Source organism: Cyprinus carpio, chromosome B24 (assembly GCF_018340385.1).
Source record: "Cyprinus carpio isolate SPL01 chromosome B24, ASM1834038v1, whole genome shotgun sequence".
Classification (NCBI taxonomy): Eukaryota; Metazoa; Chordata; class Actinopteri; order Cypriniformes; family Cyprinidae; genus Cyprinus; species Cyprinus carpio.
The window spans coordinates 8,919,439-8,980,386 of NC_056620.1; the positions used below are offsets into that span (position 1 = coordinate 8,919,439).

Below are 60,948 nucleotides of genomic sequence, written 5' to 3' on the forward strand. Positions count from 1 at the left end.
TTCTCTCCCAGGATCAGGAAACAGTCCTCCATAAAATGTTCTAGACATGTAACTTGGTGTAATAATTTTAAAAGGTTTATTTTATATGTATTTATTTTATGTTCTTATGCACATTATAATGTATATGGTTGTGAATATATATTTTTTTACATTGATGGGGTAGTTATTATTTTTGTGTTTTAACATTTTCATGGTTCAGCCAATCGTGTTCACTTGTCCACATTGGGTGTCCAATCAGTTCTCTAGATTAAGGTGAATGGGGCAGAAAGATGTAGTACAAAGGTTAACTAAGAAGGAGGAGGAAAGCACAATGGAGAAAAGAGCGATCCTCTAGTATCATATTGTTTCACAAAAATATAGTGTAAATAATGCTGCAATGTGTTGCAATAGTTTCTGTAGTTAGGGGTTGTCAAAGCGAGAACGGGAACTTATACTACAGAGATGGGTAAGAATTATTTCTCCACAAAATATTCCTGGTTGTTTTTATTTTAGCTGCCATTTACTAATACAGAGAATGGACTATTTACAGAGACTGAACAGTGTCTATCTTGCTCGGATGGATTGTGTGTTCGGTTGGTGAATTGTCAGCACGAGGATTTGTGACAATTTCATAGGAGAATGATTTCAGATAGACTTCTGAGTTAACGGGAGTGCTCGGAATTCCTTTGGCCTTGAGGAAATCACCGTGATCGCGAGTTTAACGGACATCTAATGCTGGGAGGTGAAAAACGCTCTTCTTGCTGGATTTAAAGGTATTTTTTTCCTCTGTTCGCTCTGTGTGGAGTGAAGCGGCCTTTGATTTTTTTGACCACAACGTACCCCAGCATCAAACAGGCCTCCAACGTAAAAACTGAGACTTTCATATTGAGTTAATTTTAGAGTGAGCTCATATTACCGGCTTATTATTTCGGTTGAGTCCGTTGATTGTTAAGCAAGAGTTGTGGTGCTCAAATGTTAAAGGTATATAACTGAAAGGAGTGAAATTAGGACTGTGAAGTTAAACAAATTTATTTATTTATTTTATAAATAAATTAATATTAAGCACAAGTTAAACACATTTATTTATAATTAGTTTAAACATTAGTGGGGATGAGTGAAGAGAAAATTTGTATGCCGAATTGATTGTCATAGAAGGTGTTACGGAAAGCCACAAAGAGCGTCTTCATCCAGATGACGTCATCAGTCGGAAAAAGCCGAACTCAACCAGCCACGCAAAGTGATTGAACTCGTCCAGACAGTGAAGAAGGCTTTAGTGGATGTTACTGACCTTGAAGACATGGGGGTCATAAAAAACCCTCTTGTGGTCAAATCCATAGAAAGTAAACTTCCTGAGTTCATGTAAAGGGACTGGCTTGCGTTGGTGACTGCTCCTGAAAGTGAGGTTACATCAGAAAACCACTTTGACAAGCTTCTTGAATTCCTGAAGAAGGAAGAAGGAATCTTTGAGAGACTTGAGCAACTTAGAGTCACAGAAAAAGTGGAAAGGCAAGAAAGAAAGCCAGAAAGAAGTCATGCATTCACTAGATCAACAAAGACAGCTCCATTTGAGAGCGTGTGCATTGTGTGTGGATCTGAGAAGCACAAAGGTAAAATCTTCTTTTGCAATAAGTTCAAGGAACTGCTGTTTGGAGAAAAGAAGGTAATCCTGAGAAAACTCGAATTGTGTAGGAGATGTTTGGGGTATCATGAAGATTAACTGTGGAACAAGAAAAATTCCTCTCTGAACTTTCTCCTGAAATGGTGGAAAAGTGTATAAAAGAGTTTACCAACAGAGCTACGAGGGGAAGAGCCAAAGAAGGGAAACTAGGACTGTTGGAGGAAAATGGGCTTCAGGAGCTTCCAGTCATTATGATGCTCAAAGAGGTGACAACCAATGCAGGACAAACAATTGGAACTCTAATTGATCTGGCATTCGATACAAATTACATAACTCATAAAGCTGCCGACAGGCTCGGATTGAGTGGAGAAGAAATCAACCTGGTTGTTCATGGAGTGGGTAAAATGGCTATCCATGTAAGAACCAAAAGGTATCTCCTTAGAATTAGAGTGAGAACACCAGCAGGATCCAAGAAAGCCCACCAGCTTGTCTGTTATGGGTTAGAAGAGATCGCAAGAATGCATAAGAGTGTAAGTCCACAGCAACTGAAGAAGGTATTTCCAGATGTAGACCTGGCAGAGCTAAGGAGGCCTAAAGAGATAGAACTTCTTCTCAGTCATCGGGAAGGAAAACTTGCACCACAAAGAGTAAAAATTGTAGGAGATCTTGTTCTTTGGGACAGCCCACTTGGGAAAATGGTGGGTGGAGCGCATCCAGACTTGTTTGAGGAAGTAAGTGTGACAGCTTATGAGTCGAAGACGCACTTTGCACGGTCAATGAGAACTGCTTTGGTCAAGTATAAAGAAGTTCTGAGAGAAAGCAAACCACTATTTACCTCCAAAACCCCAAAAGAAAAGGAGATGGCCTGCATTGATGCAAAAAGCACATTTGCAAGTGGCAAAGAATTTCTTCAGTGGTGGAGCTGGGATAGCATCGGAGCTGCATGTGAGCCAAAGTGTGGCGGCTGCCGCTGCGGGAACTGCCAGCCGGGAGAAAAAGAGATGACTTTGGCAGAGGAGAAAGAGCTAGAGCTCATAAGAAGTGGTCTTACTTATGTGCAAGTGGATTCCCATAGTGATCGACCCCACTGGGACGCAAGGTACCCATGGATCCAAGATCCTGTTTCTCTTCCTTACAACCGGAACGGAGTGGAATCGACATTCCTAAGAACATAGAAGCAGCTTGGGAAGGGACCTGAGTGGAAGAAAGTTTACACTGCACAGGTTCATGAAATGGTTAAGAGAAATGCCGCCGTAAAACTAACAAAAGAAGTGCTTGACAGGTGGACAGGTCCAGTCTGGTACGTAAGTCATCTAGTTGCACCAAACCCACATTCAGTCACCACCCCTGTGCGTCTTGTGTGGAACAGCAGCCAGAAATTCAAGGGGCTGAGTATGAACGACCTCCTGCTGAAAGGACCTGATGTGTTGAATTCTATCAGAGCCGTCCTACTCAGGTTCAGGACGGGAGTATTGGGAGACATCAGAAAGATGTATAATTCGGTATGGCTGGAAGAACGAGAAATCTCCACAGATTTCTTTGGCAGGATACACCTGAGGAAGAAATAGAAGAGTACGCCATAACCAGAGTTAACATTGGAGATCGCCCGGCAGGTTGTATCGCGCAGCTGGCAATGAGGGAGACCGCTGGTTTAGCAGCTTTTGCTCACATGAAAGAGGAGCGGAGAGTGCTAGAAAAAGACAGCTATGTGGACAATATCCTCACATCTCAAAATGATCAGAAGAGGCTGGTCGAGATAGTGAAGGGCATTGAGGAAATCCTTGAAGCTGGTGGATTCTCATTGAAGGAATGGGTTTGGTCTGGTCAAAGTGGGAGGTCTGGATCCGAAAAAACAAACAAAGAGTTTTCAAGCCTGATTCCTGAGAAAACAGTGGTGCTTACTAATCAGCTGGGGGAAGGGGACGATAAAGCCCTTGGAATTGTATACCTGGCAGAGGAGGATAGGATGTATATAATGACTTCTGTTAATTTTTCCAAAAGGAAAAAGAAGGTGAGGATTGAGCAGGATCTTCTTGAACAGGAAGTTAGGTTGAGGACCCCAAACCCATTGACGAGAAGACACCTATTGAGTCAGGTGGCAGGACTCTATGATCCACTGGGTCTCGTCAAACCAGCTAAACAGAAGGGCGCAATCCTCGTTAGGAAAGCATTCCAGGAAGCTGGAAGTGGATGTCTAACAAGACATTCATGGGATACTGGACTCTCTGAAGGAATTCGGGGAGAAGCTATTGATTTATTTGAGGAGTATGTACAACTCCGGAAAGTGAAGTTCCACAGAAGTCTTACGCCTGCGAACTGGAAAGGAAAACCATGGGGAGTCACTTTTTCGGACGGCAGTGACAAAACCTATGGTGCAGTATTATATCTTAGATGGAATACAAGCCAAGGAGTGGATGTTCGCTTAGTTGAGTCTAAAGCCAAGCTGACACCACTAGAACTGAAGGGGGATCCAGTAAAAGCTGAAGTCTGTGGCGCAGTCTTTGCAACACGTCTTAGGAAATACTTTGAAAAACATGGACGGATCAAAGTAGAGAAATGGTTCCATCTTGTGGATAGCCAGATGGTACTGGGAGCCATTCAGCGCGACAGCTATTGGGTTTCAAACTTTCTTTGCAAATAGGATCGGAGAGATTCAGAAGACAGGAGCGATTGGCGACTGGTGGTGGATTCCAGGGAATCTGAACATCGCAGATATTATCACACGAGGGGCAAGCCCTAAGGATCTTGATGAAGATTCCATGTGGCAGAATGGACCAGAGTTCCTTAAAAGGTCAGTGGACAAATGGCCCAAGAGATCAGCAGCTGAAATTGCTGAGGATGCTAGAGAAAGAGTTAACAAGCTCCAGAGGAAAGTCTTCTCAGCGGCAGTGACAAGAGCTCAGATGGAGAAAATAACTGAAGAGAAGCAAATATCAGTACAAGAGTCATTTCGAATTAAAATGCTGAGCAGACTAATCACTGAAAGACTAGTGGATGTTGAAAAGTTCAGTAGTCTGTCAAGGTTGGCAAGAGTCATTGGCTGGGTGTGGCGCAGTGTGAGGAAATGGCTGGAGATAAGAAATAAAAATTCAGCATTTGAGAAACAAGATATAGTTGGAATCAGTGGATTTGTACTGACAGTGAAGGAAAGAGAGGACGCTTTGAAGGCACTCTTTTGGTGGCACAAAAGAGCACAAGGTTTCCTGAGACCACATTCTGTAGATTGGTTGTGTGTAAAGAAGAAAACACCGGACTTCTTGTGTGCAGAGGAAGATATGAAACCTTTGAGAAAGAGAGACTCACCATTCCATTATTGCCCATGGAAGCACGAGTATCATTGCTACTGGCTCATGAAGCACATGATGCAAATCATGAGGAGATTGCTTGGACACTTCTTAGGATGAGAAGGGTAGCGTGGGTAGTAAAAGGTCGGAGATTGGCCAAAAGAGTGGTGGAGAGTTGTGTCATCTGCAGGAAAGCAAGAGCAAAGAAGTGCAAGCAGATTATGGGTGATCTCCCACCTGAAAGGATTGGACCAGCTGCACCCTTTGAATTTGTAACAGTGGATCTATTCGGTCCCTATGAAGTGAAAGATGAAGTGAGGTAAAGGGTACGATTGAAGGTCTGGGGAATTGTGTATTGTTGCATGGCTTCAAGGGCTGTTCACACAGATGTTGTAAGCGATCAATCCACTGAGGGTTTCTTGTTGTCTTACAAGAGGTTCACTGCTTTGAGAGGACATCCCAAGAAAGTGTGGTCAGATCTAGGCTTAAACTTTGTGGGAGCACAGTCAGCCCTGAAAGATCTATATGAGTTTCTGGAGCGAGAAGAGAAACCGGGACTTGAAGAGGAAGCTGGGAAACATGGGACCGAGTGGTCTTGGAAGTTTCATCCAGCTAACTCACCCCATAGGAATGGAGTGGCTGAAGCTGCTGTTCGTGTGGTGAAAAGAGCTCTTCTTATTCTAGGGGGTGATGGTATCTTCACGTGGGGAGAATTCCAGACTTTTCTGTATATGGCAGCAAACCTGGCAAATGAAATGCCCATAGATGCACGAACTCAAAGTCGTGAGTATCGTTTGGAGTATGTTACACCAAACTCCCTGTTGTTGGGGAGAGCAAGTTCAAGAGGAGATTCAGGTGACTTCGATTTTGCAGGATACCCACAGTGTTGGGCAAGCTACTTGGAAAATGTAGTAAGCTAAGCTAACAGTTATTCTTCATTAAATGAAGCTTCACTACACTAAAGCTACAGCCCTGTGAGATGTAGCAAGCTAAGCTACAACAACACGGCAAAAGTAGTTTACTACATCTAAGCTATTTTTTTTTTTTTTTTAAATCATTTTTATATTGAACCAACATCATACCAAGTCAATGCTCTCTCAGTGATCAATACAACTGTCAGTCAAGCAGATAGACAGGCATAATAGTTCAGTTTAGTTGTTTATTCAACAGCTGTTCCAAATCAATTTGGCAACAAAAATCAGTCTTAACCATCTTCAAGAATCAAGAAATAAAAGACTTGCACTCAAAAAACTATTTATTTACTAACTGCTTGTTTTCTTAAAAAAAAAAAAAAAAAACTAACACTTGCTTCTCTAATCTTTTTGTATTCTATCTTTGTTTTCTTTTTATTTATTATACAATTAACAAAAGCAAAAAAGGCCTCTAAATAAAAAAAAAAAAAAAACCTTGCTACATGTACTGCGTTAAGCTAACTGAGACTTTTTATAGCACTTATATATCTTTGCTCTTTTGTTGATTTTGATTTCTTCCATTGTGCTCATTTGTAAGTTGCTTTGGATAAAAGTGTCTGTTAAATGACTAAATGTAAATGGTAACCCTTCACAATAAGGTTCATTAGTTAACATTAGTTAACTAGTGTAGGTAACACGAACTAAGAATGAACAATACTTTCAACATTTACTAATGCATTATTAAAATCAAGCTGTGTTTGTTGTCATTAATTAATGCACTGTGAACTAACATGAACTACAAATGAACGCCTGTATTTTCATTAACAAAGATGAATAAATACTGTAATGTATTGTTCATCGTACGTTCATGTTAGTTACATTAGCTAACATTAATGAAATCTTACTGTACTGTATAGTGTTACCATACAGATGTATAGGGCTACAAATAACTTAGGCTACGTTTATTTGCATCGTTGCATGTGTCATTCATTATGTTATTAACGTTTCACCAAATTCAAGTTTAAATACTAAGTTTTTGAACGTTTTGAATGTTTTCCCCCGTCATTAACCCCACATTCGAAGGCAGTACGGGCATCTACGGGCATCATGAACTTGCAGGTTGTACATTTTTCTGTCGCTATGTGGGCGCTCAGTTTTTTTTCTGTTATTTGGCCAAAGTATCATATTATAAAAGATTCAGCGCTTCTCGCAAGCTATCTGACTGTGACTTCACAACAAATGCTAAGACACTCTTCTCCGCTCCTCAAATACAGAAAACATTAGCCTTTATAAATATAGTGTTTCTTGAGTAAAGAGAACGCTGTACTTATTGAACGCTGTACTTATTCAATCAACAGTTATTTTATTTACCTTCATACTGCAAACAAACTAAGATCTTCCAAACTGCGCGCCGCACTTCATTCATGAGAGAGGCGGGAAGAATAATGAGGTTTGACTGACAGTTTGAGGAGCCAATGACGTTACGAGGTTTAGTGGTGGTGGCGTCACTTTTACTGGTCCAGGATCAGTGATCCTTAGCAGTTATATTTCCGATTTGAGCTTGAGTTTCAGAAATTCTTTGGATAATGTAACGTCAGCTTTTGTTCACGCTACTTGATCAAAAAAAGAGCTTAGCTACTGAAAAGCTATTTGATTAAGAAAGCAGCGACGCTACCACCACGCTACTAAGAAATGTAGTTAAACTACTAGCGTCACTACTTGTAGCGACGCTACTGCCCATCACTGGATACCCATACAAGAGATTAAGAGTTATCCAAGAAGAAATTAATAAGTTCTGGGAAAAGTGGAGTCAGTTAGCAGGACCAAACCTGTTCATAAGAAGTAAGTGGCACACAAGGGAAAGGAATGTTGCCGAAGGAGACATAGTCTGGGTTGCAGACCAGAATGCTCTGAGGAGTCAATATAAGTTAGGAAGAGTCATCAGGGTGAATACTGATCATAAAGGTATTGTGAGGGATGTTGATGTCAGAGTTTCCTCAAGTCACCCAGTCTTTTGTTCAGGTATTGAGAACTCAGACACAGGAAAGGTCACCAAACGTGGAAGAATAAAAATTCCATCAACCGTTATTCATAGGGATGTTCGGCGGTTAGTTGTGTTGATTCCAGTAGAGGAGCAGTCCAAGAATTTAGAAGAAAGGAGTTGATTGTGACCTCTTGGATTTAAGAATCAAGAGTGTCAAGTGGGAGGTGTGAAGTTAAACAAATTTATTTATTTATTTTATAAATAAATTAATATTAAGCACAAGTTAAACACATTTATTTATTATTAGTTTAAACATTAGTGGGGATGAGTGAAGAGAAAATTTGTATGCCGAATTGATTGTCATAGAAGGTGTTACGGAAACCACGAAGAGCGTCTTCATCCAGATGACGTCGTCAGTCGGAAAAAGCCGAACTCAACTCATGATGAATCTCTATCAGGTGCGCTTGTAATTAGAACACATTAAACATCAAATACGGGCAGAAACAAAGGAGTGAGAGCGCTTGTCCTGCAGTTTATCCAGCTTTTCTCCTTTTGAGGAAAAACTTTGTGACTGGAAAAGTTATGAGGTGTGAGTAAATGAGTACAACAGAAATTGGATGCGCATCAGTGATTAATCAACCCGAGACGCTGCTGGTAGGATGACTGTTTTAAGCTAAATTAACTTATATTTAGATAAATGCATTTTGTGTGTTATTTGGGACATTTTTACTTTGAGTATGATAAGGCTGCATTAGAGTGCATATGATTCATATATGGATTTAAAAGTCTGTTAAAGGTGTATATTGTGTTAATGCATAGGGTGTTAAATGGTTGATTGTGATTAGGAATTGTATTATTTTTCTTTTTTCTTCTTTAAAGGTTATCAACCTAATTGGAGCTTGAGCGTTTCTACTTAAGGAATGACTGTTTCAAGACTAATCTAACTGTAAACAAAATTCATCTGTTCCAATATATCGTGATATGAATGAAAGCAACAGATTGCAAGTCAAGATTGTCACACCTTTTATTGGAAGTAAAAGCCAGTTTTGAGATGATTCCTGTGTCCGTGGTTGATTAAGCCCCTTTTCAAGTTAGAGGCAGAACTGATGTGTGAAATCCAAGAAGTAACTTGACAAGGACTATTCACAAAAACAAAAGTTAATGTGAAATGTGGTAATTAATTTTTTTTTTTTTTTGGGGGGGGTATAAACAAGGAATAAACAATTCCTATTGTTTATTTACATAATTGTTATTTTGAAAAACCCTGAAGCTTGATTCTTTTACATTTAAGTAAATTGTTGATTTCATTATACTTGAGTTTTTTCTGTGTATTAATTTGAGTTCAAGAAGTTTTATATATATTCATTTAGCCTTCTTATTGGTAAAAACATTTAGTAAAAAGAGAAACACTAAAATCCAATTTCATTATTTAGGTGGATACAATTTAAGCTTAGGGGACCCAAGGAAAGATTTAACAAACACAGTTACACAAAAATAAATTAAAGTGTGTAAATAATCACACTTAACTCACAACTCAGTTGAAAATACCAAGTTTATTAATACGAACTCAGGGCGCTCTCTTACCTATGTAGAAAGGAAAGGGTAAAAAGTGCTACACACACACATCTGAATATTTGGGTTGAGCTGTTCTGGAACATTGTTGTAAATACAACTTAAAACACCTGTTTTATGGATTTACATGAGAGCATGTGAGCAATTACATTGTCGATACCCTTTTTATGACAGATCACCAAGTAGTAACTTTGGCAGATTAATGACCAGCGCATAAGATGATGATTAACATTAGACATACGTTGAAGAAATACAAGAGGGTTAAGGTCAGTATAAACCGTAACAGGTTGCGAACTGGAGCCAACATAGACCTCAAAGTGTAGAATAGCAAGAATTAAGGCGAAGGCTTCCTTTTCTATGGTACTGTAGTTAATCTGATGTTTGTGGAACTTTTTTGAAAAGAAACTTATTGGGTGATTCAAGCCAGCAGCTTGATCTGTTTGAAGCAGGATGGCACCCGCACGGTACCACTAGCGTCAACTTCTAACAAGAATGGCTTTTCAAAACAGGGGGCAGAGATCACAGGGGCACTACAAAGCAAAGTTTAAGACTTCAAAGGCGGACTGACATTCCAAAGACCACTTAAATGAGACTGCTTTACATAATAGTCCAGTGAGAGGACTGGCAACATCTGAAAAATTCTTACAAAAACATCGGTAATACCCAGTCATTTCAAGAAATCAATGGTGCTCTTTCCTAGTTTTCGGAACTGGGAAATCAAGGATGGCTTGTATCTTGGAATTAAGAGGATGAACCTCCTTTCCCATGTACGTGACAGTGGCATAACAAAATTCACACTTTGATAAATTCAAGGTTAGGTTAGCATTTCTCAAGCATTTGAAGACATCATCCAAGGTTTTGAGATGGTCTTCCCAAGTATAAGGATAGCACACCACATCATCCAAATAAGCCTCACAATTGGACACATCAGACAACACTATGGACATCAGTCGCTGAAAGGTAGCTCCAGCATTTCGAAGGCCAAAAGCCAAAACATGGTCCTGCAGAAATACATCAGGGGTGGCAAAAGCAGAGATCTCAGATGCTCGCTCTGTGAGTGGCACCTGCCAATATCCTTTTAGCAGATCTAGTTTAGTCACAAATTTTGTGTTACCTATCCGATCAACACAATCTTCCATGCGAGGAAGCGGAAAAGAGTCAGCTTTAGGCAAGGCAAGACAAGGCATGGCACATTTATTTATATAGCACATTTTATAGACAATGTTAATTCAAAGTGCTTTACATAAAAATAATAATAATAATAATAATAAAAATCACAATAAACCAAGGAATTTAAAAACTTTGAAAATGATTCAAAAATAGATTTAAGAGATTTAAAATGAGTTTGAAACAGTTAAGAATAGAAAATGATTATACATAAAATATAGTGCAGTCAGTTTGGACATTGCACAGTGTTCATTCAATAAATAAAGGTGAGTTTTGAGTCTGCATTTAAATGTGACTATTGTTTTAGCACATCTGATCTCTTCTGGAAGCTGATTCCAACTGCGGGCGACACAATAACTAAAAGTGGAGTCCCCTTGTTTTGTGTGAACCCTTGGTATTTCTAACTGACTCAATCCTATTGATCTGAGGTTTATATTCGGTGAACATATCTGCTATGTATTTAGGTCCTAGGCCATTGAGTGATTTATAAACAAGTAAAAGTATTTTAAAATCAATCCTAAATATAACTGGAAGCAAGTGTAAGGACTTGAGGAGTCTGGTGTGATATGCTCAGATTTTCTGGTTCTAGTCAGAATTCTTGCAGCAGCATTCTGGATGAGCTGCAGCTGTCTAATCGTCTTTTTGGGAAGGCTGGTGAGAAGACCATTAGAATAGTCCACCCTGCTGGTGATAAAGGCATCAACAAGTTTCTTCAAGTCTTGACTGGAAACAAAACATCTAATTCTTGCAATGTTTTTTTAGATGATAGTATGCTGATTTGGTTACTGCTTTGACATGACAACTGAAACTAAGGTCTCTCTCCAGAATCACACCAAGATGCCTGACTTGACTTTTAGTTGTTAGACCCCTAGAGTCAAGGTATGCATTCATTTTTGTTTCCAAATGCAATGACTTCTGTTTTTTCCTAGTTTAACTGAAGAAAGTTCTGGCACATCCAACTGTTAATTTCATCAATGCATTGGCAGAGGGAGTCAATGGGGCTGTAGTCATTTGGCGATAAGGCTGGGTAAATCTGGGTATCATCGGCATAGCTGTGATAGGCAATTTGGTTCTATCTCATTATTTGACTTAGTGGGAGCACTGAATTCATACCGAATTCCTCCACCTTAAAGTGAAAACCAATAGCCCAGACTGAGTGTTTGGGTCAGTCCTTATATCTGGGTCAGGTGAGTAGGAGAACCAATCACAGCCTATGGCAAGCAGTTCTAACATTTAAAACTTTATTTTGACTATCCATAAATATAATTTTGGATAGTCACAATTATAATTCCAGATATCTATATTGCAATTATGACTTGTCGTAATTGGAATTAAGATATCTACAATGTGATTATGACTAGTCATAATATGCATTGATGATATCTACAATGTCATTTTGACTACTCATAATACACATTCCAGATATCTACACTGCTATTACAACTAGTCATAATCTTCAATTGACTTCCATTTAAAAATATTTTCGGATATCTTCAGTTGAGTTTTGACTAGTCGTAATTCCAATTCAAGATATCTTTAAATATGATTTGCCTAGTCAAAATTCTAATTAGAGATATCTCAAATTACAATTTGACTAGTGATAATTCAATTATATCTTCAAATGAGTTTTGACTAGTCGTAATCCCAATTCAAGATATCTTTAAATATGATTTGACTAGTCAAAATACAATTTAAGATATCTTTAATTCAAAATTTTTAAAGATATCCAAAATACATTTGTAGATATCTGCAATTCATTTATGACTAGTCAAATTACAGTTGTAGATATCTTAAACTGGAATTTTGACTAGGCAAATCATATTTAAAGATATCTTGAATTAGAATTATGACTAGTCAAAACCCATTTAAATATATCTGCAATTTAATTATGGATATCCCAGTCAGATTTTTGACTAGGAAGAACTATATTTGGAGATATCTGCATTTAGCTTTTTGACTAGGCGTAATTGCAATGTAGATACATGGAATTAACAATTTGACTAGTCAAAATACGTTTATAGATATCTACAATGTGCATGCAAATACACCTTTGTTGAGCCCCACCTTAAACATTTTATTTAACCAATCCTGTCTTAGAAACTGTTGTCATCCGCAATTTTGTCTAAGAGTTGTATAATAAAGGTCCTGCGTCTTTGGGTGATTTTAAACTGTTTTATACAGAAGTAATTCAAAAGTATGGAAATAAAAATGTAGCTGGAGCATGTGTAAAAGTGATAGGCTATACAGAGAGGACTTATATAGGCTTTTGTCCTGTTTTTTATCGTAATGTTGAGACTTGTGTGCTGTGGATTAAATTTTGTTAGCCTTTATTTACAAACGAACACATGCATAAGCCTCATGTCAGCTGTTGCAACATTTGATATAATGTTATAAGAATCGGAATGTCTATTTACACCAGGGGTGTCAGACTCAATTCCTGGAGGGCCGGAGCCCTGCCGAGTTTAGATTCAACCCTAATTAAACACACCTGATACAACTAATCAAGTCCTTCAGGCTTATTAGAAAACTATGTGGTATGTGTGTTGGAGCAGGGTTGGAACAAAACTCTGCAGGGCTCTGGCCCTCCAGGAATTGAGTTTGACACCCCTGATTTACACGAAGTGCAAATAGCCTTCCTTGTTGTCAGAGACTACTTACACTATCGCCCACCAACATGTAATTGGGATAGTTAACACTGATAAACGACAATAAATCAGTGTCACCTGTAGTGGAGTAATGGTTAAAGCGCGTGCTTTTTGACGCAATCAACCCGATTTCACATCTGCCTTTTACCAAACATTTATTCTCCTTTTTCAAATCATATATCGTATCGGAAAGGCATTTATTTTCAATAAAAATAAAGGAAACAATTAAAAAGTTGAAAATAAATATTGGGTAGGGTTAGGGTAGGTGTAGGGAGGGCTTTATTGTCCCAGTACAGTGGCATCCATTTAAAAAATTTGAATTAAAATGATCATTTACACTCACTACGTTATTATTGCATACTGTTTTATAATGTACTACAATACTGAAGTGCAGATAATTGCCACTATTTGAAATAAGTAGTATAAATAGCAGAAAATCTTGCTATTTTAACATAGTGTAAATATAATCTATAGCTATTTGCACTTAGTGTAAATAGCACATCGTTAAAAAATATACTGCTATATTCACTTAGTGTAAAGAGAATCCATTGCTGTTTGCACTTAGTGTAAATAGCATCTATTGCTAAGAATATATGCTATTTGCACTTAAACTAGTTGCTATTTACACTTGCAAATAGCCGCTGCCTAAAAGAATACATTGGCGTTTATCACTGAACACAGCAGAATATCATCGTGGATCTCTTGCTAAAATACAATACAATACTCCCACCTTGTGGGCTATTTATGGAAGCTCGTTTCCGCCACTAAATTAAGAAATAATTAATTAATAAAGAAATGAATAAACAGCAACTTTTTATCTCACAATTATAAAATGTATATCTTATTGTTTATATATCGCAATACTGATAAAAAAGTCAGAATGAATGGCAAGATAAAATCTGCAAATTTTCTTTAAAAAAAAAAATCCATTGTTTTTCATTGTCTAAATATATAATAAATAAATTCAGAGGAGCAGTTTGTGATTTTCTGCCTTTATTGAACATTACACTGCATTTGGTCCATTTTGCAACATGAAGCTTTTCTCTCGTGACAACAAAAGCAGACTATGTTGTTAGCAGTTATCAGAGTAGGCGGGGAGGAGCTCTGGGAGGAGCTGAGTAAATTTATTCTCACGTCACACAACAGCAATTAGACTAGGAGCATTTGCAATTCAGATCTTTTAAACTATAATTGTGACTAGCTGAAATTTAAATAGAGATATCTAGGGGAAGTCGTGGCCTAATGGTTAGAGAGCTTGACTCCTAACCCTAAGGTTGTGGGTTTGAGTCTCGGGCCAGCAATACCACGACTAAGGTATTCCTCGAGCAAGGCACCGAACCCCCAACTGCTCCCCGGGCACCCGCAGAATAAATGGCTACCCACTGCTCCGGGTGTGTGTTCACAGTGTTTGTGTGTGTGTGTGTTCACTGCTGTGTGTGTGCACTTTGGATGGGTTAAATGCAGAGCACAAATTCTGAGTATGGGTCACCATACTTGGCTGTATATCATGTCATTTGCGGTTGCATGACGCGTCTATTGAAGATATCTATAATTACAGATATCTTAAATGAAGTTTTGACTAGTCAAATCATCTTTAAAGATATCTCTAATCCGATTTCTTACTAGTGCCATTATAATTGCAGATATCTCTAATTGTTATTGTGACTAGTAGGATTACAATTATGACTCATCAAAATACAATTGTTCCTATCTTAAATTACATTTATGGATAGTCAAACCAAAGTTTTAAATGCTAAAACGGCTTGCGATAATAGCCTCCAGCAAATTACCTCAAGGAAACAAAAATATACACATAGGCTACACAGAGAGAACACAAGAGGGCAGAATGGAAACAATGAACAAATATCTCTGGCTCATAAGACAACACTAATTTTAATGTTTTAAAACAATATTATAAGTAAACTGTTTGTGTTTCTTGAAAATTATTGCTTCAGTTATTTTTTTGCCAGATAGAACCTTATAATTCCAAGCAAATTTATTTATTTATTTTTTATTAGAGGGTTCCATCTGCATTTGACCCATTCCAGAAATCCCCATTTACAAATTTGAAAGGATTTTGATATTGTACATTTAGGGTCCCTGTCATTTTCATGTTTTAAATAAACTTTTTTTTTTTTGCTATATGGAATGCAAAAACTTTGAAGCTCAATATCTCAAAACTGCTCAGAACGCAGATAGAACCTTTATAATTCCAAGGTGATGATGTGTAATAAAACTTTTTTGAGCAGTGTTGCTTGGGCACTTTTCCATTAAGAATGGGTAATTTTTTTGTATTTTTGTGTTTTAGATTGGTCGTGGGCCCTGTGTCTCACCTGGTTGCCCCCTGACGGCATCATTTCCCAAAGTTGCCCAGCAACATTGCTCAAAAAGTTGCCCAGTGTATCGTCAACCTAATGGCAGGTTTATCGTCTGTGGGTTGCCCCGGCCTGTCTCTCATAATAACATCCAGTAGAGGGCAGCATATTAAAAATAATATACATAACTTTCCACTGTAACTTATTAAACCATTTCCGTTGACATCTTATTCAAATAGCATTTTTCTAAGACAAAGACGAACTAATGTTCCATAGGAAATAATAAATCAATGCTCTTCATTCTTATAAATCAATGCTCTTAATTTTTTGATACCACTCCAGCTGACTGACGCGAACAGCTGGAGAAGGGCTTGGTGTTGTGACGACCCACGTGTGTAACGCACGAATATAAATAACACGCGCAACGCACACTCTTCAGCCCCTTTAGACACCAAAATGCTCATGTTTAGCGGTTTCCTGCATCAGCACTTCGTGGCAGTGAGATTTAATTCGCGGGTGAATGGCATGATGATATAATGCGAAATGTTTGGATGACCTCATCGGAAGCGCTGGGAATGACAATGTCTCCAGTTTTTCCAGTTTCACTTCAGGCAGCTGAAAGCCGCAAACCATAAAGCGACTCTTCACGGACGAATGCCTTAAATATTATAGTCATCATTTGTCATGATGGACTGTCCATCACGCAATGCGTACTGGCCTCTTATTCGCTTTCTGCTGCCGCTAGCCATTACAAATATAGCCATCGACTTCGGAGAACAGGTGAGATATGATGCCTTTGAACCTCTACACTGCGATTTTGTGATGCAACCGCTTTTTACGGCGCGAACACCTGTGAAATGTTTGTAAATATACACTTTGGGCTTGTTTAGATGTATGAATGTCAGGTTGAGTCCAGTAATGTTGGGTATTGATAGTGGTGAGCTAATCTAAAGGTTTTAGGATCACATCCCATAGCGTTGATCTGTAACGTGCCCTTGTTCCCTTGAGTACGACGGCGTTTTAGTGCCACGTTAAAAAATATATAAAAAAAATCTAAGATTATGAGATCAGAGTCGTAATATTTCGAGAAGAAAGTCGAAATTACGAGAATAAAGTCGAAATACTTCGAGAATAAAGTCGAAATGTTACGAGAATAAACTTGAGCAAGTAAATGGTAGATTTTAAAAGTTGACCTGTGTTGGTTAATTGTTTTGTTGTGGTTTGGTGTTTTTGTACGTTAATTTATACATTTGTATTATTTTGTGAATTGTTTTGTCCTTCATAATTTAACTAAAAAGATTACAATATGTGGTTTAACGGCAAGTTACTTTGTGACAATCTATTGCCAATTCCCAGAGTGCAATGGACTTCATGTCTATTGGTCTTTTTCCTGACACTTAATAGTGGAAATGTTAAATAGTTGAATGTTTTTGCAGATTCAGATTATATGTGTATGCATTGACCTAAAATGCCCCATTATGGGTAATGAAAGGTTCATATTTTGGTTTTGGGAGTCCCTAACAACAGGTTGACATGCATGTAAGGTCAAAAAACACATTCATTGTCAATATGCATTTATTTTGACCTTACTTGCTCAGCGACTCCCAAACGATTCGCTCAACAATTCAATTTTCCAAACCCCTCTTTTGTGTGACGATAATCTGTGGTGATTGGTCCAATCGGTCTCATTTCCATTTTATCATGCCTGATAAAGCAAGTGTAGTGCTGTGAGTGTAGTGCTGCTTTGTGTTTGAAAAACGACTTGTTTCAATGATTCAGAGTCGACTCTTTCTTTTGAGAGACAATAACTTTATACACAGTGCACTTTCAGATGTAAAACTCTGCAGGATGTTTTCATTCACTTAGAGGTGTGTTACACACTGTATGAAAGGTAATTTTCAAAAATCCATAATAAGGGGACTTTAAGAAACCTACCCTGAGAAATATGCACTTGTTTAAAAGTGTGACAGCTAGCCCCGGCCTCCCCTAAGTATAAATGGTTTTGAAGTGTCAGCCAAATTCTGAGAACTTTGTCTAGATGCCTTTTGTCAGGCATCGCTGCAAATAAAACTATGTTCTATCTCTGGTGTCTACTGCATGGATAAGCAATTGCTTTTAATTAGGGATGTAACGATTAACCGTGAGCCGGTTGAAAATCGATTCAAATCGGTTAAGATGATAAACAAATCGCGATTCATTTAAGGTGTAGGAGTTTATAAATGTATGTCTGGGGGGAACTTACTGTCTTTAGAAATGTTTAGATGGTATTTTTTTATTTTCATCTTGCCTCTGTATAATGCATATTAAAGTTAATAAGTGCAGCGCTGCTTCGTTTACAGCAGAAACCAAGGAAACGCTTTAAGTGCCACCTGCTGTTAGAGAGTGAATCTGCGTCTCATTCAGCTCTTCTGCTGTTTCATGCAGATATGTTTATGTATAGTATCACAAAACTGAAGTCAAACCAATCTGTTTTTGCTTCGAAATTTCTAAATTATACAATCTAATTTAAATTAAAAACTGCTGATGCTGCATGTATGCAGCATCTTTGATTGGATCATGATTAAAATGCAGTGGTTGCCTCTAATTTTAAATAGAAAGAGCACAGACAAAGCCTTATTTTGTTTGTATGAAGAGATTTATTTTATGTGTTACTTATTTATTTGATTTGGGGCTTGTTTTAAAATTTCAATTTAGTTTTGTTATTTACATTTACATTCTGTTAAAATTTTGTCATTTAGCGGACACTTTTATCCAAAGCTACTTACAAATAAGCACAACAGAAGCAATCAAAACCAACAAAAGTGCTATATTAGTATATTATTATGGTTATGTTTCAATTTCACAAAGAAATGTACAGCATTCTGTCCAAACAATAATGAAAGGACACATTTAATTCATAATTTGCCTTAAATATAATTTTGTTTAAAAATAAAAAAAATTGTGAATTGAATCGAATCATGAAATCAAAATCGTGAATCAAATCAAGACGTGAGTTGAGTTAATCGTTACATCCCTACTTTTAATTATTGGTTGAATTTCCCAAAATGCAATGGGTTTGAAGTCAGTTCTCGAGGATGTCATCTCTGTATGTATGAGTATTCCCCTTGCATAACATGCTGCCAAGACTGCCACTCTTTCTTAAAGTAAAACAAAGTCTAAATTACAGGTTACGAACTGGTTATTGAGTCAGAGGAAACTTCCAAACACATCTGCTTAGAATAAAAACCAGTTACAGTAGATTTCCTAAGTGAAATATGGGGTCAAGACCTACCTTTATCTTTAAGATTAGTGTTTTTTACATGCATTAATTCCAAAGAAAATAAAAAAGTAGCAACAAAAACTAAAAAGAAATTGTACATGCATAATGATGTACATACAATACATACATTATGTGTAATCTTTATACTTTTCATACAACAGTTAGCCAGGTGATAACATCTTTTTTGAACCTGCTGTCAGTTCCATAAATGGCACAAACTGTCCTTGCACAGTGTCACTACTGTTAAACCAACAGGGAAATATGTGAAAAGGCATGTTAGGAGCTCTGTTATGTCTTTGTTGTTTGAATATGTATGCTACAACTAGATGCTTTTACACTCATCATAAAATAATTCACAGTGGGCCATATTTAACTGAAAGTTGCACTGTGAAGATAATCTCTGAAATTTGTAAGGATAGCCCGGGCTTTCTGTTATTAGAGGGTATTTTTATGCTATCAGGTCATACCTCAGATATGCACTGAATGGTTAATAATCAAAGGATGGTTCATCAAGTTCATTTGGGTACAAAACTCAACCAAAGTTGGGTTTAAAAATTCAGTATCTTCATGAAATGTTTTATATTTGCTCTTTTAGTCTGTGGTACACATTGAAGTTTAACATGTGTCTAGGTTTATGTCATTTAGTGTTAGGAAAGTGACAGTCTTATTAAGGACTGGTGTGTGTGCGTTTGAGCGAGGAGTTAGACGGGGTAAGGATTAGTCTTATGTAACGTGTGAGTGTATTTTAGCAGCACTCATTGTCTCTTTGTTTCTCTTGTTCTTGCTCTGCTATAGCAAAGACTATAGACTAACCAAGATGTGTCACTCGTATAGATTTGAATGGGGAAAAATGCAACACTTAATATGGCCACTCTATCGAACAAAGCCCCGCCTTCTCAGCAAAAGAGCCAATCGCTAATTGGTAAAGTCAGTGCGTCACTGCAGCTGCCGTTAGAAGTCCTGGATTCTATGGAAACAGTCAGCGTTCTGAGACGTGCTCTTAGGACTACACATGCAAGTTGGGTTTTCTATAGTGAAATTTAGGATTTTTTGATGTTATTTGGGGAGGATAATGAACATTTATGATACAGTTGTTGTCAGATATCATTGGTAATTTCAAATATGAAATGTAATCGTAAACTTGGCGAACATTTTTGGAGAATTTGATGTTTCCCCATTCAAAGAGATAGAAGCTTTATAGGCAGGACTTTATAGGCAGCCACACAGATACAACTGGAAAGAAAATAGAGTTTTCAATACAGTCTGTACAAGTTTAGTTTTTATGCACTGCTCCAAAAAAATTAGGGAACACTTAAATCACACATTGGATCTTGATAAACAATGTTTGTCTTTACTTATATACATTGTCTAATTTGTTGAAAACAAAATTGTGATAAAGTAAAAAATTACAGGCTGAGCCAATTTGCATCATTTTCATCATAGCAAATCTTAATGTAAGTCAGTAGTGTTTATGGTCCCCATGTGTCTGTATGCACTCCTTAGAATGTTTGGGCATGCTCCTGATGACATGGAATTTTTCCTGCAGGATCTCCTGCCAGACATGGATCAGGGCTTCACTAAGCTCCTGGACAGTCTGTGGTGCTAATTAGCGGATTTGGTTGCTCTAATACATAATATCCCAGAGGTTCTCAATTGAGTTCAGGTCTGGGGAACTTAAGGGTCAGTCAATGCCTTTGTCATCCAGAAGCTGCCTACACACTCTGGCCTTATGAGGCCATGTAAGATCTGACAGTGCCTCTGAGGATTTCATCCTGACAGTTTTGGTCAAAAACATGCACACAAGTACCCTGCTGGAGGTCATTTTAAAGGGCTCTGGCTATGCTCCTTCTGTTACTTCTTCATCGCCACGGCCAAATAAAATTATTGTTTTCAAAAAAAGGTTGGTAGCTAGTTATTTGAAAAGTCTTTATCAAATCTAACTTCAGCGACATCTGCACCCTTTTAATTCTCTTTCTTTTGTTTTAATTCTCTTCTGTTACTGTGGCTTCAGTGGAGTGCTCATTTTCAAAACTAAAGCTAATAAAATTAGTTTGACCATCGAAACTAGCCAGTCTATCCATTGAGAATACACAAAGACTTAAATTAAACACCAAGGACATTGTCATGAATTTGCTGAAAGAAAGGCCCAGAGAATGCAACCAAAATGAGTGAGCTGATTATTTTTTTATTATTACTTTTTTTTTTTTTCTTCTTCCTCTTCTTACTGCATTTTGGGCCACTGTGCCAAGATTGTGTTTGCATGCAGTAGTTTAGTAAATACAGCCATGTTTTAGTACCACGTTAAAAAATAAATAATAGTAATAATAAATCTAAAATTATGAGATTGAAGTCCTAGGGCCCTATCATACAAAAGGGTGGATGATTAGCTGTGAGGTGCGCAAGTGTGTTTGTTGGTTTCTGTCATGCGCCGTTCGCATTTTGACGTAAGTGTTTGCTTGTTTTAATTAGCAAATGCATTTGCGCCCATTTGTGCGCCCATGGGCGTGCTGGTCTAAAAAAGAGGTGTGTTCAGGCGCATTACTATTTTAAGGAGTTGAAAATAGACTGCGTCATAGACCCACTCAAACCTGGTCTAAAGTCTGGTGTTTTTTTCTTTGTTATTTAAAGAGCGTGTTAGTATAGGCGGGTCCACAACGCGCGTACACGCTGCTTATTAAACACAGGGATACACAGCAGCACACAATTATGTCAAATATAAAAAATTAAAGGATTGCAATGCATAAGAATTTTTTTTTAGGATAATTAGTTATAGATGTTTATTAATGTCATAATGGATAGTCATCGCATGTATCAGAATTAGGCTATCTATTTGCTCGCACACAAGCAGCTCCATTTCATCTCGGAGACGTCTTTGCGCTTGCCAAATTCCACTGTGTAAATAGCAAATCCGTCATGGCACGAGTGCAACTGGCTCTTAAAGGGAATGGAAGATGAGACTCTGATTGGTTTATTACGTTACGCCCAAAAAACACCCATTACTCATTAAGAGAAGAGGGACAACCCGTTTAGACCATGCGGCCTGGCGCACCGACCGTTTTTCCGTCGTTAAAATAGCAAAAGTGGATTTGGACACGCCCTGAGTGCACCTGCGCCGTGCACTTTACACTTCGCGTTTTGATCATTAAAATAGGGCTCCTAATATTTTACGAGAATAAATATTTTAAAGGGGTCATCAGATGCCCATTTTCCACAAGTTGATATAGTTGATTCTTTAGGGTCTTAATGAAAAGTCTATAACATACTTTGGTTAAAATTTCTCAGTGGTAGTGCAAAACAACACCCGTTTTACTTTGTCAAAAACATCCCTGTTCACAGCGACCTGTTTTGGTGCATGTCCCTTTAAATCAGGGTTCCTCAATAAGCGGCCTACATGCCACATCCGGCCCGTGAGAGAAAAATGTTTGGCCCATGCTAAGTAAGGGATAATGTACATCCAGCAAGTTGTTTTCACAGAATGACCCCCAACAGAGTGATCAGGATCAGGTCTTGTATCACCCTGAAGGGGGTTATTCTGTGATAACAACCGGCTGAATGTACATTATCCCACTTATTACATGGCTACTTGCCACATAAGTAAATAATTAGACACAAAATATTGATTTGAACAGTTGCGAGCAAGTGGCAAGTTCCAACTAGACGGACATTTAAGGGAAACGGTGCAGTCAAACCACTTATTATACAATATTTCACCACATAAATAATTAAGGCAATAAAAGATTTAAGATGAAAATGTTTTAAAATCTTACCAGTTTGTTTGTTATCTTATAATCCATTACAGCGTACAAAACAATCGTAGCAAAATGGCAGCAGCTATGTTTGTATGAAACGAGAGAGCGAGAAGGCAATATTTACTTTGGACGCAAATGGTGTGGCGCAACGCAACAAAATAGTATAGAACCCATTATAAGCAGATGCTGTCTATTCTGGATTCCGGCGCAGCGCGATAAATCCCCAAAAGAAAACTGCTGACTCGTTCTATTTATACCTTACAGACACAGTTAAAATGATTTGCAATGCTTTGTCGCGTCCACTGTAGATACGATGTGACCGCAAAAACATGGCGTGTGAGAAAAAAAGAAGAGTGGAAACGGAAAATAGATGATTGAAATGTGAATGGACCAAACAGTTTTGAGTGAGTGAGTGAATGACTGATACCATCTTTGTTATGGAATACATGTGTTGGTTCGCAGTGAGTTTACAGTTTTAACGCACCACGAGTTTGCTTTAATTTATTTTCAAGATCTGAGGTAAATATCTATTGTTACTTTCACTATGGCTAAAGATCACGCAAAATAATATTCAAACTCCCATTAGACACATTTAACATTGAATAAAGCACATAATCATTACCTTAGATTATCACTGTCATATTTTGTATGTTGTTCCTGCCGTGAGATATCATAAAATAAAAACCGTTTCAAAAATAGAATCCCCTGTCGCTTATTGTCACGTGTCGCTGTCGACACATGGCAAAGATACTTTTTATGGCTTCGCATCTGGTTGGGACACAAGGTGTTACAGTTTTTAAAATCTAAGTATAAAAATATTAATGCTGACAGATCTAATAATTGAATCTGCAATTAGGGAAAGTCTTAATAACAGAACAGGCGAAGTTCTTCTGTAAATGCAAAAATTTTCATAATTGTTTCAATAAAACAAGCTACTGGGGAAAAAATCTGAATATTTATCTTGTGACCATCTTGTGACTATTTTAACAAAAGCAACAATAGTAGTGTGTACACACACTGCCAACACATTTATGTTCAAACAGAATGTAAAAGGGAATTTTGCATCCAATGACCCCCTTAATATTTTACGAGAAGAAAGCAATGTTGTATATTGCATGAATAAAGTGTGAAAATTCTATTCCTGCAAGAAAGTATATGCCTTTCATTATACACATGTAATCAACATGAAAAACAGCAATAAAAATGTTCAAAAAGTTGAAGTAGGCTTCAACTCAGGTAACTGATTTATGAAAATAGCAATGTTGGTAAAAAAGGTAAATTTTCTGTTATGAGTGTTACGACAGTTCACAATCTATTATACTGACATTTTTCGAAACATTGATTGATCGATTACATGAGACATTCATTTTATTAAATTGTTCAGATTTTTTTCGACATACCTGATATTCATTCATGTTTATTTTAAGCTGTAACTAGCAGAAAAGAGAAAAAGATGATTAATTCAACACTTGGCGAATACAGTGATCTCTTGCATATTAAAGAGCGTAAAAAACGCATAATTTGTTTGTATTTTGTGATAAAATTAAATTTAAAGGCTGAGACTTTGTGTTATATTAAAAGTAACAAGCAAAAAGCTTATTGCGACTATTGGGTGACTGATATGCTACTATAATAATAAATGGCATTGAACATTAAGTATTATTTCCAATTATTTATACAGTACTGTCATTAAAACAGCCTTTGAATAGTCACGTAACGTCATTTACCTCAGAAAAGACAACAATAAGCTAACGTGGGTTGGCAATTATCTGTGGCCACCACCTACAAAACCATTTCCTTTTTGTTGTCTTTCTGTGTTGGCTCTCTAGTGCACCTGTCGTCACTTTCACTTGCACAAAAGAAGATAAAACTGATTCACAATTACTTCTGCTTCCTATCCCTGTTTAGTTGTCTGGTGTTATACTGTGATCTTTAGGCGTTTCCTTACATTTTTTGAGCCATGCATATTTACACACACACACAAACACAGCAATGAAACATGCCCTTTCTTTTCTCATGTCTGCTTCAGGCTCTAAACAGGGGCATCGCTTCCGTGAAAGAGGACAGGGTTGAGATGTTGGCCAGCTATGGTCTGGCATACTCGCTTATGAAGTTCTTTACTGGACCTATGAGCGACTTCAAAAATGTGGGACTCGTGTTTGTCAACAGTAAAAAGGAGAGAACCAAGGCAGTCCTCTGTATAGTTGTGGCTGGGGTCATTGCCATCATCCTCCACACCCTAATAGGTGTGTCAGTCATTTGAATACAATTTCCAGTTTACCAGAGTTCTTCACTGGAAATCCTTTATTAAAACCTGTCACATTTCCCCAGCTTACACAGATCTGGGCTACTACATCATAAATAAACTCCACCATGTGGATGATTCAGTAGGAAGCAAGACAAGAAAGGCATTCCTGTACCTTGCAGTATTTCCATTATTAGATGCAATGGTGAGTATGAACCTCATAATATAACTTTTAACAGGAGATTCAAGATCATCTTTTGGATTAGAATATTGGAAAAGTTTTTACTGCATACTTTGCTTATGTACAATTTTTCCTGTTAGTATGTGAAATAGTATGGGCTATGTAAAAACAAGAGTGTCAAACAAGAGGTGTAAAAATTGCAGTTAATAGGCTATTACTTTTGTTATTACAAAATGCAAATGGAGGATCACATTGAGTGCATTGCATTGTGGTATTCAGACTTTTGATCACTATGTTCTTTATACTGCAGTTGTTGGTAATTATAGTTTCCATGTGGTATTCCATGAATGCAGACAATTCACCTACTGTGCACAGTATGCATACTGCAGAAATAATTGTACTAATTTAATTTTGCTCCAAAGGCGTGGATTCATGCTGGCATCCTCCTCAAGCACAAGCACAGCCTGCTAGTGGGATCTGCCTCTATCTCTGATGTTGTTGCACAGGTAGCCCTCTATAAACTGTTGTATGCTAAGTTCCTGTCATCTCCCCTTGTGCCAGAATTGGGAAAAAGTATTGCATTTTAAATGTTAGATTTTTGTCTGATATTCAAATAATAGACATTTGTTAAGTCTTTTATCAGCAAAGAGGCAGAGAAAAAGCAAGAAGCAGGAGATAAAGTGATGTTACAACTAAGCAGAGTTAATGAAATATTCTTAGTTGTGTCTTTCTTGATGTTTAGTTGGCCTTCTAGTTAAATTTATTATAACAAGTAAAGGAAAATTACTACTTCCCTTGTCATTGTCTTTGACCTTGAATGGGCAAAATGCCTTATTTCTAACAAATTGCATTATTTGCCTTATTTATAGCCCACAAAGATATGATTAAAATAAACAATAGTATTAAAACAATGTAAAATGGCAAATGGTACACACACTAGTTTTCAAACATTTGAGTTCAGTATGATAAAAAAAAAAAAAAAAAAAAAAAAATCTAATGCTCAACAATGACTGTTGCGTGCATGTTTCAGAGTAGGTTTAGATTTGACAAAACCAAACAAATCCAGCCTGGTTTAGATCAGGTTCAGCAGGCTCACAGTGCTTGATATAAACATACTTTGTCAACTCAGGATTTGAGTTTGTGAGTTGGCACATTCACTTCTCTGCTGAAGATTAAGAGATGTTGTTATTAAAAATATAATAAACTGAAATGCATTTGCAATGCAGAAATAAACACCGCTTCAGCAGCAAAGAAAATATCTGACTATTCAAATGAATCAACTGAATTTAATCATTTGTATAGTTTCTCAAAGTGGTCAAAAGAAATCACATAAGTTTAGGCCTAGTCATTTTAAAAGCTTTTATATATTAAAGCTATTTATATGTTTATAGTTAATTATCAGTTAATATACATAATTATTATTCATGAAATATAAATATAATAATTAACAGCAAAAGATGAGCGATTTTGTCTCTGAAGTTCTTTCACTGTAAACTGATTTAATGTGAAGCAAAAGATACAGGGAGTGGCTTTATTACATCAGATATATGTCACTTTGGTCACAGTTGATTGGTCCAGTTTGGGTTTGCCCAGAATAAAACCTGCTCCGCAGCAGTGTAAGTTACCAAAGCGATGAAACCTGCTCAAAACCAACCCACCTTCTTGAGCCTGAAAACTCAGTTTGCTCAGACTAAACACCAATTTATCTGGGTAAAAGATTAAACTGGCTTTGTTCAACAGGCCTCAATTTTGAATCAATTTGATATTGTAAAAACTCCAATACTGCATAAAATATTGCTATTAAAAATAACTCTTTTCTATTTGAATATATTTTAAAATGTACGGTAATTTATTCTTGTCATGGCGGATTTGGAGTTTTACTATGCTGATTTGGTTCTAAAGAACATTGATTTTGAAAAAAGATTTTTATTATTGATTTTTTTTCTTTTGGAAACTTTGATAAATTTTTTCAGGATTCTTCGATGAATAGAATATTCTATGAAAAGCATTTATTTAAAATATAATTATTTTGTAAGATTATGAATTTACTGTCTTTGCTGTCACTTATGATTTTTTGATTCACAATTTAATGTAATCTTGCTGAATACAAGTATTCATTTCTAAACAAAAACACACTGACAACTTTTAAATGATAGTATAAATAAAGTAAAAATGCAAATATAACATTAATAAAAAAAAAATGTTATTGTCGGAAAATAGTCATACATCATCGCAATAAGCACAACACGACTGTAAAACACATGACATTGAAATATTTTAATACTTTTTTTATATTTAAAATATTATGAAATTAACATGATTTAATTAAACTAATATTAAATAGTTTAACATCTATACAATTTTTGGCACATGATATATATGCAAATCCCTGTTTTATTTTAGATGTGCTACCAAAGGGCTATTTTGAGCACTTATTTTGCATTGCAGATTTGCATAGCATGTAGCAGCAACAGTCTGTCTCTTTTCTTTTAACTATTAAATGCATAAATATTTTTGCAGGTTTGTCACGTGTTTAAACATGTACTTTAAACTTGCCCAATATTTAATTGATTCTTGACTCTTCTGTTTGCCTGCAGATAATATTTGTGGCGATTCTTCTCCAGAGTAACCTGGAATGTTTAGAGCCTCTTCTCATTCCCATTGTCTCTCTGTACATGGGAGCTCTGGTGCGGTTCACTATCGTAGGACTGGGCTACTACTGTAAAGTCCACGACAATATTCCAGAGTCAAGCAGTATTGAACAGGGGGTATGATTATCAAGAAGAGTTTCACAGAATATTCAAAAAGTTGCATCAAATACTCAAAGTACTTTTGTTCAATTCCAGGGCGACACCACTGTAAGGAAGATGCTAAGTTTTTGGTGGCCACTTGCTCTCATTTTGGCCACTCAGCGCATCAGCAGGCCCATTGTCAATCTGTTTGTCTCTCGGGACCTCAAAACCAGCGCTGAATCAACCGAAGTGAGTACTGTTGGGTGCTAATATGTACTAGAGTCAACAGTAACACACAGCAACCTGTTCTAACTGAATTGAGTATGTTTGTTAGGCGGTAGCAGTACTCACAGCAACATATCCGGTTGGTCACATGCCCTATGGCTGGTTAACAGAACTACGTGCCGTCTATCCAGCATTCGATAAGGTAGGTGGTGGTTTTGACTATGAATGTCACAATGTATTTTTTTCAGGCAAAACTAATATTTTTTTTCTTGTGATAGGATAGTTTAGAGTTGACAGGAAGCGAATTAGGAGAGAGAGAGAGGGGGGACGGGATCAAGAAAGGTCCTTTTGCAGGGATTCGAACTCGGGACACTCGTAGCACAACAACTTGATATATCAGTGCACTGCCCACAAGGCTATCGACGCTGACAAACTAATAGAAAAATGTAGTTCCTATCCAACTTCTTACTGTATATTATTATCTTTTGTTATCTGATAAGATAATTATGTAAGACCTCAGTAACTTTTATTTGTTTGGTTTGTCCTAAGGCTTTGGAATGTTCTTTAGTCAACACCTGATGACTAGTTTTCACAATAAAATGCCTCGTCCTGTAGACCTGTAATTATGTACCATTCAAAGACCTACAACAGTCAGATTAACATGTGCCTGATTCAACATGTTAAGGTTTTGCCTCTTTTTGATTAGAGAAATAACTAGTATCAGCATTCTGTGTGGTTTAAGAGCCATTATTTTATGGTTGGCTTGGTGAGACTGAGTGAAAGATTTAGATTGGGGAAAGCTTGTTTTGTAACTCCTAAATTATGTTTGTGCCATAACTAGCACTCAGTGTTCATATAGACAAGAAAGATAACAACATGCTTTTGAATGTTGATGCACATAGTTGTATAATAAACATCTTTCTTGTTTTAGATGGATGGTGCCAGATGAGCATGTTTTATTTATGGATGGAATATATAAAATTGTCTTTTCAAAAAGTGTTTTTCCACATAAGCATAATGGCATAGCTTTTTATTTTAACCTGTATCATTTGGAGGATAAATAAATAATAGTATTTGTACTTCTTTTGTTTTAACAGAATAACCCTACTAATAAGTTAGCCAGTGGTCTGACAGTCACCAAATCACATATCCAGAGGTTCACCCTTTGCTGTTTTCTCCTCTCCTTAACGGTAAGATCTGTTAATCTACTGTATATGCAGCCTTGGTGAGCATAAAAAAAAAAACATCAAAGAGTTTTAAAAAATGTAAAGTGTCAGAAATTCTGCATATATAATTCCTGAAGTGTGCAGTATCATGGCATAGTTGTCACTGCTTAAAATCTAATGACACCTACAGTAAAAAAAAGAAAAAGATTAACCTGATTTACTGCATGTACCCAGAGGATATTTTCATAATGTTTTTAGTTTCATTTGGTATGTCAAGGCTGAGTCTGTTTATATCAGCTGCTCAAATTCCAACATAAAACATAGATCTCTGCCTGCAGGTGAAAACGATGTGCATTTTTCACATGCCATACAATCAGTAAACACTGATTTCCGTTCCCACGTTGGTCATAAACCCATTTTTTCTGTTTACTTATCCTGCTCTGACCTCAAGGCCTGCAGATGAAAAAAACAACAACAACAAGTTAAAATGTCACAATTTTTTTAAAATGCAAGTCCAGCGGTTTGTGTCTCAAAACACCACAAGGTTTGTTGGAGAGCAGATGTTAGACATATGGTGAAGGTTTTACTTTATCACTGACAAAAAAAGTATCCATGCTGTAAACAGACAAAAAATTCTCAGAAAAACAAACTATAGAGCTTGGTTTAATGGGTCGCAGTTTTTGCTGTTTGTTTTTGATTTCCGTGACATGACTTGTAGGTGTGTGTTGTGTAATTATGGATTAGAGGATCAAATAAAATTGAAATTACATGTGGATAGATCTTGCACACCCACTTTTCTGAATAAAGATGTAACACCTCTGTGCCACCAGTGGAGATATCTCAAAAAAGCCTGAAGATATATGGCATCTTTCCTGATTCTGGTTTCATAGTGAAGAAAACAACAGATCAAATAATCTGGCAGAGAATCCATGTAACAATCAAAATTAATTTCACAAAGTTTTTATTATTTTGTTTTTGTTTTGTTTTGTTTTGTTTTGTTTTGTTTTGTTTTGTTTTGTTTTGTTTAGTTTTGTTTTGTTTTGTTTTGTTTTGTTTTGAAGTGAAAAAAAAAATGTTGCTGCTTCAATTGCACAGGTCTACAGGAATACCCATAAAAGAAAATAGCTTTAAAAATAAATAAATAAAAATTCATTAGGATTTCAGTGTAGAAGTGTTTGTGACTGTGTTATAAAATTCAAGCCCATGGCCTTTAACTTGGTCAGATGTGGAGGATCTTTCACTGTCAACAGGCATGCCAGGCCTTTGTCAGACTCTATTGTACCAGAATAGAGGATTGCCCGTAGGCAGGGCGTCAAGCAGGCTTCGTATGAGACCATTGCATAATCTAGTCTTGCTGGAATGAGAAGAGTCTCATAACAAAGACACAGTCAAAACTGACTGGCACATCTAAGATAAAAGGCCCTATTTTAACTATCTAAGCGCATGGTCTAAAGTGTAAAGGTGCACTCTGGGCGTGTCCGAATCCACTTTTGCTAGTTTAAGGATGGGAAAACGGTCGGCACACCCAGGCGCATGGTCTAAACGGGTTGTCTCTATTCTCTTAATGAGTAATGGGTGTTTTTGGGTGTAACATGCAATAAACCAATCTGAGTCTCATCTCCCATCTCATCTCTCATCCCCCGTCTCATCTCCCAAACCAGTTGCACTTGCGCCATGGCAGAATGTAATTTTTCATTTTTAAAAATGTTTGTGTGCTGCTGCACATTCCTGTGTGTGTAATAAGCAAAGTGTATGTGCATTGTGCACCCGCCATAAAGGTGCATATTACTAACGTGCTCTTTAAATAACAAAGAAAAAATTTTGCGCCAGACTTTAGACCAGGTTTGAGATGGTCTATGGCGAATTCTATTTTCAGTTCCTCAAAATAGCAACGTGCCAACAATGTGCCTGAACAGACCTCTTTTTTTAGACCAGTGTGCACAAATGGGCACAAATGCATTTGCTATTTAAACAACGCGGCGCAGGATGGGAAAATGAGAACTGCGTCAGGCTGAAACTAGCAAAAACACTTGCGCCGCATTGCACCGGGTGTAGGATAGGGCCCTAAAGCCCCGTTCACACTAGCACGCCTTTTTTGGCTGGCGATGAGGTTGCTAGTGGGCGTTCTCAATACTGGTTGCCTTGACAGCAAATCAGGTTTCTTGCCGCTAAGTACAAACATTGTGGAGGTAAAAGATTAAATATAATCAGAATCTAAATGAAATCCGTACATACAAACAAAAATGAATGAGAAACAGAACCTACTTTCTTTCATTGCTTATGTTTATTTACGGCTGAGAGGAGAACAATCACATGAGCTCTACTGTCTTCTTTTCCAATTGGCCATTGCTCCCGAAAGTTGCTCTTTATTTGCATAAAGTTGAAAGATTCTGAACTTTGTCGCGTCGCTGGACACACCCCATCCAGTCGCCAATGGCCGCTGTCGCTCGTGTTGCTGGAAATCGCCAGCTTTCCATTGAAATGAACAGGATTATGTTGCTGTGCTGTTGCGTGTCGCTTGTAGTGTAAACGGGGCTTAAGAGTAATGAAGAAATTAAACAAAATGTGCACTTAGACATAACGCATATAGTGATTATTTCAGTAGTGCAAATAAAATGTGTGCAAAAATAAACTGACTCTAACAGTCAATCTCTTGCTCTCCTTATGTTTCTATATGCATATTAACACAATTCAGCAGCAAATGAAGACAGAAGCCAGGATGTGGTTTTCCAAAAAACATTTTACTTCAAAAAATTTAATAAAAAATAATTAGTCACATAAATCACTATTTACACAACTCACTTATATTACACTGCTCATTTACAACATTACTTAAATTATTACACAGCTCATTTGTATTGCACTGCTCATTTAAATCACATTACTCACTTATATCACATTATATTACATTGCTCCCTTACATTACACTGCTTGCTTACATTACTCACTTCATCTGCGCTGAGGTAACATTCGCCATGATGTCGATCAAGTTCAACTGACAACTGAATTTGAGTTGGCTTAGCTGGCCACATCTTTCTGTTTTTTTTTTTTTTTTTTTTTTTTTTTCGTTTTTTGCAATCCTTGCACAAGTTAAGGCTACGCATGATGATGAAAGCACGTAAGTGTGAGCCCTCCCGGAACTCATTAAGTTTGCATTGCAGTGCCTGTAGTTAAAAAAAATTATCTTTGTGTGGAAGTCTATGAGAGCACTCGGGGTGATTCTCATTCTGACAGAAATCGCCCAAAAAGGGGCGGTAATACACAAAACGCGACTCGACACTGATTGGATTATTTAGAGTCTAGAATAGTGAAAGCTAGCATAACACTGTGGTTGAATGTGAAAGAAAAAAATCCCTCCCTTTCGCACTTTGGTGGTGCACTGCCCAATCGTCCTAATGGAGAAACCGCTACTGGTATACATGTATATTTAGTGTAAAGATTTGACCTAAAACTGATAAATTAAGTAGTTTGTGCACATACCTGTGTCTGTGCTTTCCAGATGTGTTTCATTGTATTCTGGACGCCTCATGTTTCTGAACGCATTCTGGTAGATGTCATTGGGGTGGATATGGCCTTCGCACATCTCTGCATCATTCCACTGCGAGTCTTTTCCTTCTTCCCTGTGCCTGGTACCATAAAGTCTTTTCTTTAACCTTTTATTTGACTTCGTACTGCATATGACTTTATATGATTTACAGTGCATTATATCTATGTGACCTTGTGTCTGTCTTTTTCTATCAGTTACGGTTCGAGCTCATCTGACGGGCTGGTTAATGACGTTAAAGAGAACTTGTGTGCTGGCACCTAGTTCAGTTCTGCGCATCGTTGTGCTCATCACCAGCCTTCTGGTGCTGCCTTACATGGGGTTAGTATACAGAAGGAATATACAAATATGCTAAATGCATCTCATTGAAATATCTTCTGAATGTGCTTCTCTGCTCAGTATGTGATTTGTGAAGTAATTAGCTCTCATGCTGCCTCTGAATTTTTTTGTGAGTCTAAAAATAAACCATTTCAAATCCCTGTCTGCAGTTTGTGAATTAATTAGGATTCCGCTCCTCAGCTAATGCAGACTGCTGCAGCAACTTTTACAGTAAGCTCAGAAAATTGTTATTAAAAGGGGTTTTTGGGTTTGTCTTTGTGCAGAGTGCATGGTGCCACACTGGGAGTGGGGTCTTTATTAGCAGGATTCATGGGGGAGTCCACCATGGTCGCAGTGGCTGCCTGTTATGTATACCGAAAACAGGTGAGAAGCAATCAGATTGCAGAAGTCAATGGTTCTGCAGAAATATTACAGCTTTTGTCCTATCTACCTTATTTTTCAATATGAAATACAATAAGATATACAATAATAATACCCCACTCAAAAGTTTACATACATGTATGGTTGATTCTTAATAGTATGTTGTTACCTGAATGATCCACAGCTGTTTTTTTTTTTTTTTTTGTTTGTTTGTTTGGTGATAGTTGTTCATGAGTCCCTTGTTTGTCCTGAACAGTTAAACTGCCTGCTGTTTGTCAGAAAAATCCTTCAGGTCCCACAAACTCTTTGGTTTTCCAGCATCTTTTGCATATTTGAACCCTTTCCAACAATGACTGTATAATTTTGAGATCTATATTTTCGGAGGGACTCAGTACGCAGCTATTATACAAAAGGTTCAAACAGTCACTGATGCTCCAGAAGGTACAACAATGCAGTAAGAGTTGGGGGGTGAAAACTTTTGAACAAAATTAAGATGTGTACATTTTTCTTATTTGACATAAAAATCATGTTTGCTTTTTTTTCCATTTAGTACTGCCCTTCAGAAGCTACAGAAGAGTCTTTACAAGTTTCCCAGAACACAAAATAAGTTCAGTTTACCCTGATCTTCAAAGTCCAAATTCAGGCTCTTAATTCAATGTGTTTCATTCTGTAGCATCAGTGAGTGTTTGAACTTTTTGAAATGGTTGCATGTAAGTCCCTCAGTTGTCATCAGTGTGAAAAGATGGATCTCAAAATTATACAGTCATTGTTGGAAAGGGTTCAAATATGTAAAAGATGCTGGAAAACTTTGTGGGAGCTGAAGTATTTTACTGAAGAACAGCGGGCAGTTTAACTGTTCAGGACACATGAACAACTATCACAAAACAAGTAAACAAAAAAACAGCTGTGGATCATTCAGGTAACAATACAGTATATACATATTTGAACAGGGTCATTTTTATAAATTCAACTATAATTTTCTCTTGTGGACTACATGTAAACATCTTCTATGTGAAATATCTTATTCAGGTCAGTACTAAATAAAAAATAACATGCATTTTGCATAATGCCTCTTATTTTGGTAAACAGATTCTGCAAAGTGTATGTAAAATTTTGACCATAGCTGTATGTGTTTAGGTATTGGGTTAAGGTATATGTTCATGCAGAATATGGCATTAATATGCTAGTAATATTCCTGCTAATGAGCAACTAGTTAATAGTGAATCTTTTTAGCGCTCTAATCGAAAGTGTTACCTAAACATGCTTTTAGACTTCTAAAATCCTTGTTTCATAATTCTTTTGCAGTATTTATCACTCTCACTGTCTGTTTTCAGAAAAACCCCAGAAGCAGAAATGGTTGTGGAGGACAACTCTTCCCCGATGAATGAAGTCACCTCCAGGACAGAGTTAGATGTCACTGAAGAGGCTGAGAATGAGCAGGTGGAAACAGAAGATGAATGAATCAAGGAATGGGAAGAAAAGGTCTTGGATTTTTGACGACAAGAAGCTAGTACTTTATCATTATACTATTTTTCTTTTTTTTTCTTTACATTTCTACAATCTCTCCATTACCCCAGTGGAACTGCCAGCTTGATTGATGCTTGTATGGGGTAGAATGAGCAGATCTGTCTACATCAACTGCACTTTTTGCACTGAGGCATATTTACACAGATGTCTTCCAAAGTTCCTGTTCTGCAGCCTGTGAACATTTTTGCCAAAATAGACCATTGCAATCAGAAAACAAATCCTTGCAGAAAGACTGCACCAAGAACAGGCTTAAAAAGATGTTTATTATCTGAACTTTGACCCTGAGACATACAGTACCGTCCGTTTCCTCTTGCCTTGAGACGCACAATGAATAGTTACACTTTGAGTGTATTATAACTTGCTCAAGAGGAATTTATTTTACTGACTTGGGGCACATACTAGATTTGATTATGTCAGTTGATTTATTTTTGTATTCACTGCACAAATTCAGGTTTTGTATACTTTGCAAATGTCACTATGGAGATATTTAGGTCTGAAGATCAGATCACTTCTATATACAAAAGGCTATTTATTTGAGCATTGTGAATGCATGAAATTATCATTTCTGATCAGATCTGATCCAGTATTTTGTGCTGGAACCACATTATAGAATCCATTTTCCTTTATTTTCCAAATCTTAGAAATGTACTGTAAGTTTCACTTTCAATATCTGTTTTGTCAAATTAATGCAGATTTTAGGTACTGTTTTACTTTAGGTGCTCGTGTTACTCTGTGCTTGTGGTTTAACTGAATAACAGCTCATACAGTATGTCAACACATACCAATAAACTAAGCACTTGTGAATACATTATTTTGGTTTGGTTCTCATGTTTTGTGCATATTAAAGTCAGAGCCTGAATAGAATAGTCATAGAACAGAATATTTTATTCATATTTCCTTAAATGGTCTTGTCTTCCAGTTCCTGAAAAATGAGTATTTTACATAACCAATACTGTATAACTGTCTATGTTTGGCAATAAAGTTAATCAGCGTTAATCTGTCATATATACAAAAATTCAGATGAGCAGGGGAAAAAAAACATCAAAATAAAAAGTGCAAGTTCTTGATTCACTCCACAATGAGCCAAATATTAAGCGTTGTTGAACACTTGTTGGCATCTATATCGCCAGCAGCCTGCTAACATGATTTATGCATGTAATTGTTGCTTTTAATGTCTGTTAAGAACATGTAAACATATGTTATTCTGGCTTTTTTTAAGAGTCTAATGCTCCAAATGTTTAAAATTGACAATATTTTGTGTAGAGCCTCATTTAAATAGTTCTTAAATCATGATTGATTTAAGAAAAAAACAAAAAAAAACACAGAAACCTTTTCAGTTGTATAAATAATGTTTAGAAAAATGGGCCGACATGTCTGACAGAATTTGTTTAAAAATGCTTCAATCAGCGCGCATGGCTATTTTCTAAATTTTCTTTTATATTTTGAAACAACATTAATTTGAGGTATGTGATGAATTAACTTATAGTAAGTAGACCAATATCTCATTTCCCGTACTATAGCCTACGCACAATACATTCTTTTGAATTAAAATTCTCTAAAATTATTGTTGTAAATTCTTTAGTATTTTTTTTTAACATTAACAATGTAAATCAACAAAATCTCCAACAGTGCATAATACAAAAAATAACAGCGTTAAAGTAAAAAGGCAGTAAGGGTTTTTTTCCCCTTTCCGAACCAGTGTTAATTATCACAGCATTTCCTGAGAGGCTGATGTTAGTTCTGTGATTCATTTAGGGGAAAAACCTGAGCACTTCTGCTTGCAATTTTCTTGGTAAATTGCTATAAATTCCCTTCACCAGATGACCAACAAATCATTTTCAAAAAACAAACATCATGCCACTTTGTAGATCAGATTTGTTCTCTAAGGTCTCTGTTGTTAGGTCATCGTGATATCTTCTCTGTGCTGGTGTTGAACGCTCCTCCTGACAGGGACGTTGTAATGGCGATCGTCCTCTGTGACAATACACACGCAGGGCCACTCCTGCTTGTGGTCGTCTGGGTAATGTGTCACAAATTCCTCTGTGTCAGTCATATATAGACGGAAGGCTTGAATGGTGTGCTTTAAGGCATAGCCCAGTAGAAACATCTCTACCTACAACAAACAAAGCAAACTTGCATTTAAATTGTATTTTAAAGCCAGAGCCTTCAAGAGCTGTAAGTCTGTCAGTGTCATCATACTTGCCTGTTCTACCCCGCCACTGAAGCCGATCTGGCTCAGGTGATTGGCCAGGAGGGTTTGGGGGTTTTCGGATGTGTCGCGGGCAAACAGAAGCCAGCAGAACACAGGCACTTCTTGATCTGCCGTCATGTTGTGATGAAGCTCAACAGCTTTGGCCAGCATTAGAAACTTTAGTGCTTCCAGAAGACCATACTCCTCTTCTCCACCTTGAAACACACGCTCACACAAATTATGCTTCTCCTCGGAGCTCTCATAGGCTGCTGCTTCCTGCCACTGAATAAAAAGCAAATAAAGATACAAATGTATAAAAACAGAAATAATCATGATATTTTATCGAATAACACAGAAAAGAACTTGAATTTTACTTAAAGGCAAAGGACAATTTAGACTAAATGCTGTGATTGACCAATAAGAATATGCAGTAATACACTATACAGAGCCTTTCATATGTATTGGGACAGCAGTGACCAAATTTCTTTGTTCGCTGTGTGGTAAAGACATTTGCAAATATGATAAAAGTTGAATATAAGACAAAACTATAGAATGTCACAGTTTATTATTAGCTGTTTCAACACATACATGTTTTACCAAATAAAAAGGACAGCACTTTTAGAGTTCAGCCCACTATTTCATGTGAGCAAAAGTATTGGAACAGTTGAATTTAAGGCAGATGTAAAAGATTAAAAGCTATTATTTTGTTGCAGATCACTTGCGTGCAATCAGAGAAGTGTGTCTGTGACTCATAGACATCACCAGACTCTAGGTCTCATCCTTTGAAATGCTTTTCCCCAGCCTTTAATGCAGCCAATTCCAACTGTTGCACGTTTTGGAGAGTTTCTGCCATTAGTCTCCTCTTAAGCAGGTGAAATTCGAGTTCAATCAGATTTAAATCTGGAGATTGATTTGGGCAATCTAAGATTTTCCATTTCTTTGCCCTGATAAACTCCTTGACTGAACTGACGGTGTTTGGGGTCATTCTCCTGATACAATATTGATGAGTCTGGTGGCATTTTCTTGAATATTGGTAGCCATGATGTTTCTGTACCCTTCCAAATTCATTCTGCTACTGTCATCATACATTAAGTCATCATTAAAATTGAGAGGGCCTGTTCTAGAGACAGCCATGCATGCCCATGCCATGACACCATCTCCACCAAGCTTTACAGATGTGGCTGTATGCTCACTTGCAATTCCCTTTTTTACTCCACACTTTTGCTTTCCCATCACTTTGATAAAGGTTCATCTGTGTCTTATCTGTCCATAAAACTCTGTTCCAAAACTCTACTGGCTTCTGCAAACTCTAATCTTGCCTTTCTATTTTTGGTGCTGATCAGAGGTTTGCATCTTGCTGTGTAGCATCTGTAATTATGTGTTAAAGTCTCTTGCGGAGAGTAGACTGTCAGAGCATCACCTCAGCTTTCTGGAGTTTGTTGGTGATTTTATAGACATGTATTTTAGGGTTCATTTTCACAGCTTCTATGATTTGTCTGTCATCAACTACTGTTGTTTTTCTCAGCTGATCAGGTGATTGTTGGTTGCTGATGTCGCCGGTAGTTTCCAAACTCTTGATTTCTTCATGCCCTTTGTTTTTTCGATAGCTCTAACTGATTTCCTCTTTTCTTTTAGCATCCAAATGCTTGCTTTTCTCTCAAAGTCAGCTCCCTCATCTTCATCCTGGTTTTTGTGTGTCGTCATCGAATGCAAGACTTAGAATGCATATGCAATGGATATAACTGATAAGACACATTCCCTGCTTTTAATTTCTGAAGAATTAATGCAACATGATACAGCTGATCACTTAGAAAGACCTGTGAGGCAACTCTTCCAATACATATGCTCATATCAGATAGGGAGATGAAACTCTAACAGTGCTGATCTTCTTAGTTGGTAAAACATCTATGTGTTAAATCACCCAATAATAAAATGAGACATTCTGTAGTTTTCTCTCATATTCATCTTTTTATCATATTTACAGATTTCTTGACTCCGCAGCAAACACAGCTTTACTGTTCCAATACTTATGGAGGGCACTGTATACTGCTGTTCATTTTCATTTATTTACTATTAAATTAATATTTTATATTATTGCCTGCCCAATGTAACCAAGTGATGAATCATGAATCAATTTGTCTTGACTTTAAAAAAATCAAAAACGGTCCAAATCAATGGCCAGGCCAGATGGTGACTTGATTTTGGTGAACAAAAGGTTAAGGTTTCAATCATGAAATGCATTTTATGCAAAATATTAATTTTGTGAAAGTAATATCTGATTGCAAGCATTTCATTTATGAATACAATATGAAATGGAAATGTTGCAAAATGGTAAAAAATATTCTTGGGCAAAATACAGTTTTTTTTTTTTTTTTTTTTTACCTTGGTATTAGTTTTTTTTTTTTTTTTTTAAAAATGTTAGGTGTTAATTCTAAGTGGTGTTTATTTTTGAGTTGAAATTTTAAGATAAAAGGTTATGATATGATAGATGATAGAATCTGGCTTCTATAATTAAGTTTAATATGTTAAAAAACGAAAGCATTTATTTGAAATATTACTTTTTTTTTGCTACTATATTAGTGCTGAGCAATGATTAATTGTGATTAATCGCACCCAAAATAGTTTTTGTGTACATAAAATATGTGTGTACTATATTTATTATGTATATATAAATACACACACATGCATTTAAGAAAAATATGTTGTTTATATATTAAATATATATAATATAAATTATATGAATATAAATACAGTATATACATGTAAATATTTTCAAAATATATAATGTATGTGTGTGTGTTTATATATACATAATAATTATACACAGTACAAACACATATATAAACAAAAACTTTTATTTTGGACATGATTAATTGCAATTAATTGTTGCCTAGCACTTATTGTTACTTCTGATTAATTTAATTTTCTTATATATATATTTTTTAATATTACTTATTCAAACTATTTTATGTTTGAATAAGATAAATGTAATGCACAGCAGAAAAAAAAAGAGAGATTCACCTTCTTCTTAAGTAGATCCAAATAACATTTTAGTCTCTCCACAGAACTTTCCTTCTCACTTCCTAACTTGCATTCTGGAGGAAACACCCATCCACCAATCAAATGATCCTCAGCTTCAATCTTCTCTGGTAACTGTGAGAATAACCAGCAGCTGTTAATCTGAGCTAGAAAACATCACATGCATTAGCTATGTTTACACATACCCAAATAATCAGATCGATGGCCCAATCAGAGCAAAAATAGTTCATGTAAACACCTCAACTGAGCCGAATGAATTGAAAGGGGTGGTGTAGAAATAATCTGATCCACAGGCAAAAAGAATAATATAATGGTCTGAATCTTTTAATCTAAAAAAAAAAAAAATTAATAAATAAAAATACAGTACCTGTGCCATGATGTACAGTATGTTTATATACGTTTTACATCATACAAATGTGTTTATTTATCTTTCAAGTCTTGTTAACCGTTTAAGTGTATGAAACTGAATATTTACTAAATATTTGCTAAAAAGCTCTTCTGACACATATGTCAGCTATTTTTTTTAGCTGTGTCAAGGCAAAAGCTTTAATTATTCTCACACTTGCTCTGGTGACATTATCACAGTGGCCTTTAATATTTCCGCACACAGCGACTAAGCACTATGCATGCAAAAAGCTTTTGTATGAAATACATGTAATGCACATGTAAACAAATATGTGAAGCGGACTGCTATGTTTACAGTTCATATAATCAGAATTTAAGGAATAGTACACCCAAAAATAAAAATTTTGTCATTTACTCACCCTCATGTCGTTCCTAAAACCTGTATGCGTTTTTTTCTTATGTTGAATACAAAAGAAGATATTTTGAAGAATTTTGAAGAACCAAACAGTTGTTGGTCCCCTTGACTTTCATAGTAGGGAATGAAATACTATGGAAGTCAATGGGCACCATCAACTGTTTGATTACCAACATTCTTCAAAATATCTTCTCTTGTGTTCAACATAAGAAGGAAACTCATACAGCTTTGGAATGACATGAGGGTGAGTAAATGATGACAAAATTTTCATTTTTGGGTGAACTATCCCTTTAAGATTAGGACTGGATTCATTGAATCTGATGAAAATTGCATGTAACACACCTAGTGTCAGCTTATAAACTTTAGTCTGGTTATAGAGGCCAAATGTAATCTGACACAAATGAACAATCTGTACTCTTTCTTCATGTTACCTGCACCCAGATCTACCCATTTATTTGTCAGCTAAAATCTACCGAATGACGCACTTTGACAATTGAGAGCTCCAGGGTTTTTGTTGATGTAGCACTACAGATCATGCTTTTGTATTCCTGTAGAATTGAGCCCAGAACATTATTATGGGTGTTGAAGTGTTCTTACATTTTTGGCAAATGGGATTGCCACAGCCCTTTTCCTCTGCCATGTAGCACTGATTTAAAAAATGCTTTTAATAAGAGTACAGAGGTGTCCTCACCAATAGAAAGCCTTCATCCTGCAGCCAGGTGGGCATTTTTGTGCTGTTTGCCAGCACCTGATACAGTGTAGCTCGTAGAGCACAGTAGTTATCGCCTCTGATTCTCCTCAGTCCGCTAAAGCTACGGGACATCTCACTGTACCCCTGAGACAAACACACTGAAGCAAGTAAGACTTTAAGAAGCACAGACAGTTCAATCAAAATACTTTAAATACATTTCAGGAAAAAATATGACAAAGTTAGTTAAGTCACCTTTCTGATGAGAGCACTTTTGGCCGTGTTTCCCTTCCATTCTCTCTCACTGTAGGCCAGTATGTCCACAGCTGGTGCTAAGCTACATCTGGTCTCTACACCAGGAACTAGACAAGAAAAACAAATCATGACAAATACCCAGTGAGATGTTTATCTGGATGCAGAAAACCTGTGGACCAGTATCTTTTACATTTTTCACAACGATTTGATTTGGCTGCAATACATTTCCTTAAAGGGATAATTCACCCAAGAATGAAATGCAACATATATTGCAAGTGTTCTGAGTGTTTCTGTGACCAATAGAGTTTGGGTTCCTTTGCTTAGTCGGGGACACTTAATATTGTTGACATGCTTGCACAGACACTATTGGAATAGAACTTAACTGAGCTGAATGTTGAACAATTTACTGACTTTAACTGGAAAACTGATGGTTTACTCTTGTCCTCTTTTTAGAGCGGCTTTACTGAATTTTTATCATGTTATTCAATGCCTAGGAATCTCAAAAAAGTATGTGTACTTTATTCACTAAGTTGAATATCTCTGGACCAGAGCTCAGTTTGTCAGATGAGTCAGAATGACAGTTGACACGAGTGTGAACACGATGTGCTTTTTGGGGATAAGTCTGAGTGAACTATGGTGCTAACAGAGTATCACATCTCCATTAGGGCATTAGAACAACACCAGGGTAAATAAATGATGACTTCATTTTCAATTTTGGGTTAAACTAACCCTTCAACTATTAGATAGTGTGACATAAATGAAAAATCATTAATACTTGTGAGCTCCAGCAGTGGTTTGGATGGCTTGTTATTGCTGGCTCCCATTTCAATCTCCTCAGCTCCCAGATATAGGTCTGCACTCCTACGGCATAAAGACGAACTATCATTCATACGATGTTAAGTACAGTATGTCTAGCTAAAACTGTTATATTAAAGCACAACCTCCCAGATGATAATGATTCATCATGCAGGGCAAGTCTTGCTGAATTTAAAGAGGCTTTGTCATGATTCTTTAGCTCTTTTATGTCAGTTGTTCACATATTGTATGTGAAAATCCCTCGTTCACTACTATAAATCAGATTTGCTGAATGCTGATCTATTACATTATTGTAAATATAGTACTAGATGAAGGAGTTGCAAGACTATACTCACAATACTGCATAATCTCATCTCTTCATTAATTTATCTAATTAATAATTGAATCTGATGCCCAAATGCTTTTTTGACCATCTGCTTTCCAAACTAAAAGTATTGCTGGAAAAACAGAATGAACGAGTGACACATACTCATCCAGTGTTTCGTGTGCTTCCTCCACACTTTCTTCTGTATCCTTCTGTATCAGCTTGACCTCTACTGTGCTACAGCTAAAAAGGATCTCTGATTTCGGGGTGGCTGAAGTGTCATCTTTTCCTTCGTTTTCCTTGGCAACACTTGCTTCCTCTTCCTGTTTCTCCTTTTCGTCTTCTGTTTGTTGAGGTCCAGTTTCTGTATCTTTTACAACTTCCTCCACTAATTTTGTCTCGCTCAACACAGGAACCTCACTTTTGTCCTCAGTGTCTTCTAGTGCAACTGAATCACTGTAAATGAGAAATGATAGAGTGGTTATTGGGCAATTCTGACAAGGAGGACACAATTTGGAGTCATGTTTTATAATTATTTTAAAATTGCATTTTTAATACTTAAAGTTTGTTAATATTTTATGTTTTTTTATGACCACAAATTATATTCAGGACAAAAATATTGCAAAAAGCAATGCCTAAAGTCATTTGTGATCTATACGATTTTTTAATGTTTCTGAAAGATATCAAAGAAGTCTCTTATTCTCACCAAGTATGAATTAATTTGATAAAAAAATACAGTGTAAACAGTAAGACAGTGAAAAATTACTACTATTAAAAAATATTAATATATTCTAAAATGTGTCTGTGTATGTATATATAGTGCTTAAAAGCTTTGAGCAAAAAACAGGAACTGTTCTAAATGTGGCCATTTCATAGTCTTAAACTATGCCAAAGGTCACTATAATCTACGATCATACAAATGTTACCAAAATAAGGTTGAAAGGAATGCTGTTCAGATAGCAATTTTCTTGAAGAATTGGTTGAAGGACTTCCGAATAAACACTGTTTAGACCACTGCTGATACACTGTGTAGCCCAATCACACATTAAAACATTATATAAACATCATTAAACAAAATGGTGCTTAAATTAACAGTGGCTCAATTAAGATCAAAAGCAATCAGATTACTCCAACTGAAGTTTACATTGTAGCTACCTTGTACTTTACTAGTGTTTGTACTTTAGTGACAGTTGTTTGCCTTGGCGTGACACAAGCTTCCCTTTTTGACAATTTATCTATTTCTATTATGGCAGGTGTGATTACACTCTTAGTGTGTTGACACTGAAACATAATTATGAACTCTGACTTTTACACTGAGTGTTTTGCGCCACCTAATGGTAATAAAAATGAGTATCAGGATGTACTAACCTGGTTGGTTCAGTGAGTCTGGTTTTCTCAATGGGGCTCGATGGCACTGAGGCACATGTGGAGTCCAGGCCATTCTGAACGAGTTCTGTAGTCTCGCGCTCTTGCTCTGCAACCTTTTCACTCTTCTCTAGATCTTTCACAGAATCCATTACTTCTGGTTTGTCCACATCAATAGTGCTGTAAAAGAATAGACTTGAGCTAGACACTAAGGTCATTAGTTAACTAACATAAAAAATTATAATAATGATAATTTTGTTACTTTAAATAAATGTTAACTGAAATACCATAAAACATAAAAACCTAAACTTATTTTAATGCAGTTAGTTGCCAAAGAAACATTTTATTTTATTAGTTTTATTTACTAAACTAAAATACCTTAAACTAAAATAAAAATTGAATTAATTAAAATGGATATAAAATAAAAATAATAATTTAAAAAAATATCAGCAAAAACTATAATAGTATCTCAATGATAGTAAAATAACAGAGACATTAACATATGCCATATGGACTACAGGTCAGCAATCTGACCAATGTTATTATATATGAGCAATCTTATTTCAAAATAACAATATATATTACAATATAGTTATTTTTGCTGGAAATAAGGTTCTTAGTTATCATGCCAAAATGTTAGATTTATTTTAATTAATTCTCCATATCAATTTAAATGCTACAGAAGACTAACCCTTATCCTAACTAATGTAGGAAAATCTTCTCAAGCTTACTGAAGAAAAGTAAACAGTCAAAAATAAAATACTCTATGTGTGAAACTAATTATTCATTTGAGAATTGAATTCAATTTTGCATCTTCTTGAACTTGAATGGTTTGAAATCACTTGAAATATGAAACTGGCTTTAAAATTGAATGGAAATGATGAGCTTTTATGACAATGCAGCTCTACAGTGTCACACTATTACTGTTTGCCAAACTTCTACCAGTTTATTGAGTTCACCTGTATATCGCCCACCTCTAATAATGAACAATCAATACCAGATCTGTAGAAAAATTCTGTAGAATTTTCCAATTTTATTTATATTTTAATTTCATTTGCATTAAATTTAGACTTTTTATTAACTCATTACCTGTCAGTTTGTGTAGAGGGTTTAGATGGCAGTTGCTCTTTACTCTCAGATTCCAAGGTTTCTTCATTTGATTCCTGGACTGTGTCTTCTGTTTGAGGCAGCTTTTCTACCGCCATGACATCATTTATTTCATTCTCGACTTTCAGACTCCCTGGGTCCTTCACAAGACCATTTTCTATGACAGGAGAGAGTCCATTGGTAATATCCACATTTGGAGATGAAGCTTCCTGTGAATGTTCCTGAGGTTGAGAAATTTCAGATGTCACTTGCTTCTGTTCTGCCATCTCTGAATGAATATCCTCTGAAAGGTTGTCCTCTGCTTCAGCTGTTTGCTCAACGATGGGTTCCTCAGCGGTCTCTTCAGCTACACTCTCCTCAATAACATCCGACTCATTAGACTTACCTAAAAAGCATGAGTCAGGTTCTTTGCTGCTGTTGCCCATCAATGAAATATCCCCAGTGTCAATAAGACCAGCCTCTTCATGTGTCACTTCATTGGTGTCACTCAGAGTTAGTTCCTCAGCTTGGATCATTTCCTTCTCATCTACAATCATCTCCAGATGTGTTTCTGGCTCTGGTTGGGTGGAGTTCTCATATTCTACCTGAGCAAGCACAGTCGCTTCTTCAACAGGTGCTTCCTTAACAGGTGTCTCCACAGCAGCTGCGACTGTTGAGTCTGAACTTGTTGGCGTAACACCTGCATCATCTGTCAGTGCAGCTGTGATGTCTACCTCTTCAACTGACCCGTGCGGAGCCTCTATCTCCCCTTTCATTGAGGCAACGTTCTCCGCAGGTGCTTTGACTGCATCTTGAGTTGCTTCTGAGACTTCAGCTTCAATGTATTGGATTTCTTCAGTGATTTCAGTCTCTGTTTTTGGTGGTTCTGAAGCTAAGATTATAGCTTCTGTTGGAGCCATTTCAGGAGAAACATTGTGATTAACTTCAGCAGCAAGAGCGCCGTCAGTTTTTAATAGTAATATTGTTGTAGAGTAAGAGCTCTGTGGATTAGGAATTTGAGCGCTGGCATTTGGCTGTGTGGTTATAACCGATTCACCCAGCTGTGGTTTTGTTTCATCTTCATGCCTGTCAAGATATTTAAAATGCATTTAAGTCAAATGTGAATGTTATGGAAAGAACATGAAAAACAACTAGTTACTAGTTTGACGTACAGCACTGAAAGTTAACAATGTAAAGCTCTCTTCAGCCAATCTATAGAAACTAAGGTGAAAAACTAGTCACAAATGTAAATAATTCAGAATTTGTCATTGTACCAATGTCAGTATTATGAGGACATAACCATATGACTTTAGCATTTGCTATTCAGAATTGAACAACTTGGCCCATTAAGTACAAACAACAGTGCAAACTGCACCAAGTATGTTTAGTTTAGCCAATCAAAGCACAAGTCAATTACACATTGATGTCTTAAAGCTACAGTACAAAAACATCCCGTTTAATTCAAGGTGTCAAAGTGGCATTGTAAGTGGAGTTATATAATCTTTATAAGTGGACTGCAATCAAATGCATGATCCGGGATGCAATTAAAAATAAACCATACACTTGTTCATGAAGCTGACGTCTTTCTAAAGACTGTTCAAACTGGAGGCATCAATGCAAAAAAAAAAAATTCCTCTTTCAGTCCTGTTGTTAGCAGACTCAAGCATGTGGAGTATGTCAGAAGTTGATTGGGCATCTGTATACTGTATCAAGTGTAGACAGCATCGGTGATTATATTAGGTTTTATTTGGTTTTGACACAACATTATGCTTGTGTTCAGTGTAGACCGGTGACATAAATTCCACAAAGCTTGGTTAAATAAGTGTAATTTTTGTACTGGAGAGGACATTGTAAGCTATGAAACTTATAACAGACAAAGTCAAAAAAATTCAGTTTCGAATCCATTGCGACTTGCACTGTCACAAACAACTAATGATCCAATGAAAAAATCAAGTCTCCCACTTGGTCACTGTTGTTTCATTCAGAAATAAGTCACAATAGGGGAAAAAAGCAATCACAAACTCTGTTTATGCTACGTTAGTAAAAAGGTCAATCATTAACTTTACCTGTGCTCTCCATCTGAAGTTGGACTGGTGCAGACTTCCGTTCCTGCCTTAGTTGATGTCTTTGATTCAGAGCTGTGCAATAAACCTTTAGACTCATCCTCTGTATGGTCACATGAATTTTTTCGTCCACAACAATCCCAAAAGTTCCCCATCTTGGCACAGGTTGCAGTGATAGCTTTCAATAAATCCACTTCTCTGGGTTTAAGTTCAAACCAAAGGATGTTCAGTTATTTAGAGCAAGCCACTTCCACTTCCAGAGGGCTAGCCATATACAAATATTATTCCTCCAGACAACATTCTACATGCCTCGTACCAATACATTTGAGCAGTGTCTGTAAATAATGTGTATCTGTAAGAATAGTCCAGCTATAGGAGCTGACCATAAACTGCACTTCTGAGTATCTGGTCATCTGCTCAAACCTGCAGATTAAAAACAAACACAAATTCCCATGTGAGTAAAAAATGCAATTTCTTCATCTGAAGACAAATCTGAAGTAATTCAAAAGACTGTAAGACTTTGAAAGCTTCTTACATCAAGGTGATCTTGTACACATTGTAATTTTACAGTATTAACAATAACTGTAATACACTGTAAACAAAACAAAACAAAAAAAATGAATAAATAAAAAATCAGACCTCTCCAACTCAAAATTTTCTATTGACTGATCACATCTAATTTTTTCAATTGGCCTAACTTAATTTGTGTAAATTAGTGATCACATCTAAATGTTTCAATTGAACATTGAATTAGTGGGGGGGTGGGGGTTGGTGGTCGTCTCCTCATCCACCACCACATAAAAGAACATTATTTTGTCTATTTGGTGTAATGCAATGTGTTTATGTGGTTTAGCATGATTAATCGCATTTAATAACGTTTTTACTTCAAACTCACTTCATAACATCAGTCGAATTTGAAATAAATCCTTCTGTGAGATGATGTGGCTTCTTAAAAAATAATTAAGGCACACAATATTTCATTGTATTCTAAGCAGTGATAATGGCTATGACGATTAGCATTTCATTATAAATATACTTTATTATGATGAAAATTATAATAATAAGAACTCAGATAAACCATACAGTATATTGCCATAGTCATGTGTTTATTAGTCACATTGAATCAATGAAAGCAGTTAAATCTTCTGTTTATTCAGCTGCAGCGATCTGGCCTTTGGATGGAGATTAACTACTGATCACAGAACTGTGCTTCACTGAAAGATACACATGACAATCACAGTTTCTGCCTAATCGCGATTTATTGCCTTTGCGATTTAATTCCGATTAATTGTGCAGCCCTAAGTTTAAGGTTCAAAAACACATTATTTTCCACATACTGTACATTATTGTCGCTCCTCTATGCCCTGCCTTTCTGAAATGCGTCGATTTTTACGAAGCTCATTGTTCTGAAAAGCACGGTGTACGCTGATTGGCCAGCTTTCCAGTGCATTGTGATTAGCAAAATACCTCAAGCGTGTGACACAAATGTTACGCCCCTTACCTTACTGTGATGCCGTCTCCCGGCGCGATGAGACAAAACCAATAAAACGCATTACAAACGAGGCATTTGTTGCATCCAGTGGGGACATAATTACTGATTTTAATGACTTATACTGTCTTTTTACGTGTTGCATTGCGTATCGCGCTGCGTAAACATAAAATCCATGTCTGCATTTGTTATCGGAGAAACGACAAACAACAAGCTCTACTCTACACTACTCAAAACTTGTGTTTGAATCATCAGTTGAAAATTCTTTAAATATGAAAACGTACTCGGTTACTAACATAACCTCGGTTCCTTGAGATAGGAGAACGAGTACTGCGTCTGGTAAGACGCTATGGGAAAAAGCCCTTTTTCTCTTGAACTGAAGCATTTTTTTCAATCACGCAGTGAAACTGCACGGCCATTGGTTTGTGCAGTGTTTAAAAAAAACGAATCAATGGCTCCGCTGCACAAGCCTATGGCGACAAAGCCTGCCAAAGCCCGCCAGAATGGGCGGGGCATCTGGCTATATAAGCGGGCGTTCTCCACAGGATTCTCAGGTTACTTCGACTGAAGTGACAAGTGAACAAATGCCAGAGAGCTTGAGCGATATGGTCAAGGGCTCTCTGCCAGATCTGTGTGTGTAACACAGTGCGTGTCTCTTCAAGCGGAGAGGATCCTGGAATGCAAGGCCGGGCCTCCAGGTTGTAAAACCTTGCGAATGTGGACAGCAAGGTAGAATGGCCCTGTGTGCCAATGGGACATTGAAGGCCCAAGGAAGAGTATGCTAGCGAGATGGTGTCAACTATCCATCTAGAGTCTTTGCTTCATGACCAGATGCCCTTTGGTGCAGTTACCGAACTTGACAAAGAGTTGTTCCGACCATCTATAAGGGGTGGAATGCTCAATATAAATTCTCAGAGCTCTGACGGGTAAGAGTAGAGATAACTTTTGTCCTTTTAAGAGGGAGGAAACGCAGAGAGCGTAATGACCTGTGCTGCTCTGAATGGAGTGGAGAGCACCTTTTGTACGTAACCATGCCTTGATTTCAGGACAACCTTAGAGTCGTTAGGGCCGAATTTCAGGCAGGCAGGGCTAATGGAGAGCACCTGCATGTCCCCTATTCGCTTTACTGATGCTAGTGCCACATGCAGAGCAGTCTTTAGCGACAGTGTGGCTAGATGTTGGTAGACTGTAGCGGCTCAAACAGGAGGGCCCTTCAGGGCCCTTAGCACAGTAGGCAGATCCCATGAAGGGACAGTTAGGGGGTGAGGCAGATTCAGCCTCCTGACGCCCACTAAAGAAGTGAATAATCGCGCTGTTTCTGCCCAACGATTGACCCGCAATAGGGGTATGAGAGGCTGCTATAGCCGCCACATAAACTTTGAAAGTGGATAAACCCTATCCAGCAGCTCTTGCAGGAATGACAACACCTCTGACAGATTGGAAGTAGGAGGGTCTTTGTTGCGGTTTAGACACCAAGCAGAAAAAATAGAACACTTAAGGTGTCTCGAGTGGTACCAATCTTGAAGGAGGTCACCAGCCTCCATATGGCCAGAGCCCATTTCGGCGTGACTACAGCTCTCATTTGGGCTGAGTCAAAAATTTTCCCAGGAACGATATTCATTGGTTGGGGAACAATGCGCTCTTGGCAAAATTGACCCTGAGTCCCAGGCGCTCTAGGTGTCCTATGTTATACTAGTTCTGCCTGGCTTCATCCTCTTCCTGTCCTGCAGATCAGGAAGATGCCTGAGGCACTGGGTCCAATGCAATCTTGGGTCGGGGTCCCTGGCGCTTAGGAAGAGGGTAGCGTCTGGCCGAGCAGGAGTGTCCTCGCATCTGCTGAGCCTTAGCAGGCTGAATGGCGGGGGCAGCATGCTGGCTTTGCGGGCTGCTGAGTCGGCATAGACTTAGGACGACTAGAAGCAGCAGCGGAGCTGGAGCGCTTTGGCAGGAAATGTTGCATAGCTTGTGTGATGAGTGGGGCGGGGCCGAGAGCCGTGGGAACGGAGCGAGGCCGGTGGAGTGATTGGGAAATGAGCGACACCTGCTCCACTCACCGGTCTCGAGTCCCACGGAGGAGATCGGGAGGATACAAAAGAGGAGCGACGACAGTGAAGGACGAGAGAGGACCAGGCCTGGGTTTTATTTTGTGGTTGGTTTTTGTTTATGCGCGGCAGTCGCCCGTGAGGGGCTGTCGCGCTGTTTTGTATTTATTTTGTCATTAAAGATTTATTTGACTGTTCGCCGGTTCCCGCCTCCTTCTTCCCGTAATTGTGGAGTTTTTATTATTATTACACTGGTGCCGAAACCCGGGAGGAAGGAGGGACGCGCTGCCGAAGATCCCTTGCCGCTGGGGTGAATCCGCGGTGCCATGGAGCAAGGCGTAGCAGTCTGGCGCCGTGGACGCTCGAGGCGGTGGGCTGGAGTGAGTTGCCGGGGACGGACGAACTCGCTGCCGGCCGCCCGCGATGTGAAGGGGTGGCTGCCGTCCGTAAGGGAGCGGAGGAGTCGCCGCCGTTCGCCAGGTGGCCGGAGCCTGCTGCCATCCGCCGAGAATGGGGAGGAGCAGGGAACCGGGGACTCCTGCCGGCTGCCCGAAAGCGGAGGAGCCGTCGCCATCCACCGGGCAGCGGAGGAGTGTCGTGCCGTCCACCGAGGGACTTCGAGTGCCACCGCCAGGCACCACGGAGGCGTTCACACAGCCGGTGGAGGGCCGAGCGGCAGCGTGTCTGGGAACCGGAATTTTTTATTTTTTTTTCTCCTCTCTCCCCTCTCTCGTCTCCCGTCGCTCCTCATCCTTCCATCTCCTTTTCTCTCACCTCGTCTGTCCTTACCCCCAGGTTCCCGCAGGTCACGGAGGGAGGGGGGGGGGGAGTAGAGCGCAGTCTCGGGAGTACCCCCCGGCCTGCGAGGGGCGATGGGGGTATGTGATGAGTGGGGCGGGGCCGAGAGCCGTGGGAACGGAGCGAGGCCGGTGGAGTGATTGGGAAATGAGCGACACCTGCTCCACTCACCGGTCTCGAGTCCCACGGAGGAGATCGGGAGGATACAAAAGAGGAGCGACGACAGTGAAGGACGAGAGAGGACCAGGCCTGGGTTTTATTTTGTGTTTGGTTTTTGTTTGTGCGCGGCAGTCGCCGTGAGGGGCTGTCGCGCTGTTTTATGTTTATTTTGTCATTAAAGATTTATTTGACTGTTCGCCGGTTCCCGCCTCCTTCTTCCCGTAATTGTGGAGTTTTTATTATTATTACACTGGTGCCGAAACGCGGGAGGAAGGAGGGACGCGCTGCCGAAGATCCCTCGCCACTGGGGTGAATCCGCGGTGCCATGGAGCAAGGCGTAGCAGTCTGGCGCCGTGGACACTCGAGGCGGTGGGCTGGAGTGAGTTGCCGGGGACGGACGAACTCGCTGCCGGTCGCCCGCGATGTGAAGGGGTGGCTGCCGTCCGTAAGGGAGCGGAGGAGTCGCCGCCGTTCGCCAGGTGGCCGGAGCCTGCTGCCATCCGCCGAGAATGGGGAGGAGCAGGGAACGGGGGACTCCTGCCGGCTGCCTGAAAGCGGAGGAGCCGTCGCCGTCCACCGGGCGGCGGAGGAGTGTCGTGCCGTCCACCGAGGGCCGTCCAGTGCCGCCACCAGGCACTGCGGAAGACTTCACACAGCCGGTGGAGGGCCGAGCGGCAGCGTGTCTGGGAACCGGATTTATTTATTTTTTTTTTCTTTTCTCTCTTTTGTCTTCTGTCGTTGCTCATCATTCTTTCTTCTTTTTTTTTGCCTCGTCTGTCCTTACCCCCAGGTTCCCGCAGGTCACCGTGAGCGGTCCCCCACGGAGGGAGGGGGGGGTGGGGGGGTAGAGCGCAGTCTCGGGAGTACCCCCCGGCCTGCGAGGGGCGATGGGGGTATGTGATGAGTGGGGCGGGGCCGAGAGCCGTGGGAACGGAGCGAGGCCGGTGGAGTGATTGGGAAATGAGCGACACCTGCTCCACTCACCGGTCTCGAGTCCCACGGAGGAGATCGGGAGGATACAAAAGAGGAGCGACGACAGTGAAGGACGAGAGAGGACCAGGCCTGGGTTTTATTTTGTGTTTGGTTTTTGTTTGTGCGCGGCAGTTGCCGTGAGGGGCTGTCGCGCTGTTTTATGTTTATTTTGGGTATTAAAGTTTCATTTGAGTGTCCGCCGGTTCCCGCCTCCTTCTTCCCGTGATAATGGAGTTTTTATTATTATTACAGCTTGGTATGATTTTTGTGTCTCCGTGAAGAGCTTGTCGAATCCTTCAACCATTGGTCCGAAGAGACCCTTGGGAGACATTGAAGAGTCACGCAGAGCTAGGTCGGTTGTGCTCCTTAGCTCCAGAGGGTCGCAGGGTCCAGGCCAGATTCATCTGAGGATGCGAGGATCTTTGCCTGAAAGTCCTGAAGGACCGCCATTGAATGAAGTGCAGAAGCCGCCTGTCCAGCTGAAGTGTAAGCACGTCCAGCGAGAGCTGAAGTGGTCCTACACGGCTTGGACGGGTGAGCGGCTTTTGCTCTCCAGCCGATAGCCATGGGCGGGCAGAGGTGCACGGCCACAGACTCATCCAGGGGAGGCAGCTTATCGTACCCCTTCTCTTCAGTGCTGTCAATAGAAGTGAGAGCAGATGAAGCAGAAATATGGAGGCCGGCGGAGTAGGGAGCACGTCATGATCTGTTGTGTTTGTCGTGGACCTCCTGGAAGAACGGAGAGGAATGCTGACGAGGGGCCTGGCAGCGCCCTGGCAGGAACCATTCATCCAGACGACTGCGAGAGGGCTCCTCTGGCGGAGACCACTCTAAACCCAACTCTTTGACTGCTTTCACGAGGATACGGAAAAGTTCAGCATCCATCCCTTCTTTGGCGGCGCTGGGCGAGGACGATGGCAAGGGGGTGGGGTCGGTCACCGTGCCCACCAGCTCATCTGCTTCCGAGGCTGTTAATGACAGGCTGTCATCAAGCAGCTCATCCTCACTTCCCTCAAATGAGACCAGGTCGCTCGCGTCGGCAGAGGGACACTGGTCAGACTGGGAGAAAAGGCCAGGAGAACTCCCTCTCTGGGGTGAGGGCGAGGCACGCAGGATCTGGGCCGATGTAAGCTCGCTCGCAGCCGGACGCTCGAGACCTCTGCCATGCTTTTTTTCCTCAAAGGTCCCCGTGCCGAGAGGTCCCGATTCCAGCTGCGGAAGCGTGTCAATGGAAAGCAGGCATTGGATCAGCATTGGATCAGCATAGAGCGTAGTCGTCGCTGAAGGAGAAGAAATCTGAGAATCCTGTGGTGAACGCCTGCTTATATAGCTGGATGCCCCACCTATTCTGGCGGGCTTTGTCGCCCAAGGGCTCGTGCAGCTTCGCCATTGGTTCGTTTTTATACACTGCATGAACCAATGTCTGTGCAGTTTCACTGCGTGATTGAAAAAAGGCTTCAAATCAGAAGAAAAAAGTATTTTTCCCGTAGCGTCTTAGCAGATGCCGTACGAGTGTAGTATCGACAGGGAACGTAATTACAAGCTGTGAATCAGAAGCGCCAGACTGTCCTTTCAAAGTTGGAATTGCCCCACTTTTTAGAAACAGACACTGACATTGTAGGCTACTCTCCCAGGAAACAGTCTTCATCCTCCGTAAAATGCGCTGCACACATCTAAATATTTGGGTTGAACTGTTTAGGAACAGTGTTGTAAATACAACTTAACCACTGATTTCTAGTTGTGTTCCACTTTTGAAAGGCCAAACAAAGTAGATTCGCTTTCACAACGAAACTAACAGTGTCTCCACAACATGGCAACAGCAAGATTAAAAGTAACGCCTTCTTTCTTTGCGTGAACATTATGCAAATCTTTCCACATCGTGACAGACATGTGGGGGCGTGTTAGAATGAGCCATTTTAGGTAGGCGTGGTTGACTCTTAACTTTTATAAAGAATATCTCTTTGGATATGAGACTTTAGTCTTTGCAACTTTACAGATCTTCTTTATCCACCAAGAGCTTTTAACACTCCAAAGAGAAAGGAAAAATAGAAATCACATCACATGACCCCTTTAAAACCCATAAGGTACATTTTTGTTGGGGAGTTTCCATTCTTTTCCATTTACAGAAAAAACCCAAGAGCAAATTAAAAAAAAATAATAATAATAATATTGTATTTTTTTTTTTAACTAAAATACATATCACAAAAAAAAATTAATATGTATTTTCATTTTTATGACAGTTATGGTGCCATCCTTGGGCAATTCACAAGTCACTCCATATACCAGAATGACACGAAATATAAACATGTAGTTTATATCAGCAAGACTTCAAGTTTTCTAATTAATTTTGACTAATTTTCTTAAAACCTTCATTACTGCTATTTCAGAAAGCCAGTTGCTACATAAATAGACTTTCAATTTTAAGGAGACTTTCACACAATATGTTTAGCTTTCCATGTAACTGATGCGTTTTAGTGTTTGTACATTATTACACTTGGTGACTGACCCCTTTAAAACCCCTAGTAAGGTACATTTTTGTTGGGGAGTTTCCATTCTTTTCCATTTACAGAAAAACCCAAGAGCAAATTCAAAAAAAAAAAAAAAAAAAAAAAATTGTTTGTTCGTTTTTTTTTTTTTTTTTTTAGCTAAAATACCTATCATAAAAAAAAAATCAGTATGTATTTTAATTTTTATGACAATTATGGTGCCATCCTTGGACAATTCACGAGTCACTCCATATACCAGAATAACACGAAATATTAACATTCAGTTTATATCAGCAAGACTTCAAGTTTTCTAATTGATTTTGATTATTTTTTTAAAACCTTCATTACAGCTATTTCAGAAAGCTAGTTGCTACACAAATAGACTTTCAATTTTAAGGAGACTTCTACACGATATGTTTAGTTTTCCATGTAACTGATGCATGTTAGTGTTTGTACATTATTACACTTGGTGACTGAAGTTGTTTTGCGGCGCAAGGCACAAGTGTCCACAGCACTTAGAATGATGACATTGTTTACCACAGACACTATTGCAACACTCTGCTCTACACGTAAGTACATTTAAAACAGTTATTTCCCTAAATATTCCTTTAAGCAAATAGAATATATTTAACTTGGTTTTCTAAACTCATGTTATTTATTAAGACTCAGCATAAGCACTGTCATGTGAATTGTCAACATCCCTGCGTTAGATTAATCGATACTTCAGATCGACAAAATATGTATGGCATGAATGTTAACATAATCAAATGTTATAATTCCTACCTAAATGTGAAGAATTCTCCATTTAGTTGTCAAGACAGACGACCACTTTTTGCGTCAAGGAAGATCGACGTGTATTAATGACCGTATGTAGTTTCACTTTCCGTCTATGAATAAACTCCCCACAGGAAACTGTGAACTTCAAGGTTCTCTACTGATAATATCGTTTATTATCTAATAACGTACTTTTAATTAATCAAAAGAGGGAGAAAAAGAGCCAGAGAGTCCCTTCATTTCTTTTATTCGATCCTGTTCTTACTTTATAGCTCTTGAAGAGGGCAGTGCATGGTCTCAGATTAAAGGAATGTAGTGAAATCTGATTCTAAAGGTCTCCACATCCATTAGCCACACATCTACACAGTACACAACTATCTTGAACCTGCATTAACACAGTCTGTCTAAACATAGCAAAGTTAAAAGACAGTACACTTTTGCATACTTCTAAAAAGTAAGTTTTTTTTTTTTTTTTTTTTAATTAATTTACTTTATTTTATATTTTTGTGTGTGAAGAGTTTTTTGTTTTTTTGCACTATATTGTGCTTTTATGTTTTTTTGGATATTTATTTGTTATGAAATAAAAAGGTGTTATAGTTTAAATGCCAATGCCACTGCTTAAAGCACAACAAAATTATTAAAAATGTACTTTAACTTTTTAAAAGTGTACATAAGGGTCATGAAACGATCATAAAAGTGAACTTTTAAGTACACTTGGGTGGACTTTGATTTTATTAATATTATTTGGAAATACATTTTTTAAATATACTTTTAAGATTCAAGTGCACATTCAAGACTACAGGTGCACATTCAATACAATTATGCACTTTTTCCATAAGGGAAGCTTTGTGACATTACATCCAAATTGTAACCAAGTTAAAGCTTCTATTCAGTTATGTTTAATAAAATATATTGTATTTATCTAAAATGGCTCAAATTAACTTCAGATAAATAAGTAGTTACATAACAACTTGATTAAATAGCTTTTATTTGGTGGTAAATGGTACAATGGTAAATGTGTGAAAAATGTTAGATAAAAACAAATAAATGGATGGAAGTTGACTGGAAATAATTTTTGTTTTAAAACTTTACATCAGATCATTTATAATATAAAAGCGTATTAAAATGCACGGTGTACAATCCAGCAAAACTGCAGTTCAATAGAATCACAGCAATGAAAAAAGAAAAAGAAAAAAAATCCCCTTAAATACACAAATCAATTTGATTCAAATAATGCACAGGCTATTTTCTTTCCAGGAATTTGCTTCTTGTTTCCTGCCCACACAGGATGTTATTCAGATACTCTGCTGCAGTGGTTCCATTTCAAGTGTCTATGAGCTGCTGAATGTGAAGTTTTAATTCTTCAGGAAGCCCCAGTTCTGTTACTACGTCCAAGCAGCACTTCAGCAGCTGTTTCAGACTCTCTCCTGTAGAGAAAGAATGCTGGCAAAGAGTTCTTGGTGAATCTTCACTCGCGCCTCCAACGTTTCCACAGCAGTCATTATTCGCTCCACCTCTCCCACAACAGTCCCCATTATTTGAGCACTTAGATTCTCCACCTTGGTTCCTTTGCTCGACATTTAGGTCCTCCATGTCATCCACCATCTCAGTCACACTAGGTGGAGGCTGCTGCTGGGCTTTCCTCATGTCCTCCACCAGTCTGTCCTCATGCGTCTCCAATCTCTGAAGCAGATCAGTAACCGACGCTAAAGCCGGGCTTCCAGGCAGCTGAACCTGACACCAGCATCGAACAGCACTGTGGAAGAAGACAACGGGACAATGGTCAAAAAGAAGAAAGGACACAACAGCTTTAGGATATAAGCAGGAATAGTGGCACAAAAAGGGACATTTTTAGATTTGATTCAAACTGCATGATCCTTTTTTATACAAGTCAATTTATCATGATTGACAGGTCTCCTTACACAAGTGCAAAGTAGAGTTATTTTAATATTATTTAAAGGTGTCATATGATGCGATTTCAACTTTTCCTTTCTCTTTAGAGTGTTACAAGCTGTTTGTGAATAGATAAGGTCTCTAAAGTTGCAAAGACTAAAGTCTCAAACCTATAGAGATAATCTTTATAAAAGATAAGACTTGTCCACGCCCTCCTAAAACGCCTTGTTTAAACCAAGTGTGCCGCACTCGTCCTCATAAGTAAAGCAATCGCGTTTCGATCGTCCCCATGTGGCTGGTCCCAGTATAGGTCATAAACCCCGCCCTCTCCATGTAATCTAATGGGATGTGGGACAAACTAAAAAAAAAAAAAAAAAAAAACTTTGTTTGGCTTTCCAAAAGAGGACACAACTAGAAATCAGTGGTTAAGTTGTATTTACAACACTGTTCCAGAACAGTTCAGCCCAAATATTCAGATGTGTGCAGCACATTTTATGGAGGACTGATTCCTGATCCTGGGAGAGAAGACTACAATGCCGGCTGTTCTGACTCACAGTCTGTAAGTACGTTTACATTTGTAAAGGATTTACCACTGATGATTCAAGCACGAGTTTTGAGCAGTGTAGAGTAGCAGTTCTCAATTCCAGTCCTCACTCCCCCCTGCTCTGCACATTTTTTGTGTTTCTCTTATGGCTTCAGACGTTTGTTCTATTCGAACGTAAGTGCCCTGCGAAGTGGACATCACAGGATATTCCGCCATGATTCCAGTTCAAAGTAAACATATATGTTCCATTTAAACAGAGGTATATGATGTCACACTTGTCCGTGTGTGAAGATGGTGCGCAGTGCAAATCTGTGAATGAATGTTCTGAAGTGACACTGTGTAGGGACCATGTCAATGATAACACAGTTCATGCACAGAGCTCACTTCTAACGAGCTGATTATCTGAATCAGAGGAGAAACAATAATGTAAAGTATGTGGAAAATAATGTTTTCTTTTTTTACCTTAAACCGCATAAACATTTCATTACACCAAATACACAAAATAATGTTCTTTTTAGCAGCATCATATGACCCCTTTAATACTTTATAACTATTAAAGTTAATATTCTGAATTCTCTTATTTTTAAATTTCAGTTTATATTTTAGTTAATTTAATATTTTAAGTAATTTTAAATATTATTTCAATTTAATATGAATATTTTATTCCGGCTTTATTTCAATTAAAAACTTTTTTTGTAGTTTTAGTTCACAATAATAACCCTGGTGTAAACTTGACAAGTGTTATTATTATAGTATTTACTAACATTTGCATATTTTCAATTTCAGCCTAGGTTTCACTAGTTCTGTTTTGTGCTTATGTCATTTGTATTAGTTTTTAAATATTTCTATTCAGCTTTATTATATTTTATATTAGTTTTAGTATTTCAATACAGTTAGCGATAACAACGCTGCTTGACAAGCAATAAGAATTCAAAATGATTATCTTATTTCTGCCATTTTTTGTTTAAAACAAATGCCATTTCTTTTGACGCTTTGTTGTACTTTTATTACCAGAACGTTCAGAGAATGTTAGTTCTTGTTGTAAAAATAACCTACACAGAACAATCCTAGAACGTCAGGAATTGGTTCCCAAACAATACCAAATAGAAACCATACATTACATACAAACCATCAGTGGAACATTCTGTGTATACTACTAATGTATTTTAATCATATCATCATATAGTATGTATTGAGCAGTCACGTGATTGTCCCTAAACTCATTACTTGTAAAGCATAATTATTAAGATAGTATCCACACAAAATACTTATATAATGTGATTAACTACATGAATATAATTTATTCTCACTGTTGGGCGTTTTTTTGCATGGATTTCTACTAAAAAAAGGCCTTAAATGATGACAGATAAGACTAGTGCACCTGCTTACCTCATGATTCCTTTAAGCTGACCGATGACAGTCATTTTAGCGGCTCCTTCCGCGTATCCCATGTTGAAACCAGCCTGTAGAGACACTTCTTTCCCTGCATCACTGCCATCTCTGAAACCATCCTGACAGAAAACCACATGGCAGTCGTTTCTAGACTGCGCTACTTTCACTAGCTATACACCCTGCTTTTTCTTTTACACGTCACCAGTGAACACGTGAAAAAAACCTCTCACAATGCATGAATGAACGATCTAACACTCATTTAGATTGGAAAAAAAGAATAACAACGATACAATATTTCCGTAGAAGCATGTTTATGTTCAATATTAATAAACGACTGGTCACGTACCTTTGCGCGTTTTTCCATGTTGTATTTCCATTCTTTGTTCTGCAGACTAATATCATCCACATCCTCGTCGAACACATCCTCACTAGATGCCACTGATTTCACCCACGACATGCTATGAATCGCGACAGTTAATCTCACTGAGTGTGAACTGTATCCGATGAGTAAAATATGCTTGTTTTGGGCCTTTGACAGGATCCATAAACCACATTCACATCCATGTGGTCATGTGACTGACATCATCAGAATGCATATGAGGCTCTTTTCTTCTTCTGGTCGCTTCTGGGCGTATTTACAAATTATATCGCCTCCTGCTGGTCTGCTTGTGCAGCGCAGGAGTTTATTTAACCTGTGATGTCACGAATCGTTTAACGTGATGTCCTTTTGTTTTCTCTGCAATTAATTCTGGTATAGTTTGCTTATTTAAAGATGTGATGTTGGTTGATATGCCTATAGTCAATCTAACTGATACAATATGTGGTTAAAATAGTTTTTCACAGTCTAAAAATCGTTTTCCATTTTTAAAGGAGGTTGCTACCAAGTCTCGCTCTATGGACTAAATTTGTTAGAATTCTTAAGTGGGAAGGTGTTTGGTTATTACCTCACAAGTTTTTTGTTACAAACAAGATAAAAAAAATCTCTTTCAAAATAATGCATAAATTCTATCCTGTTAAACAAAGGATATTG

At 38.1% G+C, this 60,948-nt stretch overlaps 2 protein-coding genes across 6 annotated transcripts; one reads left to right on the forward strand and one right to left on the reverse strand.

The window, feature by feature from the left end:
* The first annotated feature begins 15,815 nt into the window (after positions 1–15,815).
* LOC109049589 (progressive ankylosis protein homolog B-like) lies at positions 15,816–35,610 on the forward strand. Of its 4 annotated transcripts, none has more exons than XM_042752445.1 (13): positions 15,817–16,255; positions 24,513–24,729; positions 24,815–24,933; positions 25,332–25,415; positions 27,507–27,677; positions 27,756–27,890; positions 27,976–28,068; positions 28,964–29,056; positions 32,532–32,661; positions 32,774–32,897; positions 33,179–33,278; positions 33,839–33,840; positions 34,610–35,610. In XM_042752445.1, the coding sequence occupies exons 1-13, from the start codon at positions 16,160–16,162 to the stop codon at positions 34,734–34,736; spliced, it is 1,491 nt and encodes a 496-aa protein (XP_042608379.1). In that variant the 5' UTR covers positions 15,817–16,159; the 3' UTR covers positions 34,737–35,610. The 4 variants fall into 4 exon arrangements, 3 of the variants coding, with proteins under 3 accessions (XP_042608378.1, XP_042608379.1, XP_018922785.2); XR_006158522.1 differs by lacking the exon at positions 33,839–33,840 and having other exon boundaries at positions 15,818–16,255; positions 34,610–34,757; positions 34,853–35,610; XM_042752444.1 differs by lacking the exon at positions 33,839–33,840 and having other exon boundaries at positions 15,816–16,255; positions 33,179–33,309; positions 34,624–35,610.
* Positions 35,611–35,666: 56 nt separating this feature from the next.
* On the reverse strand, positions 35,667–60,545 carry LOC109049587. 2 transcript variants are annotated; one of them, XM_042752442.1, is made up of 11 exons: positions 60,265–60,545; positions 47,373–47,792; positions 45,310–46,392; positions 44,224–44,400; positions 43,021–43,311; positions 42,511–42,596; positions 41,736–41,842; positions 41,484–41,627; positions 40,015–40,146; positions 37,006–37,275; positions 35,667–36,915 (listed from the first exon to the last, which is right to left on the reverse strand). In XM_042752442.1, the coding sequence occupies exons 2-11, from the start codon at positions 47,522–47,524 to the stop codon at positions 36,700–36,702; spliced, it is 2,658 nt and encodes an 885-aa protein (XP_042608376.1). In that variant the 5' UTR covers positions 47,525–47,792; positions 60,265–60,545; the 3' UTR covers positions 35,667–36,699. The 2 variants fall into 2 exon arrangements, with proteins under 2 accessions (XP_042608376.1, XP_042608377.1); XM_042752443.1 differs by lacking the exon at positions 60,265–60,545 and adding an exon at positions 56,099–56,519.
* Between the last annotated feature and the right edge of the window lie 403 nt (positions 60,546–60,948).

Coding starts and splice junctions, on each gene's coding strand:
- LOC109049587 (XM_042752442.1), bottom strand. CDS start 47,524: ATGGGGAACTTTTGGGATTGTTGTGGACGAAAAAATTCATGTGACCAT. Junction 41,843..42,510: donor ACCACTGCTGGAGCTCACAA/GTATTAATGATT, acceptor TTTCTTGTCTAG/TTCCTGGTGTAGAGACCAGA. Junction 41,628..41,735: donor AAAGTGCTCTCATCAGAAAG/GTGACTTAACTA, acceptor TGTTTGTCTCAG/GGGTACAGTGAGATGTCCCG.
- LOC109049589 (XM_042752444.1), top strand. CDS start 16,160: ATGATGGACTGTCCATCACGCAATGCGTACTGGCCTCTTATTCGCTTT. Junction 27,891..27,975: donor CCAGCGCTGAATCAACCGAA/GTGAGTACTGTT, acceptor TATGTTTGTTAG/GCGGTAGCAGTACTCACAGC. Junction 33,310..34,623: donor TCAGATTGCAGAAGTCAATG/GTTCTGCAGAAA, acceptor AAACCCCAGAAG/CAGAAATGGTTGTGGAGGAC.